This window comes from Cupressus sempervirens, chromosome 3 (assembly GCF_028749045.1).
Source record: "Cupressus sempervirens isolate cs-2001-9-10 chromosome 3, ASM2874904v1, whole genome shotgun sequence".
NCBI classification, from domain to species: domain Eukaryota; kingdom Viridiplantae; phylum Streptophyta; class Pinopsida; order Cupressales; family Cupressaceae; genus Cupressus; species Cupressus sempervirens.
Window position 1 is genome coordinate 281,153,894 of NC_143120.1, and position 72,089 is coordinate 281,225,982.

Sequence of the window (72,089 nt, forward strand, 5' to 3'; positions counted from 1 at the left end):
AATAACTCAAAGATAGAAATCTGGGCAAGGGTACATTATAATTGATCCAGAAGGTCATAAGTGAACTTAACAGTAGTAGAAGTTTTCTTGGACAAAAAAGACTTGTTTTTCTTAGGATGAGCTTGTTTAGAAGTTGTTGCAGCTTTAAGGACAACCTTGGCAATTTGATGAAATGAAATCAAATTTTGGTGAAGAACAAGTCACTAGCTGTTGGAATTCTTTAGAATGACTAAGAGGGAGGGGGCGAGGGCCATGGTTGAATTAGTTATTCAAGGGCCAGATGTACAAATAAAACATTTCATAGCTTAGTGAACCCATATCCATAAAAAAATATTCATCATGCATGCATCCATTAGATCATACAATCACTTAAACTTTGTATGTTATTGTCAAATAAACTTTGCAAAAATGTAAGCATGAAACATAATAGATTCAATAAGAAATTTGACACAATATTTTACATGGTAACCTAATTTGGGAAAAAACCACTAGTAACAAGCTACTCATCTTACTCTTTTAAAGTGATGCCCTGTGAAAGACCAACCTTGTTAAAGGTTATAATGCACACTCTTAAATGTCACCTAGTTAGAGGATTTCAATCACCCTAGTAGGAGTGAGCCTTGTTAGAGGACTTTAGATCATTCACTTTGAATGTCACTTGGTAAAAAGATTTAAAATTGATTGTTAGGTCAACCTTAATCCAAAGGATTTTCCCTAGATTGATATAATGATTAGAAAGTAACAGTAAGGCTTGATCTGATAACAACTTACAACTCACTTTGCAAATTATAGATCTCTATTTTAGTCTTCCATTATGCTTGGCTTTCACACAATTCAACTCTAATAGCTTGTCCACCCTTCAAGAATCCATACCCTTAAGCTTTCTTTCCTCTCTTGTTAATAGCAGTCTCTTCTATTTGGTCACTGAACATGAAGTGATACCTTAGACTCCTTGTGTTCCTTAGGTTCTCACACATATCAACCTTTTCTTGTGACTAGCCATCTCTATAAATAGAAATTTTAGATCTTTTCACATTCATCCTCTATCGCCCACTGTAGGTTAGGTAGGATTAGGTAGAATTCAATGAATCTACCCATCTTTTCATTTTACTTCTTTCTAAAATCTTATCCTTCAATCCTCTTTTAATTCACCTCATAATGGTTCATCTTGAATTTTGTGCCAACAACTCATCAAACTTATCTTCCACATGGTTCACACAATCCAAGAAATCAAACTTTTCGACTCAGATTTATCAAATTCAAGATCTTTCTCATAATGTTGTTAGTCAACATTAACTTGCTTTCTATGCTCAACACACACTATGTTTCTTGGCATCCACTATCAAGTCACTCAGCATCAACTAAACTTTACTCAACTAACATTGTATCACTTGGCATACACTAAAATTTGACTTTTCTTGGCTCTACCTAATTTTTTACTCAACTTACACTAACTTTGTTCGAAACCTATTGTGTAGATTGTTAAACTTAGCAGACACAATTTATTTTACTTGTTCTTCTAAACTTAATTAGTATATCCATCCTTTGCAACCTTAAGTAGATAATTAATGTACTATAATATCACTATGTTAACTGATCTTTTTACTTCTTTTCCATATCATAACTCAAGCTTTCCTCTAGGTGCTATTGTTACCTCATTTGATCAAATCCTCTTCATCAATAAAGCTAATGATAGTACTCAAATCATCTAAGTAGTTGTCATACTAGCAAGTAGAAGGTTTGACATCAATGACAAAACAAAGACTGAAACACATTCTCATACTTGTATCAATCTCGTTTCAACAAGCTCCCTCTTTGGAATTGATTGCAAACCAATCTTAATAAGTACAACCAATAATAATACCAAAAAGAAAAGAATTCATTGTATTGAAGTCTCTCCCTCTATCAACAACTTTCATCTTCTATATAGGGTATAAAATTATGATCTAATAAAAAAACCATCAATCAACTCATCCTTATGACTCCCTCTTGATTACTTCTTATATATCCCTTAGCACAATCTCCCTTTGAGTAGATATTCCATGGTTTTCTCCCCTTATTTCTCTCTTTCTTTGTCTTTCTCCCTCTTTGACAAAAAGGCCAAAGACTTGTCATCTTAATATGTAGATATGAACATTTTTAGTATCTCCCTTTTTCACCTAGCTTGTGACTGATTTGTGGCTCCATATCTTTGATTACTTAAGGTAGATCCTAAAGGAAGATCCACTGCATCAATGCATAACATATGCCAATCATCTTTCTTGATGCAGAACACTTCTCATGCTTCTTAAATAGCCTTGGATAGGGGTATCACCCCTAGTTTACCTCTTAGATATGTTGGTGTTTTAAAACTACTAAGCAACAAAATGATTAATACCAAGATGATAGTACTCACACAATCTAAAGACTAGCCAATTCTTATTAACAATTGCATGTGCAAAGAATTTGGGCCCAACTTCAACAAAACCAAGGGTGGTTTTCTACTCTTCTGGCTCTACAAAACCAGGGTGGGTATACCCAGGGATGATTTATGACTAGGAAAACTATATGAGGATTATTTTTAGTTTCATTCCGATTCTCATCTCAAATCCTCAAATACATACACAATTCTTGATAACTTGATACACACATCCCATACAATAAATATGGCAAAAAATTCTTCTATAGATTTGCAGGTGTTCTCAACAATAGTGGCTAACTAAAGCTAAACTATTCCATGTAGACAAGTACTGGCCAACTTTGAAAATCTACAGGCAATAAAAGTAAAAATTGATTTGATGTTGCATTTTGACAACCATTTGTGATACTTTTCTCTTTCAGTTGGATCAAATTTGATCAGTGCATAATCCATTGGGGTTCAGAGTCTATAGAAAATTCTTAGATCTAATTTGTTGCCTTACAACAAATTTTATCAGCAATTCTTATCAGAATTTATCATTCAAAACCCTTTCCACTACTACAGCAACCTTATCACATTCACCAAAGCTTTTACTTAATCCATTGAATTAATAGCAGTGATAAATAGATATACAACCTAACTAGATTTCATTCAATTGAACAAGCCTTTGATTATACAATATCAAGATAACCAAGTAATTAAAAGGAGACAAGATTCAGAAAGAACTAATATGGGGACAGTTCATAATTTGTATTCATTTTCCTTGAAAATTATATACAATTTACAGTAGACCTAGAATGACCTTCAGAAGAAACACAGATTGTTCTATATTCATGTATTCTCAAGATCTTATAGAGAAAATACACCACGAATTTTCTCAAAATAATGGACCAAAGATAGACTAAGTATCACTTAGACAAATAGAATTCGAGCCTTTTCTCTAGCCCTGGGATCTCACTGATATAGTGTGAGATGCAACAAGCTTCAGGCTAAGAGAAAATGACAGTTGTCTTTTACAAGGAAAATTTACATACACCTATAACAAAAAGACAAAAATGTTGGTAACAGAAGATGTCCATATCAAAACATTCTTTTCGGTGGGTCAGTTTCTGTCACTTGCTCTAATGTTGTTGGTTGGTTTTCTATTTCTAGTTCTTGGAGCTCTACTCAGGCTATGAAAGCCACACACCCAACATTTCTCTATTGTATTGAACAACATTTGATGTTTTATACAGATAGTTCTATTTTGTTAGGTGATTTATGAGTTAATTTCTGTATATCTTTCATGTATTTGGTTTCAAGGAAAACAAATAAAGCATAGAAAAGGTTTTAAGTTCAATCTAAATCTTATCTGCTGATTATGGATCTATTATTTCTTCTAATTTGTGATCAAAGAGCATAGATTAGGTTGCATTTCATTTAGGAATGTATGTGATTAAAATGTCTTGCTGGTGGAGCAAAGAACCATGTAATTGTGTGATATTTGTCATAGGGTTTGCAGATTTCATGATAGGATGTTATGAGTGTGAGATTCATTTTATAGCAGATGTCAGTTCACAAAGTGAAGGATAGACCAGGGATCTTGATGTAGAGATATGTCTGAGATTTCTAGAAGATGTATGGTTATAATTCATTTTAATTACCCAATAGATAAGGCACTGGTCAGAGATAGGATCATTAAGTTTTGTTGCTCATTCCTTGGTCTTGCTAATATCAACATATTAAATCAATTTTCCCTTTTATGTTGAAAGCTATTCAATGTTAACCCACGCTTAGCTTGCTAGTTTCATGAGTTATGTTCTTAGCTATTTCATGCTTGTGATTCTTGGTTAAGTATAGAAGATTTAGGGGTTTTTATCTGCTTCATATTAGATTCAGTGTATGCTTTGATAACTGGTACCATATAAAGAATCTATAGGTCTACTCGCCTAAGTTTTGCAGAGCCTGAAGTGCAAAAGGAGTATAGCCTTATAGTTGGCCCAGGTTCTTGGTGAAGTGTGTCCATTATTGGAGATAGCTGCCCATAGATGCATTCTTGCCTTGCATACTTGGTTGTTTAAACACTGTTAAATTAGGATCCAACAAGATACTCATGAGCATCCATAGGTAATTCTTTTGTGAAGATATCAGCTATTTTTTCTTTTTTGTTAACATATTCCATCTTCACCTATTCTCTTAAACTAACTCTCTTAAGTAATGATACTTGATTACAATGTGCTTAATCTTTGTATGCATCACAATATTCTTTGATATATTTATAGAACTTGTTTTATCACAATAAAGTATGATAGGTGTAGTTATTTTCTCCTTCATACCTTTGAGTAGTTGTTTGATGAATACATTTTTGTACAATTTACTACAACACCAGCATATTGAAATTCAACAGTAGATTGAGATATACAATTTTGTTTCTTGCTAATCCATGTAACCATCCTTTTGCCTAAGTAAAATTCTCCTCCGCTAGTGCTCTTTTTGTCATCAATGTTTCAAGCCCAATCAACATTAGTGTAGGCTCTCAATTAAAATTTCTTATTTTTTTTATAATATAGACCATAGTCTTCTATGCCTTTTAGATATCTCATTATTCTCTTAACAGTCACCAAATGGTTCTCCCTAGGATTTACAAAGAATCTTGCAACTATCCCAATAGATAATGCAATATCAAGTTGGTTGTGTACTACATATTGTAATTTTCTAATCATAGACTTGTACAATGTTTGATTTACCTTAGTTGAATTGTCATTCTTTGACAATTTATGTCCTATCAACATAGTTGCTTATTGGCTTGGAATCTTCCAATTCAAAAGTTTTTAGTATCTACTTTACATATTTTGAGTGAGTGATGTCTATACCATATTTCATCCGATGTACTTGCAAACTCACAAAGAGCTTGATCTCTCCAAACATAGACATTTCAAATTCTTTCTCCATTTCATTTTGAAAAGCCTTACTTAAAGTATCTAGACCTTCAAATATGATATCGTTAACAAAAATTTTAAATAGTAAAATACCTATTCCTTTCTCTGTCTTCAAGTAAAGATTATTGTTTTCATTAGTCCTCTCAAATCCACATTGAAAATATATTGATACATGTATAAATAATGTGTCTTAATCCTTGTTTTGTCATTGATGTCAAACCTGCTACTTGTTTGTAAGACAATTACGTATATGATTTGAGAACTATAATGAATTTTATTGATGAAGAGGAATGAAATAAGGTAATAATAGCACTGAGAGGAAAGGTTGAGTTATGATATGGTAAATGAGTACAAGGATCATTTAAGATAGTGATATTATAGTGAATTGATAATCTACTTAAAGTTGCAAAGAATGGTTACACTGATTAAGTTTAGAAATAAAAGCTAAACAAAATTTTACTACCATGCTTAGTATTCTACATAGTAGATGTTGAGCGAAGTTAGTGCAAGCTAAGTAGAAAATCAATTGGAGCTAAGAAAAGTCAATTTCAGTATAAGCTGATTGAAACAATGTAAGCTGAGTAAAGTTTAGTTGTTGCTAAGCACCAATAAACTTTAGTTTGTGCCAAATGATTTTATTGAGGATGCCAAGAAATGCACTATGTGTCAAGCATCATAAGCTGGTTAATGTTGAGTGTTAGCATGATGAGAAACATCAAGAATTTGATGAATCTGAGCCAACAAGTTTAATTTCTTAGATTGTGTGAACCATGTGGAAGATAAGATTTATGATCTAGTGGCATAGAATTCATGGTGAACCATTTTGACATGAACTCAAATAGGATTGAAGGAGAAGTTTCTAGAAGGGAATGAAATGAAATTATGGATAGATTCATTGAATCCTACCTAATCTAACCTAACTCTAAAATGGATGATGGAGAATGAATGACAAAAGATCTAAATTCTCTATTTAGAGAGATGGTTGGTCAAAAGAAAAGGTTTTCATGTGCAATAACCTAAGGAAGACAAGGAGTCTAGGGTATTGCTTCATTCATTTACCTAAGTGAAGAGGTTGCATTGGCATGAAAAGAAAGAAGGCTTTAAGCATATGGATGCTTGATGGGTGAACAAATTATTAGAGTTTAAGTGTGTTAGAGCCAAGTAGAATGGAGAACTAAAATAGAGATCTGTAATAAAAAAATAGAGTTGTAAGTTGTTATCAAACCGAGTCTTACTATTAATTTCTAATCACTCTATCATTTCAGGATAAATCCTTTGGATTAAGGTTGACCTAATAGTCATTTGTAAATACTTTAATTGGATGAAATTACAAGGGAATGATCTAATGTTCTCTAACAAGGGTCACTCCTAATATGGTGATTGAAATCCTTTAACCAGGTCACATTTAACAATGTGCATTGTAACCTTTAATAGGGTTGGCCTTTCATAGGGCATCACTTCATAAGAGTGAGAATGAGTAGCATGTTATTGGTGGTTTTTCCCAAATTGGGTTTCCATATTAAATCATTGTGTCAAATGTGTTATTGAATCTATTATATTTCATGTTTACATTTATGCAAAGGTGTTTTGATAGTAACCTATGAGTTGAATTGATTGCATAATCTAATGGATGTGTGCATGATGAAAGTGTTTTATGTATATGGGTTCACTAAGCTGTGAAAAGTTTTAATTGTACATCTGGACCATGGATAATTGATCCAATCCTCCTCTGAATTATTCTAAAGAATTCCAACAATTCAATCTTTACAAGATAATTATGAAGCCTTTCATACCATGCTTGTGGTTCTTGCTTCAAACCATATAAATTTTTGTGTAGTATACATACCATGTTTTTGTTGTTAGCATCAACAAATCCTTCTAGCTATTCTATAGAAACCTCTTCTTCCAATATACCATTCAAAAATGTAGATTTAATATCCATTTGATAAACTTTGAAATCTTTATCTACAAAGTAAGCAAGTAGTATTCGTGTACTCCTTCCAATCTTGCAACAAGAGTGAACTTTTCTCCATAGTCTATCCCTTCTTCATGTGCATATCCTTTAAAATGTAATCTTTCCTTGTTCCTTGTGACTTCACCATTTTCATCTAACTTGTTTCTATACACCCACTTGGTGCCAATCACATTGTTTTCTTCTGGTCTAGAACATAGAGTCCATGTCTTATTTTTCTCAATTTGGTCAATATCTTCTTTCATGAAATTACTCTACTCCACATCTTCTAGGGAATATTTCTCAACTTGTTCCTTGTCATTGGTCTTGCATCTTTATCTCAAATGATTTGTGTGGCAGGGTGATGTCTCTTGACATATTTTGACAATCTTGGTTCTGCTCTATTTTCCTCATTTGGTCTCTCATCTTCTGAATCACTATGTACATATCTTTCATGTAAAATCATCTTTGAATCAAAATGTGCCTCAACTTCATTATGTAACTCAACACTAGAATGTAGCTCGATTCCTAAATACAACTCGATAGTCACTGAAACTTGTTGATTTGCAAGTTGATCTATAACATCTTCATCAGTAGGCATACGTTCATAAAAATAAACAAATGATTTTTTTTCCTTTGGTTCCTTTATAGGTTTAGCCTCATGTACTTTTGTATATTCATAAAATTTGACATTTGCACTTTCCAAAACTTTTTTAGTGCTAGTATTTAAACACTTATAAGTTGTGCTTCTTATGGAATAACCAAGGGATATACGTTCTTCACTTTTTGCATCTAGTTTACCATTCTTGAAATTCTTGAGAATATAACACCTGCTTCCAAATACCTTAAAATATTTTACATTGGGTGAGTATCCATACCATAGTTCAAAAGGTGTTGAATGATTACCTTCCCTGATTTGCACACAGTTCATGGTATTGACAGCTATATTTACAGATTCTATCCAGTATTTCAAAGCAATAATTTTCTCCATCATAAGTGTCCTAGCACAGTCCATTATAGATTTGTTGCTCCTTTCAGTAATTCCATTTTTTAGAGGGGTCCTAGGGGCAGATATATTTCTTTTGATTCCTCTGTCATTACAAAACATCTCAAACTCACTTGATGTAAATTCTCCTTCTCTATCAGATTTGAAACATTTCATACTTTTTACCTATTTCCTTCTCAACTCTTGCTAAGTACCACTTAAATATTAGGAAAGCATCATGTTTTTTTTCCAGAAACATAATTGTCATCATTCTAGAATAATCATCAACAAATAGTATAATGTACTTATCTCCTTTGTAGCTTTTCACATCAATTGGTCCACACAACTCAGTATGAACAATGTCTAATATTCATTTAGAGGTATGAGTCTTACTCTTAAAACTAGACTTTGTCATTTTTCCTAAATGACATTTTTTGCAAATTATGTTGTCAGGTTTCTTCAACTTAGGCAAACCTATGACTCTTCTCATATTACTAATACTAACCAAGTTATCAAAATTAACATGACATAACCTCTTGTGCCATAACCACACATCATCAAATTCTAAAACTAAACAAGTAGCATCCTCCATATCAAGGTAGAATAGATTACCTCTAGTTTGATCACCTTTTCCAATTAGTTTTTCATCAGTATCATATATCTTAGAAATCTTGTTCTCAAATGTAACCTTACAATTTGAACTATTTATTTGTGACACACTCAACAAATTATAGTTATGTCCTTCAAAATAATAAGAATTGTCACACAAAATCCTTTCTGTGAGTTTGATAGAACCTTTTCCTTTTATCAGATAGGGTGCATCATTACCAATCCTTACACTATTTGCATCATAATAATTCAAGGTGATGAACTTACTTAAATTATCTGTAGTCATGTGATGTGAACACCCATTGTCAATGATCCATCTATCATTCTTGTTCACACAAGACACTAGTGTAGTTGCCTCATCCTCATTAGAATCATCTTTCATTACAACATACACCACTTCATCATCATAATTATTAGATCCATATTTAGTTTCCTCTTCAGCAATTTAGCAAGACTTCTTGCCTTTGTCTTTGTAATCTTTGTTGTTTTCATCTCTTCTACTTTTGTACTTGTCTCCTCTAGAATTTTTTCTTCTTTGGACATCTAGCAGTAATATAACCAACCTTATTGCAATTGAAGCACATGATAGGTAACTTACCTTTGAATTTTTCTTTACCTCTATGAAATCTCCTTGCTAGTAGTGCTTCAAGTTGTTCTACAGCTTCCTCATCTGTATCACTTTAACTGGAAACACATTTTACCTTTTTCTTCTTCTTCTTCTCATTAGGTTCCTTCAATGTCAACTTGGCCTTGAAAGTAGATTTAGCATTGTCATCTTTGAAATTATCAAAATTAGATAGCTCAAAAGTGATGAGCCTATGTACTAGACCTTCAAGAGTTAGTTTAGAACTTGGTATGCATCTTAGTTCTTGTATTGTAGAAACTCTAATAGCATAAATGGGCAGCATTGTTTTCAAAAAAATTCTTAGTATAGTCTTATCATTTATCTTACTAGAAGCTCCTCTTATTGCATTAACAACATCTTTAATCCTAGAGAAATATTGAGAAACATTCTCACCTTCTTGCATTCTCATATCATCAAATTTACCTCTAGGACTTCCAGATATGGCTCTTAGAACATTTGTGTCTCCTCCATAAATAGTGTAAAGAGAATCCCACATTTTCTTTGCACTATCAGAACCCTTGGTATCATTGAACTTGACATAACTTAGGGAAGAGGAAATCTCCAAAATTGTCTGGTTGTGTTCTTTCTTATTTTTTAGATCTTTTTTAGTTAGGGCTCCAATAAGATTGACATGCTCTATGATGATGGTAGATTGTGCATGATCTCCAAGACCTCCCAGAATTTTCCATGCAAGGTATTTATCTCTCTTAAGCTTGGGTACCTTTCTTTTTCACATTTTTATCTGTTTCTTCTAGCACCTTCAAACTAATCCTCTTAAGCAGATGGCTCTAATACCAGTTGTTGGAATTCTTTAGAATAACTAGGCGGGGGGTTGAATCAGTTACCTAAGGTCTAGATGTACAAATAAAACTTTTCATAGCTTAGTGAACCCATATCCATAAAACATATTCATTATGCATGCATCCATTAGATCATACAATTTGTTAAACTTTGTAGGTTACTATCAAATCAACTTTGTAAAAATGTAACAATGAAACATAATAGATTCAATTACACATTTGACACAATAATTTGATGTGGAAACACAATTTAGAAAAACCTACCAGTAACATGCTACTCATTCTCACTCTTCTGAAGTGATCCCCTATGAAAGGCCAATCCTATTAAAGGCTACAATGCACACTTTCAAATGAGGTCTAGTTAGAGGATTTCAATCACCCTAGTAGGAGTGAGCCTTGTCAGAGGACTTGAGATCATTCACTTGGAATGTCACCTGATTAAAGTATTTATAGATGATTGTTAGGTCAATCTTAATCCAAAAGATTTACCTTAAATTGATACAACAATTAGAATGTAATAGGAAGGATTAATCTAATAACAAATTACAAATCACTTTGTAGATTAAAAATATTTGTTTTAGACCTCCATTCCACTTCACTTTCACACACTTTAGATCTAATAGCTTGTCCACCCTTCAAGAATCTATAATCTTAAGCCTTCTTTGTTTGCTTGCCAATAGTAGCCTCTTCTCTTTGGATACTAAATAAAGTAATACCTTAAACTCCTTGTCTTCTTTAGGTTCTCACACATGAAAACCTTTTCTTCTGACCAACCATCTCTATAAATAAAAAATTTAGATCTTTTGTCATTCATCCTCTATCATCCATTTTCAGGTTAAGTAGGATTAGGTAGGATTCATTGTATCTTCAAATATTTTTATTTTATTCTCTTCTAGAAACTTATCCTTCAATCCTCTTTGAATTTGCCTCAAAGTGGTACATCTTGAATTCTATGCCATTGGCTCATAAAGCTTATCTTCCAAATAGTTCACACAATCTAAGAAATTAAACTTGTTGGCTCAGATTCATCAAATTTATGATCTTTCTCATAATGTTCTCACTTGATATAAACTTGCTTATGATGCTTGACACACACTACATTGCTCAAAATCCACTATCAAATCACTTAGAACATGATAAAGTTCATTGGTGCTCGACATCAACTAAACTTTACTCTAGTAACATTGTATCACTCGACATACACTAAAATTTGACTTTTCTTGGCTCCAACTAATTGTTTTCCTAGCTTACACTAACTTTTCTCAGCACCTACTATGTAGATTATTAAGCTTGGCAGACAATTTATTTGACTTGTTCTTTTAATCAGTGTACATCCATCCTTTGCAACCTGAAGTATATAATCAATGTACTATAATATCACTATCTTAACTAATCTTTGTACTCCGTTTTCCATATCATAACTCAATCTTTCCTCTAGTTACTATTGTTATCTCATTTGAAGAAATCCTCTTCATTAATCAAACAAATGATAGTACTCAAATCATCAATGCAATTGTCTTACTAGAAAGTAGTAGGTTTGACATTAGTGAAAAGAAAAAGGTTTGAATACATTCTTATACTTGTATCAATCTACTTTCAACAGTCAGCTACTTGTTGGAATATCTTTTAAATTGACTGTATAGGTTAGGTATCAAAAGATATGGTAGGTTATATAAAGTTATAAATTATTTTATTTTAGTATTAGGATGGGTGGGAAAAAAGTTGGAATAGAGTTTGAAATGCTTTGAGGCATTTTTGAACTACATATTTTTCAGATCACCACTTTTTGGCACACCATGATCCTGCACATACCCCTATGATAGTTGTAGTAGTGATCTTCTCTCCACCAAGGAGGCTCAGTTCAGCATGGTCATAAGGTATCAAATTGTGTGGAAGAACAATGATCATATTACTAAGCATTTTTTTGAGGATCACATCATAGGAATAAGCCAAAGGAGTGAAATTACGCTTAGGCTTTGATACTCATGTGAACTTAGGCTTGTCCAAATCAATTTTCTTTACAGCCTCTTGTTGTTTAGTAGCTAGAATAAGATTATCCAAGTTTAAGATATGCTCCTTGGTTTGAAGAATACTAACTACCCCATCATTAAGAACATACTTATTTTTGTTCAAAGGTTTACCTTTGTTTTTTCCATTTTTATTGTCAATACTTTTTATCCTCGTTCAAGGTTGTCTCCCTTATTTTAACAAAAATATCCTCTATGTGATATGCACTCTCAATAATGTCATCAAATGTAAGGATCACTTGTTTTCTCAGATCATAATGTAGCCCTAGTACAAGAGATCTAACAAAGATATCAATCTTTTCATTTTTTAGCAATTTATTATAGGAATCTAGAATAAAACTTCCTCCATCTTTGCAAGTAAGTGACAAAAGCTTCTCCTTGATTTTGTTTGAGGTTGCATAGGTCAAGCATAGTAATAGGATGTTGTATGTGGGCAAAAGTACAGGCCTATGTCACCGTTTTGTAAAGCAAAAGGCTAAACAAGGTATAACTATTAAACTTCAATGACATAAACCTAGTATTATAATTTTTAATGATTATTTATAACAAGAATTGATATATTTTCTTACTTTTTGAGCTTCAATTTTTAGTTACTGAAAAACACCAAAAATTAAGGGTCTAGTTCACACCACAAAACTATAAGGAAATAAACCATTTCCCCTTTGATCTTAGGTTATTTTATAGATGGCATAAATAGCTAGATCAATCAAAAATAAAAATTGGTCTTTGACCTATAATTTTTCCTTTATAGCAATTCAAATTTCAACTCACCTAAAATCAATAGTTTTCATCTCCCACCATAGTTTTCAAAACAAATCTATTCTAACCAAAATAAAAATTATATATTCTAGAAGAGGATGCTCTCCTCTAGAACATCATACGTTCTCTCTCTCTTTCCCTTTTTTTACTATTTTTTACTTGCTCAAAATCAATATCTTCTCAAGTGTTCAACTATGTAGTTGTAGTATTTTTTTTACATAATATATGGTATCTTTAAAATACTATTATATATATATATATATATATATATATATATATATATATATATATATATATATATATATATCTATATATATATATATATATATATATATATATATATATATATATATATATATATATAGAATATTCTTGATTGTGAGCTTATAAAATGGTGTTTCTATCTTATTAATGAAATATCATTAAAAAAAGTCACAGTTATTGAAACATTGGTTTTTAGAAATAGTTTTATATTCTTAGTAATTGGACACAAACTAGTATCAAACAAGTATTAAATAGACATTTCTAATTGGCAAAGTGTGAGAACATATATAACTAGCTAGAATGTTCATTTATCTAGATAACATTTTTGAATAAAATTATTTTTTAGATAGAAATATTGAAATTCAGTCATTTTGATAAGTCGGCCAGAAAGGTGAGACAACTTTGTACTTTTACCCATTTTGTATGAAAAATATTGTATGAACCTTTGCACAACCTCATCAAAATATTTAAGAGGAAGCATGATCTTTCTAAATGACTACACAACTTTCTCATTCAAACTTCTTGGGAAGGGTCTCATAAGATATGTGTCATCAAGAATGAAGCCCATACTAAGAACATAGAATTGCCTAACATAATCATGTGAATCCTCATTTCCATTATAGTTTTTTGTATTTAGGAATCTTAACATCTTGTGAAAAAGGAATCATGTAGAGACTCTTGTCAAAAGGAAGTGCACATAGAGATTCAATGGAGAATCAAGACTTAGACTTTTCCTTTTCAATTTGAATGCATGAAAAATTGATTTGCAATTATTAAATTTTCTTCCTCAAGATCTCAGTTTTAGTATGTTCTATCTTTTGAACAATCATTTTAACATCAAAGTTATGGGATATCTTCCATCCTTTGGAAGTCAATTATATGAAATATTGATCCCTATTTTTATCTAGAGCTTTAAGCATAAGTTTTTGAAAGTAGGTGTCATTTTGGAATTCCATGAGGTCTTCAATACTAACATAATTTTCTAGCTCACTTCCATGTTGTGACCTATGAAAAGGTTATAAATGATGATAATTTCTAGGTGGAGACACACAACCCACAAGATGAGACCTTGGATCCCTAGGAGGGGTGTTGCCATTTTTCTAAAGTTTGGAAAGGGATTTCTATAATTAGTGTTGACATGTTGATCTAAAAAGATATTTCCATAATAATTTCCAAAGGCATGATGACTAGTATTCTAAGTAGTTTCATCCCCAAACACATGAGCATTCAGCCCAAAAGCCACTTATCTTTCTTGTTCAACTCTTTCTTATTCATCCAAGCAGGCCTTCTTCTCTCTTTTTATATATTCTCATATATATGCAAAGAAGAATTCTAAAATCAATTTCTCTCTTCTTGATTCATGGTGAAAGACACATTATTTTCAGCCCTAGGGGTATCAAGTGAAGTATCCCAAGAAATACCAAAGTAACTAAGAGAATTGTTACAATTGATGGATTTGGTTTTCTCTACTTCATCAAAATTAGGATCAGCCTCAAAATGTTTCCTATATAGATGTCTAGTTGGAGAGGGTAGTTGTTCAAAGCTAAAGGATGGAAAAATTCCTTGGCCAAGTTGGAATGTAGTTGAAATTGATATTTAAGAGATCATTTTCATCTTAGTAAGATAAAAAAAATCACTTGGAGCCCAAACATAGAAAAGGAAGATGTTCACTTATCAAAGAGAGATAATAATGGGAGAATGACTTGTTGAGAAAAGTGTCCAAGCAATTTACAACACTAGTGACTCAAGTCAAGAGATAGGAAAGAAGTGGAATAATGGAGTAGATAGAATTATATAGATTTGTTATTTATATAATGAAATAATGAAGTGGATCTAGTATTGAGATCTGAGAAGTGTTCGGTGCATAAGAGGCACGGTAAGAGAACATAGAAAGAGTTTCAATAGTTGAGAGCAGTTATGTTTTTATTATTCTAAAATGAATATTACAAAGGTCAGTTGGACAGTAATTTTGGAGGCCTTTCTCCTAAAGATGTTTGTAGAGTGGGATCATCTACCTTATGTAACTCCTGACTAGGTTGACACAACTCCCAACAAGGATGAAATCTTCTCATAGGGATTTGAAAAGTATCTTAACAAGGACATATATGTATTGACTATATTTCATTCGCTCCAAACATAGTCCATCCTCTTACAAGGAACTTATATATTAGTACATCATTTTGTGAGTACCATCCCCACCTGGTTGTCCCTAGTTAACATATATGGTGTTATTATGTATGGGTATCTTCCTATGCTTTTTTCTTATGTTAATCACATGTTTGAAGATTAATAACATTAATGAAATTAATATTTATCTAATAAATAATTCACCTTTGCCGTCCCCCCTCCCACCCCCCTTTGTTATCTTGGTGGACTTTACTTTCTAACAATTGGTATTAGAGCCTCCAGTCCTTGAAGGGAAATCTTAATATCTTAAGGAGATCAATTGCGGATTATTTTGGGAAAGAAAGTTATAATTTTTATGGAGTTAATTATTATGGTTGGAAAGAGAATATGAAGACACATCATTTATGCGCATGTCTAAGATATTAGATGATCATAAAGAATGGGAAGACCATTATGGAAGAAAGGAAACTTGAAGAATGTACAGAAGATGAAAGAGATTTTTTCATGTGTAAACATGGTTGGGAGAGAATAAATTTTATTAGCCCTTCCTAAAATGAGTATAGTTAGGTAAAATATTTCGGAATGTCTACTGATATTTGGAAAGCTTTGGAATCAACCTATGAAGGTGATAGACATGCGAAAAGGGTTAGATTGAAAAGCTAGATATGTTTATTTGAAGAAGCTAAGATGATGGAAGATGAATCTGTATGAAGCTATATTGGAACAATATTTGAAATTATTGTAGGAATCAAGTCTTATGAAGGAACTAAAGAAGAATATGAGATCATATGGAAGATCTTGAAAAATTTGACATCGCCATTCAACTAGACAACATACTTGATAGAGAAAGTGATACCTTTATAGATAAGTTTTCTAAAGAGACTCATCTTGGAATATTTGAAGCAACATAAATAAGTTTAAAATTATCTAGAGATTTTCCTAGAGTTGAGACTTCCTTTAGTGCATTCGTGTTTTGTCCTTCCCTATCAAGGAGTGTGGGACTTAATGGAGATTATGTTAGCAACAATAGATCAAGACCCAAAGAAGACAAAAATATTGAAGAAAAAATTGCCTTGCTTGTGCGAAGAAAACTAGTTGGTAAGAGAATCTTTAAATTTTGGACGTGTAATGAATTTGGTCATTATGCTTCTAAATGTCCTAATAGATTAAAGAAGTATAAGAACAAGATTAAAGAAGTATAAGAACAATTTAAATTCAAGAATTCCTATAGAATATTTGTATTGTGGTGAATCTTATGAAAGATTATAGAGTGAAAGTGATGATGGGTTAGGTTTTATTGCTATTAAAGAAGAGAATTTGGAAAAAGAAGTTAAAGAGAAAAAAATCCCTAGCATCACAAGTTAAGAAGAAAGATGATTTGATCATAGATAGTGGTTGTTGAAATCATATGACTAGTGATATGAATAAATTTGTTGAGTTCAATAGCTGTAATGGAGGAATTGTTAGAGTTGGTAACAATGTAGCTTGTCATATCAAGGGATAAGGTTTTGTTACTCTTGATGTTTAAAATAACACAAATGATGTTTATTTTGTTAAAAGATTGAAACATAATATTCTAAGTATTGGATGGTTGGTTGACTAGGGATATCAATTATAGCTCATAGAGAAGACATATATCATAAATGATAAGAATGGTAACATTATTGTCACTGGCACAAGATCTAGACGTAATATATTTCAGTTGAATCCTATAAAGATAACATGTTTTTTTTGCTAAAGTTGATAATAGATGGTAGTAGCATAAAATATTTTGTCATTTTTTTTTTAATATTATGAAAGAAATTAGTACATTTTATGTTTGAGATTTTCCAAAAATTGTAAAGCCTACTAATATTGTGTGCAAAGAATGTGTTATGGATAAGTTGGAGAAAAGATCTTTCCCTATGTGTTATGGATAAGTTGGAGAAAAGATATTTCCCTAGCAAGAAGTTTATGACAAGATCAAAGTTGGAGATGGTTCACACTGATTTGAGTTTTCCTACAAAGACAAGAGGATTATATGGTGAAAGGTACTTTATGATTCTTTTTTATGACTTTATAAGGATGATGTGGGTTTTTGAGATCTAGTAGAGGTGGAAAGTTTACTTCGAATGAGTTTAATAGTTTTTGTGAAGTGAATGGTATTAAATGAAAGGTATCAACCCCTAAGACACTTAAGCAGAATGGTGTAGTTGAGAGAAGAAATAGGTTTGAAATAGAAGCAACAAGATCCATGAAGTTTTAAAATATGTAGCAAATACATTCTGGAGAGAAGAAGTTAATAGAGAAATGTATACAATGAATAGAGTGCAACTTATGACAAACAAGACTCCTTATGAACAATGGAATGGACATTCAACATCAATGAAGTATTTCTAAGTTTTTTGAAGCAAGTGTTATATCAAGAGAGGTGATTACATTGGTAAGTTTGATTCAAGAAGTGATGAAGGTATGTTCCTTGGTTATTCATTCACAAGAAAAGATTATAGATGTTTTAATCAGAGGACTAAGACTATTAGTCAGATTGAAATTGTTAAAGTGCATGAGAAGTGTGAAGTTAAAGAGAATACTTGATTATAATTTTGATGAAGAAGATAATTGTAAGATTAACCAAGAGAATGTTGAGTTGTTTTATGAAACTAACAATGAGTTATAGAATGATACTTCAAGTTGGGGAATATAGAGACGAACCATGATCTGAACCTAGAATAGAAATAAGAGTTGAGATAGTAATACTAAAAATAATTTGGTAAAGAAGAACTCTTATTATCAAATTATTAGAAGAAAATATAGAGGAGTTATGAAAAAAATAGAGTATATAAATAATTGTGTCTGATTTCTCAAGTTGAACCTAAGAGTGTAGATGAAGTATGCAAAGATGATCATTGGATTCAAGCAATGAAGGAAGAACTAGATCAAGTTGTGAAGAATGATACATAGGAATTGATTTCTAGAGCTAAGGAAAAAAAATTATAAGAACTAAGTGGGGTTTTAGAAACAAAATGAATGAACAAAGGTGAGGTTGTGAGAACAAAGCTAGACTGGTAAGAAAAGGATAATTAGATCAAGATGGTATAGACTATGAAGAGACATTTCAACCTCTTCCTAGAATTGAAGCAATAAGAATGTTCTTAGCTTATGCAACAAACAATTACAATCAGATCATGTCAAAGAAACAAATGTTGAATGATATTGGGATATAGTTTTCAGAACCTATTATCATACATTATGATAACACATGTACAATGAGTATATCTAATAATAATGTGTTAGATTCTAAGACAAACCACATATCTATTAAAGTATCATGTTTCGAGAGAAAAAATTGGAGAGAAAGAGATAAAATTGGAGTATGCTAATACAATAGAGAAAATTGTGCATATTTTCAAAAAGCCTTTTCCTAAGGATACATATGAGTATATGCAAGGTATCTTGGGGTTATGCTCATGCTTATGTCTAAGTAGATGATGTAGAGATTGCATTGATCCATTAGTACATAGAACTATTATTTATGTACATTGAATTTTGATTCTTTCTCTATGGAGGAATATCTATGTTTGAACTGAGTCATAAAGGAATCTTGGTAGTTGGTATTGAATAGTGTCTTTGGACACTTGAGCTAGAAAAATATTTTTAGTATCTAAGATTGAAATAATTGTTGGAATTCTTTAGAATAATTGAGAGGGGGGTTGAATTAGTTATCCAAGGCCTAGATGTACAATTAAAACTTTTCACAGCTTAGTGAACCCATATCTATAAAACATTTTCATCATGCATGGATCCATTAGATTATGCAATCCTTTAAACTTGTAGGCTACTATCAAATCAACTTTGCATAAATGTAAACATGAAACATAATAGATTCAATAACACATTTGACACGATGATTTAATGTGGAAACCTAATTTGGGAAAAACCACTAGTAACATGCTACTCATTCTCACTCTTCTCAAGTGATAACTTGTGGAAGGACAACCCTATTAAAGGTTACAATGCACACTATTAAATGTGACCTAGTTAAAGGATTTCAATCACCTTATTAGGAATGAAAATTGTTAGAGGATTTTAAACCATTCACTTGGATTGTCACCTAGTTAAAGGATATACAAATGATTTTTAGGTCAACCATAATCCAAAGAATTTGTACCCTAGACTGGTTCAATGATTAGAAAATAATAGTAAGGCTTGATCTGATAACAACTTACAACTTCATTTTCTAATTATAGATCTTTGTTTTAGTCCTCCATTTTTCTTAGTTTTCACACACTTCAACTCTAATATCTTGTTCACCCTTCAAGCATCTATACCCTTAAGAAATCTTTCTTTACTTTCCAATGTAGTCTCTTCCCTTAGGTCGTCAAATCAAGCAATACCCTAGACTCTTTGTCTTCCTTAGGTTCTTGCACATGACAACATTTTCTTCTAACCAGCCATCTCCATAAATAGAGAATTAATATATTTTGTTGTTCATCCTCTACTATCCCTTTTAGGGTTAGGTTAGATTAGGTAGGATTCAATGAATCTACCCATCATATCATTTCATTCTCTTCTAGAAACTTCTCCTTCAATCCTCTTTTAATTTACTAGAAAATGGTTCACTATGAATTCTATGTGACCAAATCATAAATCTTATCTTCCACATGCTTGACACAATGCAAGAAATTAAACTTGTCATCTCAGGTCCATTGAATTCTTGATCTTTCTCATAATGCAAAAACTTGACATTAATTAGCTTTTGATGCTCAACACATATTCAGTTACTAGACATCCTCTATTAAATCACTCAACGAAAACTAAATTTTAATTGTCCTTGACATCAACTAAACTTTAATCATCTTAGATTATGTCGCTCGGTTTACACTGAAATTGACTTTGGTCAGCTCCAACTAATTTTCTACTAACCTTACACTAACTTTTCTTGCCACCTACTATGTAAAATGTTAATCTTGGGAGACAAACTTCATTTAACATACTCTTTTGAAGTTAATCTATGTAACCATCATTTGTAACCTTAATTAGATTATAATTGCACTATAATATCATTGTCCTAACTAATCATTGTACTCCTTTTCCATATCATTCAACGTTTCCTCTAGGTTCAATGGTTACCTTATTTGATCAAATCCTCTTCATCAATCAAATAATTGATAGTACTCAAATCATATAAGGAATTGTCTTACCAACAAGTAGCAGGTTTGACGTTGGTGATAAAAGAATAATTGAAAGACATTATAATACTTGTATCAATCTATTTTCAACAATCCCTCTCTTTGGCATTGATGGAAAACCAAAATAACTACACTTAATTAGTATGAACAAAAAATACCAAAAAAGAAAATAATTCCTTGTATTGAAATCTCTCCCTCTATCAGTAGCTTTCATCTTCTAAATAGGTTACAAAATTTTGTTTTGATCAATAGACAAACAATCAATTCATCCTTATGACCCCCACTTGAGTACTTCTTATATCTCCCTTATCATTATCTCCCCCTTACTAGGTAGATGTAATTAGTAGGTACACTTTCTCCCTCTGAGTAGATATTCCATGTATCTTTTATCTGTATCTTCTATCTTGATTTCTCTCTCTTTATGTCTTGCTCCCTTAGTACTCTATCTCCCTTAGCTTGTCTTTCTCTCTTAATGATTTCTTCCCGAACTCATATTTCTCCCTCTTTGACAACAATGCCAAAGACTTTTCATTTTCATATGCAAATAAGAATATTTTTTAGTTTCTCCCTCTTTCACCTTGCTTCTAATTGATTTGTAGCTCCATCTCTTTAATTATTTTAGGCAGATCATAAAGTAACACCCACTGCATCAATGTGTAACATATGCCAATCATCTTGTTTGATGTAGAGCATTCCTCATGCTTCTTCGATAAACTTTTCTACAGTTATGACCCCTAGTTTACCTCTTAGATACTCATGAGCATCCTTAGGTAATGCTTTTGTGAAGATATCAATTATTTTCTCTTTTGTATTAACATATTCCATCTTCACCTCTTTATCTTGAACTAATTCTCTCAAGTAATGATGTTTTATTGCAATGTTCTTAGTCTTTGTATACATCATAGGATTCTTTGATATATTTATAGCACTTTTATTATCACAATAAAGTATCATATGTTTAGTGATTTCCTCCTTCATACCTTTGAGTAGTTGCTTGATTTATACAATGTTTGCACAATTTATTACAGCAACAACATATTTGACTTCAACAATAGATTGAGAAGTACAATCTTATTTCTTGCTAGTCCATGTAACCAACTATTTGTGTAAGAAAAATGCTCATCAACTAGTGCTCTTTCTATCATCAATATTTCTTGCCCAATTAGCATCCATGTAGGCTCTGAATTCAAAGCTTTTATTTTTCTTATAGTATAGACCATCTTTTTTGTTCCTTTTAGATATCTCATCATACTCTTAATAGCCATCAAATGATTCTCCCTAGGATTACTAGAGAATCTTGCAACTATCACTATAGATAATGCAATATTTGTTGGATACAATTGTCTAATTGTGTGGATACATTTTTCCTTGTCTACCAAGCATTCTTGAAGATTCCTCAACCAAGACAATGTCTACAGAGCTCACTTAGGCGTTGAAGGAAATTATGGCAAAAAATAGTGTTAATCGAGTTCTCATAGTTAACAAAGTAAAGTTGGTTAGAGTCAGTGGTCATTGAGTTTGATCAGTTGCCAAAGGATTTTGCAAGTTTACAATGTTAACCAAGCTTATATTGGTTAACACAAGAAATCATTTAAGAATTAGTGTTTACCGAGCAGGGTCAGGTAATGACGGATTTTGTTGATTTGAGAAATAAAGTTTAATTATTTCAAGTATTAATTCCAACTGACTATGGTAATGTTTATTGGTCATTGTAAGTTGTAATTAAGCTAACTTGATAATCTGAATGATATAAATATAATCTCAAATTGAGATTCTAAAGTGTGTGAGTGTATGCAAGTGTTTTGATTGATTGAGAAGGCAAGTGAGGGACCTTAAAGGACGGTCAAATATCCTTGAGGAGCAACAAAGTTATATTCAATTAGGAAGGATCTAGTGCAAACTAGAATAGAGATCTATAATTAGTAATTCAGTTGCATCTTATTCAGGTCATTTCATTGTTACTTTCTTACAATTGTAGCAATGATTCCAAAATCTCTTACTAAAGTTGGTTTAGTAGCTAGTTGTAAATCCTCTAACAAGGTGATAGTTCCATTGAATTGTTCTAAACACCTCTTGTAAGGCCACTCCTAATAGGGTGATTAAATTCTCTAACAAGGTCACACCTAATAGTGTGTTTTGTAACCTTTAACTAGGTTGGCTCCTAATAGGGCTCACTTCAGAAGAGTGAAAATTAGCAGCAAATTACATTGATGGTTTTTCCCATATTGGGTTTCCATGTTAAATTTTGGTATCTCATGTGTTGATGTTATTTCTTTTATCCTTTCAATTTAATCACTGTGAATTTTTAAGTTTAGTAATAACTAAATCACATCACTTTTATTGAGTTATAGCAATTTTTGTGTGTTTACCAAATAACAACAACAAACAGTTTTATCATTAACATTCAAGGGATCTAAAATATTTTTGTGGTAATTGATTCACCCCCCACTCTTAGTTACTCCATCTATATTTCCAACAATTGGTATCAGAGATTTTGGTGCTTATAGGAAAGGTTTCAAAGACCTAAGCTAAAGATTAGGATGTCTTACAAGAGAGAAATTCCAAAGCTTAGCAAAGATAACTTTTCAACATGGCAGGGACTCATTAGACTTCATTTGGCTCCCATTGGTGATTCAGGATTGAAATACCTTGATGAAGAATACATAACTCCCACTAGTACATTATCTATTGGTGACATTGCTAAGAAAAAGAACCATAACACTATGATGATAGATATTGCATTCACTCTAAGCTATAAGGAATTTGATGATATCAAGGACTACAAAACTACCTTTGAAATGTGGAAAAAGCTAAAGGACATCTATGGTGGTGATGACAATGTGAGGAGAGCCAAAGCATAAAGCCTTAGAGGACAATTTGATCATATGAGGATGAGAGAAGATGAAAACAATGCCAAATATGTTGAAAGGATCAAAGAAAATGTCAATGCAATCAAAGCTTCTAGAGGAGACATCAAAGAATAAACTGTTGTAAGTAAAGTTCTCAAAACATTGCTTCCTATTTATGCAATTAGAGTATTGGTTGTTCAAGAAAGGAGGTGTGAGACAAATCATAAGATAACTTTGGATACCTTAGTAGGTAGATTGACAACCTTTGAGCTAGATAAATTTGACAATTATGTTCCAGCTTCCAAGAATATTGAATTTGCATTTGAGGCCAAGCTTTCATTTAAGGAAAATGGAAAGAAAATAAAGGACACTCAGTTAGAAAGTGAAAAAGAATCAAAGGAAAGTTATGATAGTAAGCTTGAAGTTTTTGAATCTCTACTTGCAAGATAATATTCTAGAGGTAGAGGAAAATACAAAGGTAAAGTTCCCTAATCTATTTTTCATGTGAAGAAATTGGTCATATTGCTGCCAGATGCCCAAATAGAGAAAGCAAGGATGCAAAGAAAGGTCACAAGTACAATGGCAAGAAAGATTTCAAAAATCATAAATTATTCAAGGACAAAGGTAAGAAGACATTTTTTATGGCTCAAGATTCTAATAATAGTGAAGATGAAATAGTTTACATCATATGACTAGTGATAAAACTAAGTTTGAACATTTTGAAGATTATGATGGTGGTAGTGTAAGGTTTGGAAACAATGAACCTTGTTGCATAAAAGGGAAAGGTTGAATCTCATTAACCAAATAACTTGTATGTGATAATCCCTATTGGGTTGAAGGACTAAAACATAATCTACTAAGTGTGGCATAGCTAATCAATATTGGATTGAAGGTGGAATTCATGCATGGCAAGACAAGACTACTGGATGAAAAAGGAAATTTGATTGGATCAGGCAAACAAAAAAAAGGTAACCTATTTTATCTTGATCTTAGTGAGTGCTCATGTTTTATTGCTCAAGTTGAAGAAATTGGTTATGGAAAAAAAGGTTAAGTCATGTAAATTTTGATAACATGGTGAAAATAAGAAAATTTAGGAAAGTAAGAGGCATTCCTAGTTTAAAGATATCTTGGAAATTGTGCATACTGATTTGTGTGGACCTATTGGAATAGAAATCTATAGTGGAGAAAAATTCTTTGTTCTTTTTGTTGATGGATACTCTAGAATGATGATTATTATGTATTTAAGAAAGAATTCAAAAGTATTTGAGAAATTCAAATGGTATTTGGCAAGAGTAGAGAAAGAAATAGGGAAAAGACTAAAATACTTAAGATCAAATAGAGGTAGTGAATTCATCTCCAATAAATTCAATAACTTTTTTATTGAAAGAGGAATCAAAAGACATGTATCAGCCCCTGAAACTCCTGAACAAAATAGAATAGTTAAAAGAAGAAACAGATCTATCATGGATTGTGCAAGGACTCTAATGATTGAAAAGAACATTGCTATCAAATACTAGAAGGTAGCTATCAGCATTGCAGTTCATACCTTAAACCAAGTATAGTTGAAGAAGGACACATATAAAACTCCCTATGAGTTATAGTATGACTATAAACCAAATGTAAGTTACCTGAAAGTATTTGGAAGTAAATATTATATCTTGAAAGAATCTAGAAAAGGAAAATTTGATGTGAAAGGTGATGAAGGTATATTTTTAGGATATTCTTGCAAGAGTAAGGCATATAGATGTTTAAATTTGTCTACTCACAAAATAATAGAAAGTGCACATGTGAGAATTGATGAGTTTGCAGAAAGGACTAAAGAAGAAAACAAAAAGGAACCAGAGGATTACAAGAGATTTGTTTACATCAAACTTGATACATTACTAGACACATCTATCAATAAGGAGACTTCTACTCCTGAGTCTTCCTGAGTCACCAAGTTGCAAGAAGTTCAAACTGAGTCACAAGGACCTAAGTCACATTCTAAAGCTATCGAGCCAATGTCTACTTAGTCTGAGCAACCAAAACTACAATTTGATGTTCAAGAGGATGAAAATGCAATTAATTCAAAAGGCAAGGAACCTATATTGGCCAAGTACATTAGGAGGAATCATGCACCAGATTAGATTATTGGAGACAAATTAGAAGGTACTATGACAAGAAGTCAGCTAAAAGGTACATGTTTACTTGCTGATTTTGAACCTAGAAATGTCAAAGATGCATTGGAAAATAAAAGTTGGATTGAGGCTATGAATGAAGAGATAGAAAAAATAGAGAAGAACAAAACTTGGACTCTTGTACGTAGGCCTAAAGACAAAAATGTGATTGGAACAAAATGGGTATTTAGGAATAAGTTGAACAAAGATGGTAAGGTATCAAGAAACAAAGCTATATTGGTGTGTAAAGGCCACTCTCAAGAAGAAGGAATTGATTATGGTGAAACTTTTGCTCTTGTTGCAAGATTGGAAGGTGTCAGGACCTTACTTGGATATGTAGCACATAAAGGATTTAAAGTATATCAGATGGATAAAAAATCTACATTTCTTAATGGTATTCTTGATGAAGAAGTCTACATTGAACAACTAGAAGGTTTTGTTTATCTAGACAAAAGGGACATGGTCTGCAAATTACACAAAGCATTGTATGGTCTGAAACAAGATCCTAGAGCATGGTATGAGAGGTTGCACAACTACCTTATATAGATTGGTTTCTAGAGAACTAATGATAACAATAGTTTGTATATCAAGGAAGGACCAGACAACAAGATTGTTTTGACAAAAATATTTTTGGATGATAATTTATTTACAAGAAATGATGATCTATACAAAGAATTTTTAGAGAAAATGAACAAAGAGTTTGAAATTTCTATGTTTGGTGAGATTAAATTCATTGTTTGATTGTAGATATAGTAGAGAAAGAATGGTATCTACATCACTCAGTCTAAATATATCAAGGAGATACTCAAGAATTTTGGTATGGAAGATTCAAAACTAGTTGGAACCCCATGTGTACTAGATTAAAGCTTACCAAAGATGATGATTCAAAAGAGGTAGATCAGACCTTATATAGATCAATGATTGAAAAATTACAGTATGTAGTTCATACAAGGCTTGATATTGCCTTTGCAGTTGGTATAGTGGCAAGATTCTCGATAAAAGGTAGAGAAAATCATATGATGGAAATCAAAAGAATCTTGAGATACTTGAAAGGTAATACAGATTATGGCTTATGGTATAAACTTGGAAGAAATCTAGACTTAAAAGTATTTACTGATCCTGATTGGGTAGGAAATATTGATGGTAGAAAGAGTACAAGTGGTGGAGAATTCTTTCTTGGTAAAAGGTTGGTATCTTGGACAAGTAATAAGAAAAATTGCACATCCCAATCTACAACAAAAGTAGAATATGTTCTAGCAGTAGTAAATTGTTCTAATATTGTTTGGTTTAAATAGTTGTTGGAAGGCATGAGGGTTGAGATCAAAGAACTAGTTGTCATGTTTTGTGATAATACAAGTGAAATTAACATATCAAAGAATCTAGTGATGCATTCCAAAACCAAGCACATTGCTATAAAATACCACTTTATCAGAGAATTGATGCAGGATAAAGAAATCAGATTGGAATATGTCCATACAAAAGAACAGATTGCAGGCATATTTACCAAGAAATTACCTAAGGATGCATCCTGATATCTAAGAGGTAAGTTAGGGGCCATTCCCCTATCTGAAGCTCACTAAAATAAAGTTTGAGTGATGCATTAATAGGAACCAAGTTGAAGATCTATTAGTTGATGCAGCATAGTCAAGAGAACAATGCATATGAATTAGTACTCAAGGTACATTGATACTCATTTGGTATGTGTTATCTTTGACATGTGTTGTCACAAAAGGAGAGTTTACTATCATATCTTTCTAAAATTTGTTTTGAGGAAGAAGCTATGTAATTCCTTCACAAAGGGATATTACTACATCAGAGAAGATTGTGGTATAAAATCTAAGAGGGAGAAAACTTTCTATCAGAGAAAGTCTTGTTTTCAAATTTCATTGTGCTATGACATGTTTTGTTGCCATCAATACCAAAGAGGGAGATAGTTCGATACTATAGTCCCTCTCCCATTTGACTTCTATAAGTCATCCTAATGGATGCAACCTTACTGATCTTTTGTTGTGATGGATCATGATTATGACCCTGAGTGGTCTACACTGTTGAGGTGTTTGGATTTATGTTTCTGTATCAGTTGCTTTGATTAATCTTTTGACTGATCTTTGAGATTATGATGTGATTTTGGTTCACTGAGGTTTGTGCCAGTGGTTACTAGGATCGATGTGGTATCATGAGGTTGTTCCATGATTACCTTGAGATGTGTGCAAGGATTGTACTGTGTTCTTTTTACAACACTACACTGGACTAGGTTCTTGTAGTAGTGGTTAGTCATGTTTATGACTATTTTTTCTTATGTGTTTTAAGTGCCTTTTTAATACAGTGTAATCAATCATTATTAAATGCTTAAGTAATTAGAATGGATTGTCCATGTTGGATTATTTTCTTATGTGTTGCGATCATTTACCCTTTTTTTTTTATCTAAGAGATATCTGTTACTCATGTTATGTTTATGTTTGAGATGACCTAAGGGTCAGATGTTACACTTTGATTTCAATATCATAGATATTAGACTACTATGTTGTTCAGTTAATCATATTGCATGATGATGCCATTTTGAGATGAAAGTGTGTTTTATGATGATATCTGGTTATCTGGTATTTGGACATACCTATGATTATGTTAGGTGATGGATTTAATGGTATGGTTATTTACTTCATTCCTGTGTTTTTATGCTTTATGTGAACGTGAGTAATGTAAATATATTATTTTAATATAATTAAATAAATGGTTAAATTAGGTGATTTAATGCATTTATTGCTTCAGCTATGTTATTATATGCAATTCCACTTGGTCGTGTTGTTTAGTGTGTAGAATTTATATCCCTGGCAGTGGCACATGGAGTTAGTGATTCAACCGTTCATATTTTACCAATGTTTTCCTTGTATAGTTGACGTATCCTTAATTAAATGTTTAATTTAAACCTTTCGGTGATTATTAAATCCAAACTCATTTGCATTATGTGATCAGACCAGTAAGCATGTCTATGCATTTAGAGGTTTGCATTGTTGCGAAAGTTATTAAGGAGATTTATGTGTTTTTGGGGTTTTGGAATTTTTAATTGACTTATTTTAATTTTTGGCATCTTTGCCATAGATGAATTCCTATTTATAGGAATAGCCTATTTTCATTTGGGTCGATTCAGGGTTTAACTACGTTGGCTGGTTATTTTTCCTAATTGATTATTCACTCAAAAAGTGAATAAGTATCCAAAGAGAAATTTAATTCCTCACTTCTCACTTTCAAATTGGAAAGTTGAAGAGTAAAACCCAAAATCCTCTTCATGAGGATTTACTGTTTTGTTTGTTGTGGGAGCTACAGGCGTGGGATTGTCGCGAGGTTGGGCTTGTTGGATCTAGCTTGGGGAAACCTTGGATTGTCATGATTTTTAGCTACTTCTGCGAGATATTTATTTTATGGTTCAGATTCTCATTTTTGCCCTTTTGGTTGTGAGGTAGGGCTTTCCTATTTTATTGTTTGTGCTCCATGTCTGCTTCTGTTTGTGGTAGTCATTTGTTTGGAGGTTGTGAACTAGTGTTCCCCTCCATTTTTGTATGCTAGTTCTATTCGGTTGGGCAGGAATGAACATTTCCCTATTTTTTGGGATGAGGGTTTGGGATTTTATGCTGTTATGCTGGTCGTTTTTGCATACGATTTATGATTTCATTTATTTTTGAATTTTTGGGGTTTTTGAACTCAAAGGTCAAATGGGTTTTAATTTTGGAATTTTTTTATAATTTGAAATTTTTACCTTGTTTTGTGTGCTACCCTGTTTTCTCAAGTTTTCTTCGCACAATGTGGGTCATGGACTTGAATGATCCATTTGGATGTCAGTCAGACCACTTCTACACTTTTATGTTGCATTGGGATGTGTGTTGTATCCGTACTCTCGACTTTGTGTTCGATTGAGTGATTTGTTACATGTTATGGTTTCTTTTGGACCTTTGCTTTTGTTTCATGAATGCTAGGATTCATGTAGAATCCATACTCTCAGATTGAGGCTGGTTGATTGAGTTCATGATGTTTGGTCTTGTTACATCATTGGGATTTGTGTAAAATTTGTACTCTCGGATTGAGGCCGATTGAGTGATTTCATGTTGTATGATTTTATTGGCTTTGGGATTTGTGTAGAATTTGTCCTTCCCATGTTGCTTTTAGTTGGGTGTTTTCTTTGCATTGTGTTCTCATTCCTATCCTTGTGTTATGATCTTTGTGATGGTGGTGCACCATACACGAGTACGTCTGTGTACATTTGTCGAGTGACTTGTGAGGCTCAATCTTCCATGGTACTTTTGAAAGTTATGATCATTGGGGTTGGGATGGGAGTATGCATGCCCACGAGCATTTTTCGTAGGATGAGCATGGGTAGGGTAGGGTAACATATGGAGGGGGCTTCTATCTTGCAACTTGGTGACCTTAGTCCCATAGGGTTGGTAGATGATAGGAAGTTTTAAATAAGTGATAACTAAATTTAAATGTGTGAATGGTAATAAAACTTAAGATAATAAAATGTTTGAGCACCCGATTAAGTTCAAGGACACAATGTGTGAGCACTCGTTTAAGTTTGAGGACACATGATCCAATCTTGGACTTTTTGATTCCAAGCGACTCTCCATGATGTCAGCCCCTACTTAGCAGCCTATTGAGTGTCTGACCAGGACCTTTACTCCTTGCATTGTCTTAGGTTCTTGGTTCAGCCATCATATTGTCTGGCGTGAGTGTTAGCCTTGGATGTTGTGATTTTTGTGTGTTTTTGGTTGGATCATTATCTCCATCAGCATGGTGGGTGTGGACCTATGGGTGCCACATGGTTGGGAAGCATAGCTACCTTCACCACTACTAGGGACCGGTGTACAGAGATGATCTTTATCCTAGTGCGACCATTGCTAGATGCCTTCACTTGATACTTCAGGTTCCAAAGTATGCTTTCTTGTGATTTATGCTTTCATTTGGATGCTTGTATCTCATGTTTAGATGATGTTATTTTATTTGACGCATTCCCTTATTATGATGTTTAGCATATGATTAGATGCTGTGAATTGTTGCATTAGCATATCTATTGCTTATTATTGTTTAGCATGTGATAGGTGATGTTATCTACTGTAGGATTATCTTTTGCTTTACTACTAGCATGTTAGATTTTCTTATGCTTTTGTTGGTAGCATGTTTAGTAATGACGTCCCTATTATGATAGTACCAACGATCTGGTAGGTGGCTTGGGATGTTATGCATGGGGGATGGCTAGGATCCACGATGGTCTTATGATGCTATTGACGGTTGGGAGGAACCACATACTTAATTTGGTTGTTTTGTAATTGTGATACTATTTATGTTTACTGCAATTTTTTTTTCAGTATGTTCCTTACTATTATGGTTTAGATGGATAGATGTTCCTCTTTCCTTGCTGTTAGTGCTCTCGAGTGTTCATTCCTCGATTTTCATGGATCTAGTACTCCCTGGTGTGGAGGTTCTTTGGTCTAATTTTTCACCCTTTCTGAGTTCTAGAAGTGTCTCATCAATAGGCATACCTTCATAAAAGTACACAAATGATTTGTATTCTTCTAGTTCCTGTATAGGTTCAGCCTCATATACTTCTTTATATTTATCAAATTTCACATTTGCACTTTCCAAAACTTTGTGAGTCTTAGTATTTAAACATGTATAAGACTTAATTCTTATGGAATAACCAAGGAACATACCTTATTTGCTTTTTTCCTCTAGTTTACCATTTCTAAAAACTTGGAGAATATAACATTTTCTTCCAAATACCTTACAGTATTTTAAATTGGGTTAGTAACCATACCATACCTCAAAAGGTGTTGAATGACTACCTTTCTTGACTTACACATGGTTCAAGGTATAGAAAGCTATACTTACAACTTCTCTCCATTATTTCAAAAAAACATTTTTCTCCATCATTATTGTCCTAGTATAATCAATTACAAATATATTCCTCCTTTCAAAAACTCCATTTTGTGGAGGGGTCCTAGGAGTAGATGTCTATCTTTTGATTCCTCTATCATTACAAAAAATCTCAAACTCATTTGATGTAAATTCTCCTCCTCTATTAGATCTCAAACATTTCAAACTTTTACCTATTCCCTTCGTAACTCTTGCCAAGTACCACTTAAACATTTGGAAAGCATCAAATTTTTGTTTCAAAAACATAAATGTCATCATTTGAGAATAATCATAAATAAGTATCATAATGTAATTATTGCATTTGTAGCTTTGCACTTCAATTGGTCCACACAAGTTAGTATGAATAGTCTCTAATATTCCTTTAGAGGCATGAGTCTTACTCTTAAAACTTGACTTTGTCATTTTTCCTAACTAACATTGTTTGTAAATTATATTGTGAGGCTTCTTAAACTTAGGCAAACGTCTAACTCTTCTCATGTTACTGATACTAACCAAGTTATCAAAATTTAACATGACACAACATCTTTTGTCATAGCCACACATCATTAAATTATACAATTAAAAAAGTAGCATTCTCTATATCAAAGTAGACTAGATTACCTCTAGTTTGATCACCTTTTCCAATTAGTTTTCCATTAGTATCATATATCTTATAAATCTTTCTTTCAAACTCAACCTTACAACCTTGAATTATTTAGTTGTGAAACAATCAACAAGTTACAGTTAAGTCCTTCAACATATTAAGCATTGTAACATAAAATCTTTTATGTGAGTTTGATAGAACCTTTTCCTTTTATTAGACATGGAGCATCATTACCAAACCTTAAATTATTTCCATCATAATAATTCAAGGTAATGAACTTAATTTTATCTCCAATCATGTGATGTGAACACCCACTATCAATGATCCATCTATCATTCCTGTTCACACAAGACACTTGTGCAGTTGCCTCATCTTCATTAGATTCATCCTTCATTGCAACATACACAACTTCATCATCATGATTTTCAGATCCATCTTCTGTTTCCTCTTCAGAAATATAGAAAGACTTCTTTCCTTTGTCTTTGTAATCTCTTTTTCCTTCATCTCTTCTAGTTTTGTACTTGTCACCACCTTTGTAATTATTCTTATTTAGACATCTGGTAACAATATGACCAACCTCATTGCAATTGAAACACATGATAGGAAACTTACCTTTGAACTTGCCTTTACCTCTATGAAATATCCTTACTAGTAGTGCTTCAATTTGTTCTACATCTTCCTCATCTATATCACTATCACTGGACACATATTTTTTCTTCTTATTCTTCTTCTCATTAGGTTCCCTTAATGAAACTTACCTTTGAAAGCATATTTTGGTTTATAATTGTGAACCTACCTACCAAACCTTCAAGAGTTGTATCATTCCCTTGCATACATCTCAGTTCTTGTGTCAAAAAACCTCTAATGGCATAGATGGGCAGCAATGTTCTCAAAAATTTACTTAGTATAGTATCATCATCTATTTTACTAGTAGCTCCTCTTATTGGATTAACAACATCTTTTATCCTAGAGTAGTACTGAGCAATATTCTCACCTTCTGGCATTATCATATCATAGGACTTACCTCTAAGACTTTCAACTTTTGCTCTTAGTACATTTTTGTCACCTCCATAGATAGTGTGTAGAGCATCCCACATTTTATTTTCACTATCACAACCCTTGATATCATCAAACTTAGCATAGCTTAGGACAAAGGCAATCTCCAACATTGCCTGGTTGTGTTCTTTCTTCTTTTTCGGATCTTCAATAGTTAAAACTCCAACAAGATCAACATGCTCAACAACAATGGTAGATTGTATATGATCTCCAAGACCATCTATGTATAGCTTTTTTAGAATTTTCCATGTAGAAAAGTTAACTATATTAGGCTTGTGTGCCTTTCTTTTTGACATCTTGATCTTGTTGCTTCTAGTACCGTCAAACTAGTCCTCTTAAGTAGGTGGCTCTGATTCCAATACATAGAATTCTTTAGAATAATTGGGGAGGGGGGAAGGGGGGGTGGGGCGGGGGGGTGAATCAATTATCCAAGCTCTAGATGTACAATTAAATTTTTTCACAACTTATTCAACCCATATTCATAAAACATTTTCATCATCCATGCATCCATTAGATTATGCAATGCCTCAAGCTTGTAGGTTACTACAAATCAACTTTGTTGAAATGTAAACATGAAACATATTAGATTCAATAACACGTTTGACAATATGATTTCATTTGGAAACCCAATTTAGGAAAAAATTTTGATGTTAGATTGGTTTTGACGAGTATCAACACACTTAAACTATTTACTTAGTTCATGTCGAACAAGTAGTATATGTCGAGAAAAACATAGACCATGCCGAGTTCACAGTATATGTTGAGCTACTCAAGTGTTAAGTAGATAGTGTATGCCAAGTGATTTAGGAGCTAAGTGAATAGTGGATGTTAAGTGATATAGATGCTGAGTCATAGCAAAAAGATTACTGTATGCTAAGCATCAAAGGCTTTAGATGTGAGATAGTTTTGACATATTTGTTTGTAATGGCACAAGCAACTATGTAAACCATTTTTGAGCTAACTTAAGGATGAATTACGATATTGTGGATATAAGGAAAAACCTAAAGTTGGATTCCCTATGCAATCACATGTAGATGATTAGAAAATGGGAAGGATTAAGTGAGAAAATACATGAATCTTAGCCGTAGATTTACACCTAACCATAAGTCAGCAAAGTCTTCTTAAGGGGGACAAACCCTAAACTCTCTATGAGGAAATGAATGTTGAAGGAGTAAATAGAGAATTTTTCGTGTGCAAATAGAGCTTTCATGGTGGCGTAAGAGTTATAAAGTGAGATAACATTGCATAATCAGTTAGAGTAGAATAGAGAAGAGGAACAAGTAACCAAGTGTTGACCGCAAGATCAATACTAAGATATTTTAACAAGTGGTTTTAGTCAAAATCTCTTAAAAGAGTAGTCCTATCAGGCTATATTAAAATCCTTTAATAGGGTGCTTACTTAGTTATAAGTTAAATTCCTTTAGCAAGTCACACTTCTAACAGGGTGTTGAAATTCTCTAACAAGGTGAGACTTAATAGTCTTTGTAAGCCTTTAATAGGGAAAACCTTTCATAGGGTAGATCATGCCTCATGATCAAAAAATTGTAACCTCCATTGGATACACTATATTACTATAGTAGTGATGATTTGTGGGTGTCATCTCCACCCCAGTTTTACCTTCTCACTTGGAGGGTTTCTAGGTAATCATATCTAGTATTATGTGTATAAATGTTTACTTGCTTACATGCTTTATGATATACATTCTTTACATGTTATTTTAGTTTATACATTGAATGTGTGAGATTGATGTATAGTGAAAGTTTTGTGGGTCCAAGTTTAAACTGTTGATTCACCCCCCCCAACCCCCTAGAAGTTTACCTTTCCTATTGTAATTCTAATGTTGATTCTATAAACATACACAATCAAATTGAGACATCTATCGATATATTCTAATGGATTTTGGAAATATGATATTGTTAAAAAAATGATTAATAGTAATAATTTTTCCATCACAACGTAAAACTTAAGACATTTATGAATAGGAGAAACTACATCTTGCATGGAGTAAGGCCATGGAATACCATGTTTAACTTTAAATTATTAGAAGTAAAAATAAGAAATTTTTTAGTAAAAGTAAATTCCCTTAATAAAGTTAAAGTTAAAGTAATAGAGCCTTGAGGATGATAGAGAAAACCAATAAAATTTGGAATCCATATAGGAGTAGAATCTATTGGCATGTATGTTGATGCTATGGTGGATTATTTTAGAACATTGATATGATGTATAACTATGTTTTTCATTGGTGGAAACATAGTAAAAAGTTAGTTAAAAAGTTGACAGAGTAACAGACTATGATTTTGGTATTAAGGACAATACATTGCATATCTACTCATGGTAGTTACCAGCATATACTAAAGCATTTATGTGACATGTCGGAAAGTGCATAGAACCTGAATCAACAGCATATAGAAGTTATTAATGATTTATAGAGAACCATAGGGAAAAAGAGCATTGAGAAAATAGTTTCTATTATATGATCAATATAGCACATTGTATTTGGAATGAAGGGATGGACATTTAACCAGAGGTAGTACACTAACCATTGATGACATTAGTGAGTGTGCAAGTACAAAGGTCACATGTGTGAAAGATTGTGTATAACTATGAGCCGTGAACATTAATTAAATGTGTATTTCTTTTAATTAACTTATAGAAAAGTATGGAGCCAACTCAAGAAATTAATATTGAGTGCGGTATAAAGGAAAGATGTTTTTTGAGTTTTAGATCATCATATTTGGAGATCAAGAAGTAGAGAAGAATTGTGAATTGCAAAGTAGAGGAGTAGAGTAATCTACTAATGTGTGACCTCAAGCGTTACTATTGATGAGTTCAAAGTTCTAGATCTAACTGCATGATTTGAAGGTGAAGAAGTTCAATATACTAGATAGAGGAAGAAGTTAAATAGTATTTTACATCTATTATTTTGAAAGAAATAGTACCAAGATAAATTGGATAGTGAGTTCATTGATCTAATCCTAAAGTTGTTTAGATAGTGGGTGCAACTACCTTCTACAACTCTTAATAGGACTATAATCTCCTAACAGGGATTCAAAGTCTCCTAACAGGGCCTCTTTGTACTAAGTGTTCTAACAGACTCCTAACAGGGTCCATCCTGTAACAAGTAATATTCAAATTAGTACATTATCTTGTTAGCATCATTCCCACTAAAGTTTTCCCTTTGATAAAGGGTTTCTCTAGTCAACATATCTAGTGTTATTGTGTATGCATAATTCTTTATGATTGTTGTTTACTTGGTTGAATAATTAAGAATTACTCAAGATTAATAATCAATTGATTCACCTACCCCTCATAGTTATATTGGTGGTTTACTATTTCTAACAATTGGTATCAAAGCTTCATGTCCTTAAAGGAAAGTTTAACAATTTTGGGAGATTCATGGTGAGTCTATTCAGAAAGGAAAGTCCTAGATTTGATGGCACAAACTATGACAGCTGGAAGGATAAGATGAAGACTAATTTCTTGTGCATGGGTCCAGGATATTGGCTTGTAACCAAGACATCTAAAAATTTTGTAGAAGAAGTCAATCTTGAAACCTATACTAAGGAAAAGAGAGAAGTTTTTATGCACAACATAAGGGCAAGAGAAGCAATACTGTCAGTGTTACTTGAAAGTGAGTACAATTAGGTAAAACTACTCAAAAAATCTCATGAAATTTGGAAAACTTTAGAGGCTAATTATCAGGGTGATAAACATGCAAAAAATGTTAGATTGCAATTTTTTTATTGCAGTTTCCAAGATGCTAGGATGATGGAAGATGAATCTATAAGAAACTATGTTGGGTGAATATCTGAGATTGTTTTAGGAATCACATCTCTTGTTGGAATGAAATCTAATGATGAAGTAATATGGTAAGATTTTGAAAAGTCTAACAACACCTTTCAAGATAGTAACACAAATGATTCACCTGATGATACCTTGTAAAAGTTGAGATAGCATTTAGTGCACTAAACATTAAGCCTAGTTTACCAAGGACTGCAAGGAGACATTTCTAGCAGTAGCAAGTCCATTGAAGAAAAGATTTGAGAGGGAGTAGCTCTTCTTGTGGAAAGAGAAAAGGAATTTAATAACATCTTCAAATGTTGGACATGTAATGAATATGGTCATTATGCATCAAAGTGTCCTAAAAGAGAAAGAATGTATAAGGGAAGATTCAAGTCTAGAAGACCTAGAAATTGTTTATATGCTAATGAAGAAGAAGAAGAAGAAGAAGAAGAGGAATCTAGTCAAAACATGAGTGAAGATGAATGAGGATTCATAACTATAAAGGAGAATGATCTTGACAGAGAAATTAGAGAAGAAAGTGCACTAATATCACAAGTTGAAAAGAAAAATTGGATCATTGATAGTGGTTGTTCACATCACATGATTGGTGATGTAAGGGAATTTGTCAAATTTAAAAGCCATGATGGAGGAATTTTTAGAGTAGGGAACAATGCAGCTTGTCATATTATAGGAATTGGATCTATCACACTTGATGGTAAAATATACACTGATGATGTTTACTTTTTTGATGGACTGAAGCATAATCTGTTGAGTGTTGGACAACTTATGGACAAAGGTTACCAATTGTAGTTTGGTAATAATACATACATTATCAAGAACAAGGAAGGAAAACTTCTTGGTATTGGCACAAGAACTAGAGGTAATATATTTTAGTTAAGCTCCACTAAAATGATATGTTTGGTAGCTAAGATTAACAACAATTGGCTATGACATAGAGGATTTTGTCACATTAACTTTGATAACATTATGAAGGCTAGTAATACTCTTGATGTAAGAGATTTACCTAAGATCACTAGGCCCACTGATACTATTTGTAAGGAATGTATTTTGGGCAAGCAGAAAAGAGTTTAATTTCCTAGCAAGCAATTTTTTACTACACAAAAGCTAGAACTGATTCATACAAGTCTAAATGGTCCTGCAAGAACAAGAGGATACTATGGAGAAATTTACTTTATGATTTTTGTTGATGATTTCACTAGAATGATGTGGGTAGCTTTTCTTAAAGAAAAATTAGAAGCATTTGATAAATTCAAAATATTTAAGAATAGAGTTGAGAATGAATTTGGAGTCAAAATAAAGAGCTTAAGGTAAGATAGAGGAGGATAATTCACCTCTAGAGAATATCTATTGTGAAAAGCATGGTATCAGGAGACAACTATCTTCACCCCATACACCTAAGAAGAATGGGATTTCTAATAGAATAAACAAATCAATTGTTGAAGCAGCAAGGACTATGTTGTTTGAGAATGATGTACCAAAGACCTTCTAGAGAGAAGTAGTCAATTCAATAGTATACACACTAAACAGAGTGTAGATTAGGAAAGGTATGGACAAAACACCTTATGAGTTATGGTTTGGTCACTTACCATTAGTCAAGTATTTTAGGATATTTGGAAGTGAATGTTACATCAAAAGAGATGATGATATCAGTAAGTTTGATCCAAGGAGTGATGAAGGTATGTTTCTTAACTATTGATTAAAAAGTAAAGCTTACAAATGTTTCAACTATAGAACAAAAACTATAGTAGAGAGTGCAAATGTTAAAATTGATGAAAAATTTGGCACCAAGGAAAGGATAATGGATTATAGATCTGATAGAGATGATTACTCTAGAATGACTAACAGAAGTAATGAATTATTTCTCAAGACTAACAATGACTTGCAGAATAATGTGAAAATTGAAGATGAAAGAGAAGAATAGAGTATAGTGCTAGAAATAAGAATTGAGGTAGCAACTCCTACTCCAAATAGGAACATGATAAGACATCATCCTGCTAACCAAATAATAGGAAGTAAAGAAAAAGGAGTAATGACAAGGAGTAGAATTAATGAAGAACTATGTCTAATATCTCAAGTAGAACCAAGAAGCATAGATGAAGCAATCAAAGATGATCATTGGATAAGAGCAATGAAGGAAGAACTCTAGAATATAACTAAAAATGACACATAGGAATTAGTTTCTATACTTAAGGACAAAAATGTGATTGGCAAAAAATGGGTATTCAAAAATAAAATGAATGAAAAAGGAGAAGTAATAAGGAATAAAGCAAGACTTGTATGCAAAGGCTACTCTTAGCAAGAAGGAATTGATTATGAGGAAACATATGCACTTGGATAAAGGATGGAAGTAGTTAGAATGTTGCTGACATATGTAGCAAACAAGAATTTTAAAGTATATCAGATGGATGTTAAGTCAACATTCTTGAATGGAGAACTAGAAGAAGAAGTTTACATTGAACAACCAAAGGGTTTTCCTTTAATAGAAGAGAAGGATATGGTTTGTAGACTAGAGAAAGCATTGTATGGATTAAAGCAAGCACCAAGAACCCGGTATGAAAGGTTTGACAAATACTTAGGAAAGCTTAGATTTGGTAAAGGCACAATAGATAGTAGCTTGTACTTGAAGAAAATAGGAAATGATTTGTTAATAATTATTATATTTGTTAATGACATCATTTTTGATGGAAATGATGAAGCTAGTAACAAATCCTTAGAAGACATGAAGAATGAATCTAAGATGAGCATGATAGGAGAAATGAAATTCTTCTTAGGATTGTACATTGTTTAGAATAAAGAAGGTATTTTTATCTCTTAGACCAAGTACTTAAAAGACTTGCTGAAAATATTTGGTCTAGAAAATTGTAAACATTTGGAACTCCTATGGTAACTAGTCACAAGTTATCAAGAAAGGATGAGACACCTACTGTTGAACAAAATAAGTATAGATCTATGATTAGAGGATTGCAATATCCAACTCATAGCAAACTACATATAGCTAATGTAGTTAGAATTGTGGCCAAATTTCAATCTAATCCTAAAGAATATCACTATGTAATGGTAAAAGGGATATTCAAATATTTGAAAGGAACATTAGATTATGGAATTTGGTATAATAGAAGCAATGACTTGGATCAATGCATCGACTTGTGGTGCCAAAAACGTGACAAGTAGTTTTTTTTTTCCTATTTTAAATAGTGCGCACGTGCTATAGTGCGTGCATGCTATAGCATATATGCTCTATTACCAAAACAAAAAAAGTGTATATGATGGGCTACAGACCCACAACCCATCATTTTCATCAGTATTTTCTTCTACTCCTACAACGAGTAGCACATACGCAAGTTGGAAACATAGCATTTTCACCACCATTTGCCAAAATACCTCATCGTCATCAAAATCCAAGACCACGAGCGCACCCATGACAACGTCGTAAGTGATTCAAACCTAAATTTGCATTGTTTGATATGTTTTTCATATTGTTTTTTAGGTTTGTTATATTGTTTTGTAGGGTTTTTACAAATTTCATTTAGATTTGTTTATTTATTTGGATTTCAATTAATTTTTTATTAGGAAATGTCCATAATCAACCAAAAAATCCACAAGAATGTCAAAACCCTCAAGAACCTCAAAACCAAAACCCTCCTCAAGAAGAACAACAAATTCCACAACCCAAACCAATTGCAAGACCTCCACCAGGCACATAAGAAAATATAATAAATGAAATAGTGAGAGACAAAATTGAATTAGAAAGACTCATTGCTCGATTGAACGAATCTAGACAAACCAATCCAATGAGGGCTCAATTGGCATCATCCCTCAAATCCATTAACACCCAGATAGCCTCAATTAGTGGTCAGTTAGATATTTGGCAAGTTAAGAGGGATGAAAAAAAAAGATTTTATGCAAATAAATTGTCATATGAAGATGCTAAAAAAAAAGAAATACCAAAAGGTAGTATATGTGCATTATTTAGAAAACTCAGTGAGAAAAATACTGTTAGAGAGGGTACTAAATGATTCCCCATCCATTGGTGCATACACAATGCTATTAGAAATAATTTTTGGGATAGATGGTGGATGGTTTTTGATGCCGCTCCTTGCAACAATCATGAGGTCTGCATGTATTTTTTGAAGAAATTATATTGTGATTTTTTCCTTGGGGAAATCCCCAATTATTTTGATATATTAGACTCCTAGGGTAGAGGTGGGGGGTCATCATTTGAGAGGCTAGGAGCACGACGTGACTCTAATGTAGTTAGGGCACTTGTGGTCAAGCCACCACACAAGCATGTGACTATTCCTTCAGTTGTGAAGGAAAATATAGAGGCCAGTACTCTAGCGACCATTAATGCTTTGACACAGACCCTCATCCATTCCATTAGCCCATTAGTTGAGGGGGAGCCTTCTGTGCATCGTGGTCACATGTGCCCTTCATGCGGATCCCTATGCACATTTGGCACTCATGGTGGAGATGGTGCAAATGATGGGCTTGTCACTGATCAGTTCCTGAATGACACATTTGGCATTGACACACAACTAAATTAAAACTATAATTTAATATTTTGATCACATTTCATATGTATAGTGAACGATTAATTAATTAGCATCTATTGACATTGTTCAAAATTCAGGGTTAGAGTGTTGTTGGGCCTAGCAGCGATCCTCTAGGCCCATTTTTTGTCCCTTCCACGAGTCTTGAGGTATGTATCAATTTAATCATTTTAATTAATACATATATTTATTACGCAATCATATTAATAATTGACAAAAAAAATTATGCATCTGCATCAGTTCTCCACAGGACCCTCAACCTTTACCACAGACTCGGAGCATAGACATCATACGATACAGTTGTTTCATGTTAATTTAATTCATTTCATTATATTTATTTTATGTTTCATGTTAGATGTAACATGTATTATATGACATGTAACTCATGATGTCGGACACACCTCCCCATCTGTGACAATCTATTGATAGTGGAGTGGTCATAGTTGTGGCTAGCTCACAGCCATTGACAGAGGTATGAAAGAATTTTCTTTGTTTTAGTTGTTGTTTATAATAGTTAATCTCAAAATTTCTAATGTTAACCTTTTTTTATATATTACTATAGCTTTTATGGTTTTTACACAAGCAATATGTATGTTAGGCCTACTGATACTCTTTTAATTATGGATCGAAACCTTGTTTTTGTTTTACTAAGTGGTAAGGGGTAGTTTTGCTTAATGGTTATCTATTGATAGTAGGCTAGTTTGTTGTTAAAGGGTTAGCCCCCTATTTTTGGCTACTTTTAATTAAAAAAATAGGAGTGAAGGTAGAAGTGGTAGTGAAAGAATTAGATAAAGAAGAACTAGGAGCACATATTGAAGTTAGAAGTAGAGAAGAAGTAGGAAAATAAAATAAAGGTATGAGGACTAAGAGTAGGAGATAATGAAATTAAAAGTAAAGATAGCAATAGAAGATTATTTTTATTCCAAGTTGATTGCAACTAGGAGTAGGACCTACAAGATGGAAGTTATATGTTTTCTATAAATAATAGTCAAGTTTAAAGATATAATTGGTGATTAGATATACTCACCTTGGTCTAGTAGAGTCATAAGTGTAGGAGAATTTGTATTTTAAACTAATATTATTCATGGGCCAAAGTCAAATGTTGAAATTGATAATAGAACTAGGCATATCCTTAGGATTCAAAGAAAATATAGTTTTTGGAATAAACACCATCAACTCTCCTTCACTATTTCTTTGGGATGAATGGAACTAGCATAACAAAATTCTATGTTCTTTCATTCTCATCCTCCTCCTCCTCTCATACAAAATAAACTTGGATAAGATAACTTACTAGACTTTTGGATTCATAGCCCTTCTCTCTTCTTTTAATACTCTTATAGCTATGCTAGTGGGATAAATCATTGAGTATTTTCTTATCTTTTATTTTTGCTCTTTCTTTTCTCAAGTGACCACATGAGCCTTTTCTATAGCTTTTTCAACACAATGTTTGAGATTGAGACATTTTCTTGAGTGAGGTCTCTTCAACTAGTTCACTTGGAATCTTAGTAAGCTTTAGCATTTTTTTGTTCTTTTATGTATCCTTGCAAATGAATGTAATAGTTAATATTCTTGGTTTGGGAGCTTTTGTCCTTCAGCTTGGTGATATTTAATCTCCTTGTAGTTTTCCCAAAATCTTTACCTCTTTCTCTTTTTTTCTTCTACTTTATTGTGTGCATGAGGTGGACACATGCTTCCAATAAAGTGGGGACTACATGTATCATTTGAAAAAGTAAGAACACTTATTTGGTATTAATTTTAGCCCCATTTTAATATACATTATGGGTTCCTACATTGATTTCACACTCTCCTAACACTCATTGGACCTTCAAATTATTATTTAAGTCCTATATTGATTCATTTTCTTTAAAAACTCAAGGTTACCCTTATCTATAAGTGTGCTTCTCTATTTAAACTTCAATCAAATAATTCCTTTCATTTATTGGACCTTATCTTACCATTTATGACATGTATTTTCTCTCTAGACCCAAAAATAAGTTGTTAGATCAAATTTCACAAGCTCTAAATCAAAACTTGGGTTGGAATTGGTGGGTATAAGATGAATTTAGTGATATTTACTTCGGTACAATATTTTTGTTGGCGATATGTGTATTTATAAGTGATTATATTTATTAAATTTTTGTAGGGTCTCATCATGCCTGATCATCCACGAGCATTTGAGGTGAACTTACAGAGTGACTATTTGTTGGTGGTAAGAAAATAATTGATTTTGTGTGTACATATATTTGATTTCAACGTATAATAAATATTGATTCATATCTACTTTCTTTGTATCAGTTGGAACTGGAGAAGAGCCTCAACAAGAGGTCGAGTGAGCATGTAAGGAGGGTCCCATCTTCTCTATTCTTTTCTCTTCTAATTGTATCAAATTTTCATTAACATCAACATCATGTGCATTTACCTATTTTACAAGAAAAATTAATTGATCAATCATTGGAGTTTTGTCTTTGGCTAGGGCATCTAGAACAATTTTTAATAAGATGTCCTTTACATCTTATAATACTTGTTTGTACTTCACTTCCTATCTTTCTCTTTTGCATCTTTCCCCTTCACAATTCTCCATAATTTATCATAGCATCAGAATCCAATTTTGTATGATCATAGATTGAAAGTATGATAGTTTCATGTAATATTACCTGATCTCTTCTACTCTTTTTCATCTTTTTCTTGTCTTGTAATGTGATTGATCTTGTACTTGGTGATATAATTGGTTGCACTAAAGCCATCTCCTCCTTAGATTTCTTCTTTTTCTCATCAATTAAAGGTTTGTCTTACTTTACCCACTTTTTGTTGTGCAAATATTAGGCTATTTAGCTAGTGTCCCAATAACAACATTTGAAACAACAATTTTGTTTAGTTTTGGCTATGCGTATACAACAGTGTTCATTATTATTTAAGGGAATAGTGATAGTTACTAATCCATGTAACCCCAATAATGTTTCCTTTTATTCATTACAGTCCTATAATAGTTGATAATTTCTATAAGGATTTAACTAATTCTGACTTGGTTTTGCATAAGGTGCCTATTAGTAAGTCATATTTTGTGAATAAGGACTCTAAGAAGAATTTTGATCCTTTGCAAAGCTATTCTCCACATCAAACTCCCATGCCTGATTCAATTCAAGTGTCTACTTGTAAGAGACAACAAAACAAACCTAATTCTTAAAAGATTAAGGAGAAAATTGACCTTGGTATTCAAGCTACTCTTGATAAAAATTTGATAGATAGCAAAAGGAAAAGGAGTGCAAAAGGCACTCCTTAGAAGAATGATGGACCTTTCGTGAAATGTCAGACAAAAGATCTGCTCTCTAATCTAACTTGATGTGGGTGGTGCTAATTTAATTTTGCTTCAAAAAACAAAATTGTCTCAATAATCATATTCTTCTATTATTGCAAAGTTGACTAAGTGGAACTCATTTCATGTTCATGTTGCACGTGCTTTGGGTGGTTCATGTATTCTTTGGAACCATAAATCTTGCACTGCTATATATTCAGTCTTTTCCTAACTAGTGGCATGTAGTTTTTACTAATTTTGGTATGTCATTCATAGTGCTCAATATATATGGCCCTACTTCTACATGTGATGATAAGACAAAACTTTTGGATTCCTATTCTTAGGCTATTTCTAGCATTGAAGATGATAAATTTATTGTGCCTGGGGATTTCAATGGCATTCTATCTCAGGATGAGAAAATTGAAGGTATATTCCCCCTTTGATTGTTTCTAAATAGAAGGGGGTTTATTTTTGGAAGAGAAACTATGGATGGTGCATTAGATTTTCATGAAGTATTGCATTCCATTAAAAAAAACTCCCTTCCCTTATGTGTCATTAACCTGACTATGATGAAAGCTTACGATAGGCTTCAAAAGGATTTCTTGCACAAAGTTATGATAAAATTTGGTTTCGTTAAGAAATGATGTAAATGGAATATGTCTTTTTTAGAGGGTGCAAGTTTTTTTGTAATTATCAATGGTTCAATTGGTGATCATTTTCACGCAACAAAAGACATTTGACAAGTCATTAGAGAGATAGACATAATAGTGTCTACAAATATTTGTTTAATAGATTGAGGATAGGGTTTACTCGGCCACCCAAAGCTAACAAAGCAGACAGTTCAATCCCACGACGAAAGGTGAGAGAGATTTGGCAGTTGGCAACTTTGTACAAGCCAACACTACAAGTTTCAGCATCACCCAAGATGGCATTGTAAAATGAAAACAGAATGTGATCTCCAAAAAGAGAGAGAGGTTATTGTAGGTCTCTAAAACAAGGTCATGTATGAACTAGAATCACATCCATACCAATAAATTTTGCAAAAAATTGTGTCTGAGCTGAGTCCAAAAAATGTTTTGCATGTGGCTCATGATTTTGGCTACCAATCCTCCTTCTTACAACATCTCTTTGATTAGGAGGAAAATGTGTATTATTTTTCCAAAAATCTTCGATCAATGATTTCAAGGCTTCACTAATTTCTTTATTCTTTTGCGGTAGTCTACCGCTAAATGTCCATAACTCATTTTTTGTTGGATCTTCTAATCTCTCACGCCTTAGCATGGCTCTCCTTAGGGCACCTCTACCAATTTTTAATGTTTTGCTTTTATTTCTCATGAGTCAAGCTTTCTTCATTTGGCTACTTGCTATTGTTGATGTGAGTACTCGTCTTGTGATATTACTATCTTTGCTGTGTGATTTAGAACCCACTTTGTCATAAGCACTCATTAAATTCTTTACAATATTTCTTTCATTTGAATCGTCCATCATTCTTAGCCCAAGAATCTTCATGATAGGCCGAAATTTCAAATTTCTCATCATTTCAACAAATAATTGGCATTGACCTATAATATTTAATTCTTCAAAAAATAATCTCCACATACTATTAACTTTTCTTTGAAAAGTATGCTTGCTAATCTTGTCAGGCATTGATTTCAAAATGTTTGTATCAATATCAATCAAATATTTTGGTCTTCCAAAATGAATTCTAGAAGGTGTTCTAATCTCTTCAATTCTCTCAACATTTTGAACATCAATATAAGGTTGAGTGTATTGCATACCTTGAACCAAAGATGATGTGCCTTGGCAATAAGATGTAAAAGATGGAATATCACCTACTTGATGTGTTGATGTTGTGCTTTCAACAATGCATGATGGAGTGTGTATATCATTAGATCTACAAATCAATGTATCTTCTACATGAGAGGATGATATGCCTTCAACATTGGAAGATGGTGTAGCGGACGATATGACTCCAACATTGGAGGATGGTGTAGCTTCACAATTCAATTGTCTTCTTGAGCATAACAATCTCATTCGTTCTCTTTGTCTTTCTAATTCATCCTCTTTATTTCTTTGTACTGGTGGTTCTTCATCCTCTTCGAAAGTCAATTCTTCATTATTGCTTTGTAATTTTCTTTGTTCATGTAGTAATTTCATTTTATCTCTTTTAATTGCCAAATATCTCTCCCTATCTTCATTTGTTTTAATCTTTGGTTTGTTCCTTGGCATGATGATGATTTCTACATGTCAAATTATTCAAACATCTGAATTACTTAAAATGTGTAAATTACAAATTATTCAATTACATATGAAAATTATAATTATTTGAATGAATACACAATATATATCAAATGACTTGTCAAATTTCTAACCATTCCGAAATAACATTTCATTCAAACATACAATTTTCAATGAATTCATTATTTATTAAATAACATGTCAAATTATAATCAAATTTGTATCTATATATTGGCAAACAATATTTAAAATGGATTGCACTAACCTTTTCTATACAAGGAATATTCAAAAACTCTTCAAATCACATATCCAATGATTGAATTTGGTGTTTGCTAACTTCCAAAAGTGTTGAAATGGTGTTTACTATGTTGAAACTTGTGATTTCTATCAAAATAACAGAGTGCATAATAGACCAAAAGCAAGAAATGGATGAAATGGGACCCAAGGTTAGTTTTTTACCATTTTTAGGTGATTTGAGATAGTGCATATGCACTATAGTGTGTACGCACTATGTGAAATCACATCACTCCCCATCCTCCCTACTCCCCATCCCCTCTCCCATCCTTTACTCTCTCTCACTCTCCCTCTCCCACCACCTACTCTCTCACCCTCTCTCCTCTCCCATCCTTGACTCTTTAGATCTCTCACACACACTCTTATCCCCCTTATATCTCTCCCTCTCCCTCTCCTACCACCTACTCTCTCTCTCCTCTCCCATCCCCTACTTTGTCTCTCTTACACACATTCCCATTCCCCCTATCTCTCCCCCTCTCCCTCTCCCTCTCCTACTACCTACTATCTCTCTCTCTCCCTCTCTACTCTCTCTCCCCCATCTTGTACGGGATCTCTCTACCACCATCTAATCACTCTCACACTCTCTCCCATTCCCTGTTTTGTCTCTCTTACACATACACTCCCATTCTCCCTCTCTCTCTCTCCCTCTCCCACTACCTACTTTCTCTCCCCCATCCCCTGCTCTCTCTCCTCCACCATCCCCTACTCTCTCACACTCATACCCTTTTCCATCCCCTACTCTATCTCTCTCACACACACACTCCCATCCCCCCTCTCTCTCTCCCTCTCCCACTGCCTATTTTTTCTCCCCCATCGCCTAATCTCTCTCTCCTCTCCCATCCCCTACTCTGTCTCTCTCTCACACACACACACTCCCATGCCCCCTCTCTCTTTCCCTCTCCCACCACCTACTTTCTCTCCCCCATCATTGTACTCTCTCTCTACCACCCCCTACTCTCACACTCTCTCCCATCTCCTACTCTCTCTCTTTCAGAGATACACATACTCTTATCACCCCACTCTTCTTCTCTCCCATCCCCTACTCTCTACATTTATCACACACACTCCCATCCCCCCTATCTCTCTCCCTCTCCTATCACCTGATATCTCTCTCTCTCTCTCAAGTTCTCTTTCTTCCTCTCTACTCTCTCTCTCTCTCTCTCTCCCATCCCTTACTATCACTCTCTCTCTCTCCCATCCCCTACTGTCTCTCATGCTCTCCCATCCTATAATCTCACTCTCTCTCTCTCCCATCTTGTATGAGATCTCTTTGCTACCACCTACTCTCTCTCACACTCTCACACTCTCTCCCATCCCCTACTCTATCTCTCCTACATGCACACTCACATCCTCCCTACCTCTCTCCTCTCCCATTTCCTACTCTCTAGATTTGTCACACACTCCCATCCCCCCTCTCTGTCCCTCTCCCACTCCCTCTTGCACTGTCTACTCTCTCTCTCTCTCTCTCTCTCTCTCTCTCTCTCTCTCTCTAGTTTTCTCTCTCCCTCTCTACTTTATCTCTCCAATCCCCTACACTCACTCTCTCTCTTCCATCCCCTACTCTCTCTCACACTCTCTCCCATCCCCTACTCTCTCTCTCTCTCTCTCTCTCTCTCTCTCTCTCTCTCTCTCTCTGTGTGTGTGTGTGTGTGTGATGCAAGAGCATCTTGACCCTTCATACATTACGATGAATTGCATAATTTTGTAATATTTAATTCATTTAAATTTTATATAACCATGTTGAAAAAATAGTTAAAATGTGTAACTTTGCATTGTGATGTATTAAAAAGTAGAAAAAAAATACATTTTCATTGTAATGGTGGTGCTTCAAAAAGCATTGAAAAATGTACAAGGGCTAAAAGATTGTGTTGGGTTGGATAAAAAGGTGGTTGGGAAGTTGTAAACCACCAAAGCCACTTTTAAATCATCATATTGGTCGTTCCAAATAGAGAGGGGTGAATGAGAACAAAAAAAAGTCATTTTGAAGCAATTGGTTTTCAAGAATTTGCCATTATTGATTGGTTTTAACTGTTTTAGTGCTGGTTCCAGGGCTTGTACAGCCATGTACAGCCTGGAACCCTTGTATTTTTTATATATTTGAAGAGTAGAATGAATAATATTCTCTTCTTTTGGTTTGGAACAATTTTATTAAGTTTTGAAGAAGTTAAGCTAGTTTTGGTAAAAGTGGTCATTTGCAGATTTGAGGATGCCCAGCTATAGTCAGATTTATATGTTTGGTATAGGAATATTTTAATGAAAGAGAAGTTCTAGTTATATTAATTGGAAATATATATGAATCATATTATATTTCCAATTTTTTTGAGTCATTTTCATTCAGATATGTGTCAATTATGGTCATTTTAATGAAGACTAGTTTTTAAAGATTTGTTTTGAAGTTATAGGCAATCATTGGTGCTTGTAGAACAATTTATGAATTGGAAAATTTAATAGCTTATATATTAAGAATAAAAAATCATATAAGATTTCTTGAAAATTTATTTGGTTTTATTTGGAGTCATTTAGGGAAAGTTATTAGGATCCCAAGGAAGGGTTACTGGTTTTACTTCTGATTTATGACAGAGAAAATGGGTCTACATGCAAAGACTATAACGTCTAATGGATTTAGTTATTTTGGCTCATCTTTTGATATGTTTTATAATTTATAATTTAGAACAAATAATCCAAATGGTTTTGCAAGAAAATTTAAGGATTGAAAGTTATGATTAATGTACTCAAGTATAGCAGTCAGACCATGTGAATGGCAAAGTATTGTAAACCAATGTTGGAAAGAATTTTGTTTTGCCTAATGAGATGTCTAAAAATAGAATTTATTTCATGGATTTTTAAAGGATACTCATGTATCCCAACATGTGGTTTACTACATTGCTTCTATTTACATCAGATTGGTATCAGAGCCAGCGAAAGGTCTGGTGTTTTTGTGGGTAGAGATAACTGGTGGTATGTGGATCCATCATAGCTGCAAGAAGGATGCATTTGCAATTGTGCATGTGAAGATCTCAAGCTGGGATATTGGTATTATCTTCATCAGAGATATGTCTAGAGTAGGATGTTGAGAGCAACCACTAAGAGAGAGTGGGAAGTGCATCACCAAACCGAGTCTATTGTTGGGTAAGATGACAATAAGGTGGTATGAAGAAGCAGCATAAAGCATGATGGCTAGCAGCTAGTATTTACTCCATTGATGGGAGTCATTTGAAAAAGATAGAGTATGCAGAAGAAGCATGGACCTAGTGATAAAGACAAGGAAGTGAAAGATTTGATTGCAGAACTCTCCACTACACATTTCCATGGGACATGGAAATCTTTTAAGCTTTGGAGTATGATGCGGGAGCATCTTGACCCTTCATACATTATGATGAATTGCATAATATTGTAATATTTAAGTCATTTAAATTTTATATAACCATGTTGAAAAAATGGTTAAAATGTGTAACTTTGCATTGTGATGTATTAAAAAGTACAAAAAAAAAAAACATTTTCATTGTAATGGGAGTGCTTCAAAAAGCATTGAAAAATGTACAAGAGTTAAAAGATTGTGTTGGGTTGGCTAAAAAGGCGGTTGGGAAGTTGTAAACCACCAAAGACACTTTAAAATCATTGTATTGGTTGTTCCAAATAGAAAGGGGTGAATGAGAACAAAAAATAGTCATTTTGAAGCAATTGGTTTTCAAGAATTTTCCATTATTGATTGGTTTTAAGTATTTTAGTGCTGGTTTCAGGTCTTGTACGGCCATGTATAGCTTGGAAACCTTGTATTTTCTATATATTTGAAGAGTAGAATGAATAAAATTCTCTTTCCTTTTGATTTGGAACAATTTTATTAAGTTTTGAAGAAGTTAAGATAGTTTTGGTAAAAGTAGTCATTTGCAGATTTGAGGATGCCCAGCTACAGTCAGATTTATATGTTTGGTACAGGCATATTTGGATGAAACAGAAGTTATAGTTATATTCATTGGAAATATATATGAATCAGCCTTTATTTCCAATTTTTTTGCATCATGTTCATTCAGATATGTGTCAATTTGGTCATTTTAATGAATACTGGTTTTTAAAGACTTGTTTTGAAGTTACAGGCAATGATTGGTTCTTGTAGAAGAATTTATGATTTGGAAAATTTAATAGCTTATATATTCAGAAGAAAAACTCATATAAGGTTTCTTGAAAATTTATTTTGTTTTATTTGGAGTCATTTAGAGAAAGTTATTAGCATCCCAAGGAAGCGTTACTGGTTTTACTTCTGATTTATGACAGAAAAAATGGGTCTACATGCAAAGGCTATAACGTCTAACGGATTGAGTTATTTTGGCTCATCTTTTGATATGTTTTATAATTTATAATTTAGAACAAATAATCAAAAGGGTTTTTCAAGAAAATGTAAGGATTGAAATTTATGATTAATGTACTCGGGTATAGCAGTCAGACCATGTGAATGGCAAAGTATTGTAAACCAATGTTGGAAAGAGTTTTGTTTTGCCTCATGAGATGTCTAAAAATGGAATTTATTTCATGGATTTTTAAAGGATACTCATGTATCCCAACATTTGGTTCACTAAATTGCTTCTTGTTACATCAGATTGGTATTAGATCCACATACCACCAGTTATCTCTACCCACAAAAACACCAAATCTTTCACTGGCTCTAATACCAATCTGATGTAATAGGCTTGGTAATGCTTTCTAATTCCACATTCATGGCTACAAAATGTAACTGGAGATACCCCACATCAATGTGATGGGCTTAAAATCTTCACATCCATCCATTGTACCCATAATCAGGTCTTCAAAGGTCATTGTTGCATAACAAAACTCACTGCTATATGTTTATATGAACTCCCCATAATACGATCCACCCTCTTATTCCTCCACCACACCCTTTTTTTTTAAGAAAATGACTGCTCTCCTTCACTTACTAGTTTAAAGAAGCTGCCACCATTTCTTTTATCATTACCAAATGGTGATAATGAGTGGCTTACTGCAGGAGCACTACTATTGCCTGCAACAATGAAGTCATACCCGATACTATTGTGTGCTGAGACCAAAAACTTCCAAAGAAATAAGCATGCTACCACCTTTCAAACATAATGCATTCATAACTAATGAAAATTGGGTTCCAATTACATGACTATCAAACACTCTTCAACATTTCCTCCATTGGCACAAGCAACCCACACATAAATGGATACATGTATGGCCAGAGCACCAAACACTTAAATATTTCAATTTTCCCTTCACCAGCTTATGGCTACACTATGCGGTTATGAGCTTTGCCACCTTTATGGTCTGACTCACTATCGAGCTCACCATCTTTGTGTTGATAGCTTGGGTTTCTTTGCAAACAAATATAGTAAATAGCAAGAAAACATTATGTCTTCACATGCCTCATAGCTTCTTCACAAACTGTGATTATAGTCACCACCCAATCATACCATTACAAATCTTAGGTATCAAATCTACCAACTAACAACTTACAAGATAAGATTCTTTTATTTGAGTAATGCTCAATAACATCAACTTTCTCATAACTAATCCAAGATTCAAAAACTTGTATACGAATAGTGTAATGGTTTTGGGAAAAGTTACGAATTTACATTGCACCCACAAAGACAAAAATGATAACTACGAAATCGAATACAGATAACACTAACTAAAATACATCAAAAACTTCTAACTTTGAATGATTGCTTGATTACATTCATGCACAGCTCTCTGGCTAAAGGCCAGAGAGCCAAACTTTTCTATTTACCCTTGCACACCAAAAATTATGGTTCTTTCATAATTACCCTCTCTTACCTCCAACTGTCCCATTCGATTCCCACTCTTTCTTTTTAAAGAGTTGCCTGTGGTTATTCAAGGTTGGTTATTAAAACCATGTTTCCACTTCTTAAGCCCTATGTTTCCCACATTCGCTCCTCATGGAGATCGATTTCCTATTCTAATGGAAATGTTTTTAAAATACATCTTAATGCTATACATAACCATTAAAACATATAGTTCAATTTTCTAAACCATGGGTACCCCATGGTTCCCAGATTTGAAATTTCTCCAATATTGCAAACTCCTGCCATGATTGGCCATGTTTGAGGGGTCTCTCATCAAATCTAGCTATGTGAAGATCTCAAGCTAGGATCTTGGTATTGTATCCATCAAAGATACGTCTAGAGTAGGATGTTGAGAGCAACCACTGAGTGAGAGTGGGAAGTGGATCACCGGACCGAGTCTACTATTGGGTAAGATTACAATAAGGTGGTATGAAGAAGCAGCATAAAGCATGATGGCTAGCAGCCAGTATTTACTCCATTGATGGGAGTCATTTGAAAAAGATAGAGTATGTAGAAGAAGCATGGACCTGGTGATAAAGACAAGGGAGTGAAAGATTTGATTGCAGAACTCTCCACTACACATTTCCATGGGACATGGGAATCTTTTAAGCCTAGGAGTATGATGTGGGAGCATCTTGACCCTTCATACATAATGATGAATTGCATAATATTTTAATATTTAAGTCATTTAGATTTCATATAACCATGTTGAAAAAATGGTTAAAATGTGTAACTTTGCATTGTGATGTATTAAAAAGTAGAAAAAAAAATACATTTTCATTGTAATGGGAGTGCTTCAAAAAGCATTGAAAAATATACAAGGGTTAAAAGATTGTGTTGGGTTGGTTTAAAAGGTGGTTGGGAAGTTGTAAACTACCAAATACAATTTAAACTCATTGTATTGGTCATTCCAAATAGAGAGGGGTGAATGAGAAAAAAAAAAGTCATTTTGAAGCAATTGGTTTTCAAGAATTTGCCATTTAGATTGGTTTTAACTGTTTTAGTGCTAGTTCCAGGTATTCTACCGCCATATATAGATTGGAACCCTTTTATTTTATATATATTTGAAGATTAGGATGAATAATGTTCTCTCTCCTTTTGGTTTGGAACAATTTTATTAAGTTTTGAAAAAGTTATGCTAGTTTTGCTAAAAGTGGTCATTTGCTGATTTGAGGATGCCCAGCTATAGTAGGATTTATATGTTTGGTATGGGAACATTTGGATGAAATAGAAGTTCTAGTTATATTCATTGGAAATATATATGAATCAGATTTTATTTCCGATTCTTTGAGTCATTTTCATTTAGATATGTGTCAGTTATGGTCATTTTAATGAAGACTAGTTTTTAAAGATTTGTTTTGAAGTTACAGGCAATGATTGGTGCTTGCAGAACAATTTATGAATTGAAAAATTTAATAGCTTATATATTCAGAAGAAAAACTCATATAAGGTTTCTTGAAAATTGGTTTGGTTTTATTTGGAGTCATTTAGAAAAATTTATAACGCTGCCAAGGAAGTGTTACTAGTTTTACTTCTGATTAATGACAGAGAAAATGGGTCCACATGCAGAGGCTATAATGTTTAATGGATTGAGTTATTTTGGCTCATATTTTGATATTTTTTAGAATTTCCAATTTACAAATAATAATCCAAATTTTTTTTGAGAAAATGTAAGGATTGAAAGTTATGATTAATGTACTCGGGTATAGCAATCAGACCATGTGAATGGCAAAGTATTGTAAACCAATGCTGGAAAGAGTTTTGTTTTGCCTCATGAGATGTCTAAAAATGGAATTTATTTCATGGATTTTTAAAGGATACTCATGTATCTCAACATGTGGCTTATTAAATTGCTTCTATTTACATGCACAATTTCAAATGCATCCTTGTTGCAGCTATGATGGATCCACATACCACCAGTTATCTCTACCCACAAAAACACCAAATCTTTCGCTGGCTCTGATACCAATCTGATGTAACAGGCTTGGTAATGCTTTCTAATTCCATGTTCATGGCTACAAAATGTAACCAAAGATACCCTACATCAATGTGATGGGCTTACAATCTTCACATCCATCCATTGTACCCATAATCGGGTCTTCAAAGGTCATTCTTGTATAACAAAACTCACTGCTATATGTTTATATCAACTCCCCATAATACGCTCCACCTTCTTATTCCTCCACCACACCCTTTTTTTTGAGAAACTGACTGCTCTCCTTCACTTACTAGTTTAAAGAAGCTTCCACCCTTTCTTTTATCATTTTCAAATGGTGATAATGAGTGGCTTACTGCAGGAGAACTACTATTGGCTACAACAATGAAGTCATACTGGATATTATTGTGTGCTGAGACCAAAAACTTCCAAAGAAATAAGCATGCTACCACCTTTCAAACATAATGCATTCATAACTAATGAAAATCGGGTTCCAATTACATGACTATCAAACACTCTTCAACATTTCCTCCATCGGCACGACCAACCCACACATAAAGGGATGCATGCATGGCCAGAGCACCAAACACTTAAATATTTTGGTTTTCCCTTCACCACCTTATGGCTACACTATGCGGTTATGAGCTTTTCCACCTTTATGGTCCGAGTCACTATCGAGCTCACCATCTTTGTGTTGATAGCTCGGGTTCCTTTGTAAACAAATATAGTAAATAGCAAAAAAACACTATTTCTTCACATGCCTCACAGCTTTTTCACAAACTGTGATTATAGTCACCACCCAATCATACCATTCCAAATATTAGGTATCAAATCTACCAACTAACAGCTTACAGGATAAGATTCTTTTATTTGAGTAATGCTTAATAACATCAACTTTCTCATAACCGATTCAAGATTCAAAAACTTGTATATGAACAATGTGATGGTTTTGGGAAAAGTTACGAATTTACAATGCACCCACAAAGACATAAACGATAACTATGAAATCGAATACAGATAACACTAACTAAAATACATAAAAAAACTTCTAACTTTGAATGATTTCTTGATTACATTCATGCACGGCTCTCTGGCTAAAGGCCAGAGAGCCAAACTTTTCTATTTACCCTTGCACACCAAAAATGATGGTTCTTTCGTAATTACCCTCTCTTAACTCCAACTGTCCCATTTGGTTCCCACTCTTTCTTTTTAAAGAGTTGTTGATGGTTATACAAGGTTGGTTATTAAAACCATGTTTCCACTTCTTAAGCCCTATGTTTCCCACATTCGTTCCTCATGGAGATCGCTTTTCCTATTCTAATGGAAATGTTTTTAAAATACATCTGAATGCTATACATAACCATTAAAACATATAGTTCAATTTTCTAAACCATGGGTACCCCATGGTTTCCAAATTTGAAATTTCTCCAATATTGCAAACTCTTGCCATGATTGGCCATGTTTGAGGGGTCTCTCATCAAACTCCCAAACTAAAAAATTTCCTTGTCCCAAGGAAATGTGTTGGCTTCTTTGTCATGGTCTGTTGCTCCTCCACTTTGGCTATCACTCTGATGATGTCTTCATTAGTGTCACTGTCCACCAATCGCATGCTGCTGCTATATTGCCATCTTAACCATTGGGGATTCTAGAAGATGCTTCCCACTCTCGCTCAGGGGTTGCTTCATGCACCTTCTACCCAGCTTCATCCTCATGGAGACAATACCGATTTTTTTTGTTTTTTTTAAATACATGACAATGCAAAGTTACGCATTTTAACCATTTTTTCAACATGTTTATATGAAATCTAAATGACTTAAATATTACAATATTATGCAATTCATCATAATGTATGAAGGGTCAAGATGCTCTCGCATCATAGTAACAGACCATGTGAATGGCAAAGTATTGTAAACCAATGTTGGAAAGAGTTCTGTTCTGCCTCATGAGATGTCTAAAAATGGAATTTATTTCATGGATTTTTAAAGGATACTCATGTATCCCAACATTTGGTTTACTACATTGCTTCTATTTTGGCTCATCTTTTAAGCCTGGGAGTATGATGCGGGAGCATCTTGACCCTTCATACATTATGATGAATTGCATAATATTGTAATATTTAAGTCATTTAAATTTTATATAACCATTTCGAAAAAATGGTTAAAATGCATAACTTTGCATTGTGATGCATTAAAAAGTAGAAAAAAAAATACATTTTCATTGTAATGGGAATTGCTTCAAAATGACTTTTTTTTGTTCTCATTCACCCCTCTCTATTTGGAACGACCAATACAATGATTTTAAAGTGGCTTTGGTGGTTTACAACTTCCCAACCACCTTATTAACCAACCCAACACAATCTTTTAACCTTTGTACATTTTCAATTCTTTTTGAAGCACTCCCATTACAATGAAAATGTATTTTTTTTTCTACTTTTTAATACATCACAATGCAAAGTTACACATTTTAACCATTTTTTCAACATGGTTATATAAAATTTAAATGACTTAAATATTACAATATTATGCAATTCATCATAATGTATGAAGGGTCGAGATGCTCCCGCATCACTCTCGCCCCCATCCCGTACGAGCTCTCTCTACCACCTCCTACTTTCTCTTAAGCTCTCACACTCTCTACCATCCCTTACTCTATCTCTCTTATAAATAACTACACATTCCCATTCCCCCCCCTCTCTCTCTCTTGCAGTCCTATCCCACTACCTACTCTCTCCCATCCCCTACTCTATCTCTCTTACACACTTCCATTCCACCTCTCTCTCCCTCCCACTCCCTCTCCCACTGCCTACTATCTCTCTCTCTCTCTCTCATTCTCCCTCTCTCATCCCTCTACCATTGCCTACTCTCTCACTCTCTCTCTCCTTCTCTCATTCTCTACTCCTCTCTCTTTCACAAACACACACACCCATCCCCCCTCTCTCTCTTCCATCCCCTACTTTTTCTCTCACTCACTCTCCCTCTCCCCACTCCCCTCTCCCACTGCCTACTCTCTCTCTCTCTCTCTCTCTCTCTCTCTCTCTCTCTCTCTCTCTCTCTCTCTCTTTCTCTCTCTCTCTCTCTCTCTCTTTCTCTCCCTCACCCTCTCTACTCTCTCTTACATTTTCACTCTCTCTACTATCCCCTACTCTCTCTCTTTCTCTCTTACACACATTTCTATCCCCCCTTTCTCTCCCTCTCCCACTCCCTCTCCCATCACCTACTCTCTCTTTCATCCCTACTCTCTCTCTCTCGAGCCTACTTTGTCTTTTCCCTCTCCCATTCCATACTCTCTCTCTTTCACACACATTCACTCCCATCCTCCTCTCTCTCACTCTTCCTCTCCCACTCCATCTCCCATCACCTACTCTCTCTCTCCCCCATCCCATACTCTTAATCTCTCTCTCCCAACTTGTACTCTCTCTCACACTTCCTCTCTCTCCCATCCCCTACTTTCAATCTCTTTCCCCCATCCCCCACTCTCTTTTCCACCCCAACTCTCTCTCCCATCCTATACTCTCTTTGCCACCCCTACTCTTTCTCACTTTCTCTCTCCCCTCTCCCATCCCCTACTTTCTCTCTATCTCTCTCTCAGACAAACATGGCCATTCCCTTATCCCCCCCACCTAGTTCTCTTATGCAATTTAGGTCTTAATAGTGCATGCACACTATAGCACGCATGCACTACTGAGATATTATGTTTAGATAGCGCTGTGCGCACTATAGCATGTGCGCGCTATAGGGTGCACATGCTATTGAAAGCTTATTTAAACCCAAGCCTAAGGCTTGGTTTTTCCTTGGAGATCCAACCCAAAGGTTTGGAGTTTATGAATAGGTCTGAGATGTGTTTTCCAGCAAACATACCAAAAATGATTGGTTTTCTTGTGTTCTCCCCTTCAAGATTCCTCGTGGTTGGGTATCAATAAGATCAAGTTACATAGCATTATAGGTCTATGTGTTAGCTATCTAACCATATAATTTATTTTTAATTTGAACTATTTCAAACCTTTCATCTATAATTTCTTTTCAATGTGTGTTCATTTTTTTTCAAAAACCACCATGTACCAATTAGGCTATAGATTTTAGCTCGTTCATCAAATTTTGCAACAACTTAGTTTTTTAGAAACTAGACTCCATTCTACACACTTTGAAAAAAATAAAATTTAATTTTAGATTAGTTTTCAATTATTTCTAGGGGGGAGCACATAGATATTCATGATTTTGGGATGTGTCTAGTTATAAAATTCATTTTAAAAAAATACATTATAAAATTACCCAAAAAACTCTTGGATAAACTACATAGTGTTAAGTAACTTTTGACTAGAGCGATTAGAGAATTTCAAAAAAATAGTTAAATTTTAGGGGGGCCACACTTGGTACTATGTTAGGTTTTTTTGGAATAAATAGTACCACTTTTTGTGGCCTCCTTTTTTGAGGACCTAAAACTAAACCATTTTGAAAAAAAATTAGTAGTTTCAAAACTAGATTTAAAGGACTACGACTTTTGTTTATTTTATATCTTAAAATTTCTAGTGTAACTATCTTCAAATTCTTGTTGAAGTTCAAATTTGTAGATTTCAGGAAAAAGGTGTCCACTTATACCCCCCTTTTGGCACCACAAGTTTGTGCACTTACTCACTTTACTCTTTATACTTATATAGATGTTGACTGGGCTGGAGATAGGGATGACTAAATGAGTACCAATAGAGGAGCATTTTTCCTTGGAGGAAGACTACTTTCTTAGCTCAACAAGAAGAAAAATTGTACCTCACAAAGTACTACAGAGGCAGAGTATGTTGCAACAACAACAACTATAATCAAGTCATATGGATGAAGTAGATGATGAAGGATATCAGAATTACATTCATAGAACCTATTATCATTTACTATAATAACAAAAGTACTATTAACATGTCTAAGAATCTTGTTTTGGATTCTAAGACTTAACAAATTGCCACAAAATATCACATGTTGAGAGAGAAAGTTGTTGAGAAAGAAATTAGACTGGAGTACATTAATACTAAGGAACAAATTGTAGACATTTTCACCACAAAGGCATTTCCAAAGAATACATTTGAGTACTTGAGAGGTATGCTTGAGGTTATGCCCTTACCTAGCTTGGAATAGAAGATGCAAAAATTGCATCAGTTTAGGGTATATCGCACCATTGTTATATTGGATTGTATGTTGATGCTTCCTTAATGGGGGAGTATCTATAATGAACAGAGTCAATCAAAGACTCTTGGAAAATAGGTAATTGGTGTGCAATAGTGTCTTGAGACACTTGTGCAAAAGTTGTAAAGCAACAGACTGGCTCCTGGTCATGTTGATAGATTGCTATATAATAAATTTTTGCATAATCCTTGACATTGATGTCAATGGGTGAGAGAGTGACATGAAAAAAATTAGAGAAAGTTTGTACTGTGAGGGAGAAGTGTTCAATAAAAGATTTTCATAAAGAAACTTGAGTGATGAAGAAAATTGTTGGTAATCTTGGAACTAAATTTTTGTCATCTATTTTGCCATCAATGCCAAAGGGGGAGATTGTTAGCATGTATGATGATGCTATGCGAGAGTATTGCAAAACATTGATATGATGTATAACTATATTTTTCATTGATGAAAACATAGTAACAAATTAGTAAAAAAATTAGTAGAGTATCAGACTACAATTTTTTTACTAAGCACAATACATGCATATGCACTCATGAATAGTCACCATCATATACTATAGCATGTATGTGACATGTGGTCAAGTGTTCAGAACTTGAATCGATAGTGTATGAAAGTTATTAATGATTTATAGAGAACTACAGGAAAACAAAGCACTGGGGAAAACAATTTCTATTATGTGATCAATATAGTGCATTGTATTTGGAATGAAGGGTTGCATAGTTTAACTAGAGGTAGTACACTAATAATTGATGATGTCAGCAAGTGCACAATTACAGAAGTTGCATGTGTCAAAGATTGTGTATAACTATGAGCCAACAACATTAATTAAATGTGTATTTTATTTAATTAACTTATAAAAAATTATGGAGCCTACTCAAGAAATTAGTATTAAGTGTGATATTTGAGTTTTAGATCATAATATTTGGAGATCAAGAAGTAGAGAAGAATTGTAAATTGCAAAGTAGAGGAGTAGAGTAATTTCTAATGTGTAAACCTTAAGGGTTACTATTTATGAGGTTCAAGAGTTCTAGATCTCACTGCATGATTTGAAAGTGAGAAGTCTGACATACTCGACATAATAAGAAGCTAAATATTATTTCACAACTATTATTTTGAAAGGAATAGTACTGAGATCAATTGGATAGTGGGTTCATTGATCTAATCTTGAAGTTGTTTGGATAGTGGGTTTTAGCTACTTTCTACAACTCCTAACATGGTTGGAATCTCCTAATAGGGATTCAAAGTCTCCGAAAAGGGACTCTTTGTACCGAGTTTTGTAACAAACTCCAAATAGGTTTCATCCTCTAACAAGGAATATTCATATTAGTACATTATTTTGTGGGCATCATTCCACCAATGTTTTCCCTTTGATAAATGGTTTCCTAGTCAACATATCTGGTGTTATTGTGTATGCACATTTCTTTATGATTTTTGTTTACTTGGTTGAATACTTAAGAATTCTCAAGATTAATATATAAATAATTCACACACCACCCCCCTACCCTCTCTCAATTATATTGGTGGTTTACTATTTCTAATAGAATCATAAGTATCTCTATCAATTATTTGTTAAAAATGAGTTCTTCAATGATAACATTCATAGCAGAGGAAGGATCAACCAAAGTACCATGATAAGGAATATGAGAGACTCTAGTAATGATGTAAACATGAACATTAAATGGCTTAAACATATCAGACTGACTAAAGGTAATAATAGGTGTCTTTTTAGGTTTAGGCAGAGAAGAAATTGAAGGTTGAGGTGCTAACTCACATGATTAACCACATGATTTTCTTCTTGTATCTTCCCATCATAATCAATATGGTGATTGAAAGAAGAAGGTTTATTAATTTAACATTCATTGAGTGAGAAGGTAAAGATTAGTGTAGCTATAAAAATTATGATTAGGGGGTGAAACTTTATTCATGTTATTAACTAGATCATCAATAGATATAGCTTTAGAATCAATAAGGCCCTAAATAACATTCTTCAAACCATAACACTTTTGAGTATTATGACCTTGTTGAAGGTGATATTAACAGAAAGAATTGGAATCAAAAGACTTAGGATATAATCTACTTTGATCAATAGGATGAATAGGAGGAAGGTTAAGAAAAAGAGCATTAATCAAATTAGTCATCACCTAGGAAAAATGATTAGATAGTTGAGTATACTAATGACTAGGAAGAAATATAGAGAAAAAAGTAGTCATACCTTGGGATGTAGTGGCCACTTAATCATCAACTGTATATGTATACTTTATTTTGATGAAACTATTAGGCTTGGAGAACTTGTTTATATTTCTGGTGGCATCACTCTTATCACTAGAAATAGGAGCCATTAGAGTATAGCTCTTTAGTTGACTCACTTCTAATTCATAATGGTGAATTATTGCACATAGATGTGAAAAGGAGGTATAATCAGTAAGTAGAATATTATCCCTCATGTCTTTTCTAAAATTAGAAATAAATATGAATTAAATATAATTATCATGCACAGGATAAGAAATTTGAGCATACAAACATTTAAATGTACCAATAAATTCAGTAACTTTCTTGTTAACATTCTTCTTACAATGCATTAAATTGGTTAAATAACTCTAAGGACTAATATTATTCTAGGACTATTGAATGAATGAATTAGCAAGATTTTGGAAAGAATAAATTAAGTAAGGAGGTAGAGAGAAATACCATTGCAAGGCTCTACCCTAAAAGTATGTAGGAACAACTTAGCCATAATCCTATAGTCATGAGAAGAAAACCTAAATATAGTCCTAAAATGCTTAACATGAATTATAGGATGTGTATTACCATTATAAGTCTCAAGATGAGGTACCTCAACATGTTGCAAGATAAAGTTATGAAGGATATCTAGTAAAAGGAGATTAACAACATCACATGTATGAATTTTATACTTAAGTTTAGCCAATTGAGCAAGTTTTTGTTGTATAGTTTGTAATGGTTTGAACCAATGTACTAATGCTAGGATCAAAAGAAACACTATTAGGCATAGGTACACTAGATGGGTTTGAAAATTATAAGAAGTGGATGGAATATGTAAAGATGTTGGTGGAGGATTAGAAGGAATAAGAAAAGTGTTCAAATAAGTAAAAGGAACCACATTATATCAAGGTAATGAAGAAGGAATGGAAGTAGGAGGAACACTTATAGGAAGTGGACAGAAAGGAAGAAAAAAAATTTAAAGGAGTGGATACTTGGGTAGAGGTAGTCATAATAGGTGTACCATATGTATTTATGCTAGAAAGAGTGGTAGAAGTTGGGATAGAAGGTTAAAAAATTATAGAACAAGGAGGATGTCTCATCATTTGAGAATATTAAATCAAAGACTTAGCACATGAGTATTAATAGTGTGAGATATACCACAAAAAATAGAAAGATTATTGTCATCATTATTAGCAAGCTTCTTAATAGTTTCAACAACAACAACAATAGTATTGAGATTTTTAATTTATTGAGCAATAAAAGTTTTCAATTTATCAAATTTACTAAAAATCTTATCAACTTGCAAAGGAGGAACTCTTAAAGAATCATGATCATCATGGGATGAGAGAGAAGATTTAGGATTATGATCATGAGTAAAGATTTGAGTTTCATCATGATCAGTCCTAGGAAGAAAAGAGGAATCATGATCAAAGGACCTCACGAGTCTACAACTTCACCTAATAGGAATGCTATAGGTTGGACTTAATGTAATTAATATCATAAAAGAGGAGATCACAAAAGGAAAATCTAATGAGATCTAACCATGCAAATGTAATAAAAACTGTAAAAGAAAGATCTAACCATAGAAAATAAATATATGAAAGGAAATAGAAAACCTCAAAATAAACAATCAAAGTCCAAAAAGAAAGGGGCACAAGTCAGGTTCACCAAAATGTTTAGTTGTAAAATGAAAACACTTTAATAAGATGCATGCCTCCACTTTATGGGGCCACTAAGCCATGAAACTATGTACTTTTTTAAAAGAGAGGAATTTTCAAATATATTTTGACTTAAGATCCAAATTAGATTAGCTAGGATCCAAAGGAAGAAGAGTGCTAGCACTAAATTTGAATTATAAAGGGAAATGCAATAAACGGAAATGTACTCTTTGGCCCTTGATAGGATAATGTGAATGTGAAATTGAATTAATTTATTAAATAATGTAAGTATAGATGAACATAATTAGCTCAATACAAATATTAATATAAGATAAATATATGAAAGGAAATTAAATAGGGAAGACTCACCTTGAAATGTGTAGAGGAATTTGTTTTTTTTCTTCAAAAATTGTAGATTTGAATTGTATTTGAATATCCCTCTATGGACAACAAAAGGAACAAAACCCAAAAGTCTCCCTAGAATCTAACATTGAAGAACTAGGTTTATTTGGGAAGACATCTTATGACTAAATTTGGGGGATGGGGTTTGATGAGGGCTTACCTTAGTCAAGCTATAGGTTCAGGTATTAACCATAATCGAGAAATATAAATGTTAGGATTTACCTTGTTTGAGACCCTTGTTTGTAAGGATTTTGTGTGTAAATGAATTCTTGATCTTGAATTAAAACTATAGGGTATCTGTACTCTTTGCAATGGATCTACCATAATTGTGTCATTGTTCCAAGTCCATAAAGAGGTGCATCAATGAAGATGATGATGAATGCTTAAATTTAGATCTCCTCCCTTGATGACCAATAACAATCTATATCTTGAAGAGGAAATGCCCAAAAGGGATCCTTCAACACTAGATAGAAATATCCTTTCTCAAATGCTTGAAAAACTTGAACACTTGAACTCCTTAAAAGAAAAAGGTAGAAATATTCACTTCAGAGAAAGAGTTTGAAATCTTGGAATAAGATTATGAATATGATTTGGTGTTATGAATATGAAGCCTTGAATTCTCTTTATATATGACTTTTAGGGTGGGAAAACAACACACCCCAATTAGATAACAATAATAAACTAATTAAAGCCCTAAGGCCTTTTAGGCCCCAAGCTTTAGAACTCTCAAAGACTAGGTTGACTTGGGTCTCTCTAGTCCAAGACTAGTTCCACCTAGAAGGACTAGGTTGACCTAGTCCTAGACATCAAGTCTTGGGTGCCATAGAATGAAGTGATAGGTGCCAAAAAGATAAGGGTGGATAGAGGAAGAAGATATGAGAAAAAGAAGGTTAAGCACATGCATATCCATGGTACATAAAGGGAATTATGAAGAGGGAGATTAATTTTGTAAATGGAAAGTGCACCCAATTTAAGATGATATAGTTATTAAAAAGCATAAAAGATCACATAGGAAAGGGAAGAGAACCACAAATGACTATGTCCCTCAAGATTCTATCCCACCAACATGAAAGCATGCAGAGAGAGAGAGAGAGAGAGAGAGAGAGAGAGAGAGAGAGAGAGAGAGAGAGAGAGAGAGAGAGAGAGAGAGAGAGAGAGAGAGAGAGAGAGAGAGAGAGAGAGAGAGAGAGAGAGAGAGAGAGAGAGAGATATTGTCTTTCCTAGTAATAATTGTGTCCCTTACCATGAATGACAAAGAGGAACAATTGAATGGTCAAGTGGGTTTTTGTGCATGATAGTTAATTCAAAAAATCAAAAACAAAATCCAAGATGACATGGTCTAGTGGGTTTGTGTGTCTGGTAGTCAATCCTTTGAGCTTGTTAGTGGCTTGTGTGGCCATGTGTATATATGTATTTTTCCACCCATAGATAAATTTCTTGGTATAAATATAGAGTGTGAATGCATGCACATTATAATAGGAATTATTTAGTAAAACAACAAAAATGGTGCATTTCCATGGGATGGAAGAGTATCAATAATGCCCATGGAGGATTTAGTAATAATAAAAATAAAAATACATATTTCCTTAGGGTGAAGAGATGTAACTTATACCAATAGAGAATTTAGAAATTGTGTATTGCTACCAAAATGTATGAGATTTAGTATATTTTCTTAGGTGTAAAAGAGAGAGGTGAGACAACAATGCATAGGTTTGGGGATGACTTAGAAAGCATACTGAGTAGTTAAGGCTAAATTAATCCAAGCCATACTTGGAATCCATAATTGCTACCCCATGGTTCTGAATGGAAACTATTTACAAAGAGGACATGTGTATTTTTGACATTATTGTTGGAAACAATTATTCAATTGTATATTGTCATTGACATTTACAAAAAATTCAATTTCAAGCATTCAATGTAAAGTTTGTATTAATAATCTTGTATATCTTAGTATTAATTGAGAAATTAGGTAATCAAGACTTTCAAGTATTAACTGAGTAGTTGGTTAATGAAAAGATTAATGCTTGCAATATTGACTAAGTGGTTGGGAATCAAAGGAGATCAATGTTGACTGAGTCATCAAGAAATGAAGAAGTCATAGTGTCAACTAAGTGTTCAAGTCCCAATGTTGACTGAGTGACAAAAAAATGAAATTGTCAAATATTTTGTTAATTGAGGTAGACTATTTGGATGTTTATTGATGTTCTGAAAGGATAGTCAATCCAAATTTTCTTATCTTATGATATATAAGAAAGGTCAAGTTGAGAAGACAAAAGGTATCAAAAAGTGGAATATGAAAATAATGGATATTTGAATGAAGGAAAAAGGTGGAGTAGGAATTTTTGAAAGATAAGATGCAAAGAACCATCTAATTAGGAAGGATCCAGAGGTCAAGCCAGAACAAAGATCTGAATATGTAAAGAGAGTTTCTTCATAAATCAGGTCAAATTTTTTGTTTCTTTCTAACCATTATAGTAGTAAAGAAATCTCTTAACAGAGTTGACTTAATAGTCATTTGTAAATCCTCTAACAAGGTGGAATTTTAAGATTGAAATGTTTGAAGACCTCTAACTAGGCCACTAATAATAGAGTGATCTAAATTCTCTTACAAGGTCATACTTAATAGTATGTCTTGTAACATTTAACTAGATTAGTTCCTAACAAAGATCACTTCAAAATAGTGAAAATTATTGTGACTAGTCGCAAGGTGGTTTTTCCAAATTGGGTTTCCATGTTAAATGTTAGTGTCATTTATGTTCATGCTATTTTCTTATGCTTTATGTTTTTGCAACTAAGTTACTAAAAGACTAAATAGTTTAATAACTCTCAATATTTCTTTGTTAATTGAGTGATAGAAATATTTTAGTGTTAACCAACCTATTTGGTATTCCATGATAAGTGAAATTTTGTAGAGACATATAAGGGACAAGGATTTTTTTTTGTGGTACAACTGATCTACCCCTTCCCTCTTAGTTACTCTCTTATAATTCCAAGGCCTATGGAAAGAGATATTGCCAATTAGTGGAAAAATACTTAACTCCTCTAGGAAGGTCGATTAATACTACAACTAAGCTTTCCTTCAGTCATCATATTTCAGTGTAGCCCAAGCAGATTGAGAATATCCTATGGTGAACATGCATCACAATGTACACTGAGTTCTAAGTGCAAATAGAGTTCATATTATTCATCGAGTTCATAGTATGAATCAATCATCTAGTTGAAGAAAGAAATCCAATGTTAACCGACTACCAAAGTATCACCCAAGCTCACTTTATTGCTAGAGAATCAACATAACACCTAAGTGTACAAGTGTGAACCACATATCAACATTTAGTTGGCCTAAAGGGATAATTTGATTAGTGTCAAGGAACCTCTTGTTTGAGCTAAATAGGAATTAAAATTTTGTTTGATGGCTATATAAGAAAGGTGAATTGATTTGTTCAAGAGGGATATACAATAGAGATGAATGGAAGAGATGTAAGAAAGTGAAGTAAGAAAATATAGAATACTAAAAGGAAGATATAGAAGATTAATTAAAGGCTACTAAGTAGTATGAATGGTAGAGAATAGTCATATCTATCATAGTTGAGTGATTAATATATTCAAAGGATCTATATCAGCAAATTAGTTACAAACAAGGATCATCCTAGTGATTTCATCCTAATAAATCCATTAGGTATATCTTCTAACAAGTCAGACCTAACATTCCCTTGTAAGATCTCTTAATATAGTGCATACTTCATTGTATTATAAAATGCTTTCACAAAGTGGACCTAATAGTCCTTCATACTCCTAACAGAGTCAATCACCAAAAGTGATCAATTGTAAGCCCTAACAAGATAACTCTATTACTACAGTAGTGAAGAACTATGGGTGTCATCCCCACCCCAATTTTACCTTCTCCTTGGAGGGTTTCTAGGTTACCAAATATTGTGTCAAAGTCTTATGGTGTTGATTTCTTTGTTTCTTTATGTTCATACATGATAGAAGATTAGATAATCTAATGAAGTAAAGAAAAAGTATTCTAAGCGAAAAGTTTAAGTGGTTCCTTATTCACCACCCACACCACCTCCCCCCCCCCCCCAAACTAGTAACATGTTTGTCATTACATTTTCAACAATTGGTGTTAGAGAAAGGTTCTCCTATAGATGCTAAACAAATTGAGAGTAAAGATTTGAGGAAATGGAAGTGTATAAGTAGGAGAAAGCTATTGAGAATGAAAAACTTGATCTACATATGGCTATGGGACAAGTCAAGAAACTCAAGGAGCAACTCACACTCTCTAAAGAGAAGAAAATAATTAGCTATATAGATGAATAACAATCTATACATAGAAGAAAAAATAGAAGACCTCTACAAAGAAAGAAGTTTAGAAGAAGCAAATGTTTGCATAGAAGATCTACTAGGAAGGAATTATTGTTGAAGTTGATGAAAGATCAACCCCACAACTCCCTAGAACCACTTGCATGCAAACACCTATCACAAAAAGAGAGAAGAAAAAGCTATGGATGCTAGAATTATAAGATCCATAGATGAGAGACTCTTGATGAGAAAAAAAATATTCTATTACCAAAAGTGAATCAATTAATTACAAAGAGATCAATCCTTATAAAAGGAGATCAAACCCCTAATAGGTAACTGACATAGGTTGCATGGTAATAATTAATAAAAGAATTAATTATTATATACCCAAAGTTTAGCATAATTAAACTAGAGATAATAATTGAGTTAATAATTAAATCAATATGATGGGTATGTGCAGGATCATGGTGTGCCAAAAAGTGGCAATCTAAAAAATATGTAGTTCTGAAATGCCTCAAAGAATTTCAAAATCCATTCCAACATTTTTCTCACCCATCTTGATACTAAATGAAAACAATTAATACCTTTATAATTCTTACTATATCTTTCAATACCAACCTTATAGGGTCATGTTTAAAACATCCCAAAAATGTGTTTTTGGCATGTTCTTATGTGTTTTTTACTTCAAGCATGTAGCTAACGACTTTTTTTAAACCAAAATTTGATGCAATGAAAAGGGTTTCTTAAGAATGTTCTTAGCTTTTCATAAATGTAAGGTTTTTCAAATTACGAGTTCAGTAAGTATTTATTACTTATTTTCTAATGGAGTTGGCTACAAAGTATTGATTGACATACTGGTTGAAAAATAGCTATAACTTTCAAATCGTATAAGATTTGTCAAATCCAAAAGATGCATCACATTCCATGCTTTGACTAGTATAAGAAAAAAAATAAGAAAAACTTAATTTTGATTTTTTATGAACTAGTTAAGGTGGTCAGACACGGGAGTTTTTTAATTCTGAAAATAGTATAGTAGAAAATTCATAATTAATTATTTATTTGAAATTAAAATTCCCAAAAATATGTGTCACATCCAGGCATGAGTCTACTTTTTATATCTAAAATTATATTTAAAAATATTATCATTTGATTATGACTAAGGTGGTCAGACATACACCTACTTTTTATTTTTGCCTTGAAATTTTTGTAGTACTGCATTAAAATTCAAACTTTTGACCAATCAAATAATTTTTTCTCCAGATAAGGCCTTGAATTTTAGAAACTAGATTCAATTTCCTACAGATTATTTTCTTACAAATTTTTGATATAAAGTCCAGAACCACTTTAAAATTATGTGTCAAGTTGACATAACCCTGATTTGTTGGTTTTTCACTGCCACTTAAGGCCATAGTTTGGTACACCATGATCATGCACATACCTTGATTTAATTAATAATAAAATACTTTATTACCCTAAAAAACCCCTTAAGATAAACTTAGGGAGTAGTTAAAAACCTAGAACTATTACTGAAAGAAGAATTGGGTCCTAACAACAAGGCCTGATGAGGTACCCAAGCACAACGATATCTCTAAAATGAGTAGAAATAGAGAAACCCACATGGAAAAAATCCTACTCAAAAAAGACATGGAATGAATTTTCTTGAAGATAGGAACAAAATGATGATCATGAAGAACATCATTGAAGCATTAAGCTGCAAACATTGTCAGACTACTGATCTAAAGAACAATCATTGTATAGAACATGACTAGGTAGAGAAGACCAAGTTTGAAGAATTGATCAATTGAAGATGGAAGGTATCTTCATGGCCTCCAAAAAAGGGAATAAAAGAATCTCTATATGGTAAATGATCCATCTCACCGAAAGTCATAGGTATCTAGACACTACAATCCCCTAGTACATAGGATCAAATACTGAATACATAGCTCACTCCATCGAACCAAGAAAGAAATTGAACCAACACAACCCCTTTATAATACTCAGAGGTAAGACATGAACATAGAAACTAAATGCAATAGTTGTTAGAGTAATAAGATATTTCCTTATTAATTAAATGATTTTGATTTAATTATTCACTTATTATCTCTAATACTTAAGCTAAACTTTAGGAATATAATAATTAATTATTATCATGCAACCTAGGTTTCATCTATTAGGGTTTTGATCTTCTTTCATATCAATTGATCTCTTTATAATTTAATTCATTCACTTTTGATAATAGAAATTTCTTTTTTCTCTCATCAAGAATGTCTCATCTATGGATTTGGCAATTCCAACCTCCACAACTTTTTTCTTCTCTCTTTCTCTATGATAGGTGTTTGCATGCAAGTGATTCTTGGGAGCTATAGGGTTGATCTTGTGATTTTATGATTTTTGGCATGAAAATAAAGATTTTTTGGGCACACAAATTGAGATTTTTGGTATCATAAATCAAGATTTTGGGGTACACAAATCAAGATTCTTGGTACACAAATCAAGGCAATTTTGTATGAAATTGACATGCTTCTTGAGGAATTTTGGCATGGATCCTAAGTTGATAAAAACAATACTTTCCCCTTCCAACACCTTTTTGACCTCCATGTGATTTTTTGTCATAACTTGCTCATGCATACTCCAATTTTTGGAAACAAGTTATTGTTAAAAGCCTAGTTCTGAGCCCATTTGAGTAGTGTAGGTTATTTTTAGTTTTGATGATCCTTTGGCGGTTGTTTTTCCTATCAAAGTTTGGATTTCTATTTTGTGCTTTGGAGATATATTTTAAGAAATTCTATTTTCCAAATTCTGCTTCAAGCACATCCCACTTAGTTTTTTGTTTTTATTTGCATTTTGGTCAATATATTGGTTGATTCAGGTGTAGAGATCAATTTTGTTACTTCAGATGACTTTTTATGGTTTGTATTATCTCTTTTATAACCCTTATTTCTCTTTTGATCTTTGTTCACATATTTTTGTAGTATTTTCAAAAACATATTGAGATAAAGTGTCACTTTATTACATTTTAGGATCTTGCACATCTCTATATTTTGTTGTACTCGCACTACATTATAAAGTGCCTTGGGTGGTTTCATGTTTTCCATATTCACCATCTTCCTTTTTCAAGTGAGTATTCCTTCCATGATATTATCCTCATGATGTGTCAATGACATGCACCATTATAGGCATTTGTA